General features: G+C 39.5%; 2 protein-coding genes and 1 non-coding gene across 6 annotated transcripts; 1 reads left to right on the plus strand and 2 right to left on the minus strand.

The window, feature by feature from the left end:
- Positions 1-11,804: 11,804 nt before the first annotated feature.
- On the plus strand, positions 11,805-31,510 carry LOC149028801 (universal stress protein PHOS34-like). Of its 2 annotated transcripts, XM_089139024.1 has the most exons (3): positions 11,805-12,741; positions 30,575-30,621; positions 30,786-31,510. In XM_089139024.1, exons 1-2 carry the CDS (start codon positions 12,033-12,035, stop codon positions 30,580-30,582), a joined length of 717 nt encoding a protein of 238 aa, XP_088995150.1. In that variant the 5' UTR covers positions 11,805-12,032; the 3' UTR covers positions 30,583-30,621; positions 30,786-31,510. The 2 variants fall into 2 exon arrangements, with proteins under 2 accessions (XP_088995150.1, XP_088995149.1); XM_089139023.1 differs by lacking the exons at positions 30,575-30,621; positions 30,786-31,510 and adding an exon at positions 12,838-30,568.
- Positions 31,511-31,719: 209 nt separating this feature from the next.
- LOC149028802 (uncharacterized) lies at positions 31,720-41,370 on the minus strand. Of its 3 annotated transcripts, none has more exons than XM_089139022.1 (5): positions 41,133-41,370; positions 39,331-39,736; positions 37,905-39,228; positions 37,636-37,782; positions 31,720-33,066 (listed from the first exon to the last, which is right to left on the minus strand). In XM_089139022.1, exons 3-5 carry the CDS (start codon positions 39,034-39,036, stop codon positions 32,444-32,446), a joined length of 1,902 nt encoding a protein of 633 aa, XP_088995148.1. In that variant the 5' UTR covers positions 39,037-39,228; positions 39,331-39,736; positions 41,133-41,370; the 3' UTR covers positions 31,720-32,443. The 3 variants fall into 3 exon arrangements, with proteins under 3 accessions (XP_088995148.1, XP_088995146.1, XP_088995145.1); XM_089139020.1 differs by having other exon boundaries at positions 37,905-39,221; positions 39,331-39,770; XM_089139019.1 differs by having other exon boundaries at positions 39,331-39,770.
- An 18,592-nt stretch (positions 41,371-59,962) lies between these two features.
- On the minus strand, positions 59,963-60,069 carry LOC149028803 (small nucleolar RNA R71). Its single transcript, XR_016171301.1, has one exon. It is a non-coding gene; the product is annotated as a small nucleolar RNA R71 (small nucleolar RNA).
- Between the last annotated feature and the right edge of the window lie 12,020 nt (positions 60,070-72,089).

A 72,089-nucleotide genomic window follows, 5' to 3' on the forward strand; every position in this document is an offset into this window, starting at 1 on the left:
GCTGAGTTGAGCTCCCTCAGTCTTGTTCCTTCTGATCGCCAGGAATTTGAAAACCTGGATGACGTTGCCCTTGTTAGTCAATCCACAAGGTTCCAATCTTCTTGCTTACTTATTTTTTCATAATTTCTTATGACTTCTTCTGATATTTTCAGCCTTCCCAGGAATGCCGTGTTGAGCTTCTATCAACACATGGAAGCATTGAGCCGGGTTGGCCGCAACAGCTCTTTGCTGCAAACCTGTGAAGAGAACTTGGCCAAGGCAAATTCTGAGATAGACCGGCTGACTGCAGCTGCTGAGGAGCTGCAGAGGAAGCATGAGGAAGAAGTGATCTCCCTCAAGGAGGCCCTTGATGCTTCGAAGGCTCGGGCCGCTGCTGCCGAGCGCGAGGTCAGGAAGCAAAAGGAAGCTGCCACGTTGTTAGGTGACAGGCTTGAATTCCGATGTAGGGAGAACGAAGAATATCTGAAGTTGGCGATCCCTAGCAAGCCCGAGCATATAAAGCCAGAGCTTCGGAAGGAGTGTGTTCGGAAATACCTGAACAGCGTACCTTTCTTCCGAGCTGCTAGGTGCCTACAACATTCAAGCTTATCGCTTGGGGCAGAATGACGTTTGGGAGCGAATTCTCACATCAATCCCTTCCTTCGATACTGCTCCCTTTCATGAGGTGTGCCATAAAGAGGTCTTCGGGAAAGTTGGCATGGATCTCCCAGACTGGGCTCGGGAAGAAGATGATCCTTTTCCAGCTGACCCTCAATATGAGGCATACCTGGCTGACGAGCCGGCGCTTCCAAAGGAGAAATCACAAGCCGAGTCTCAAGTTGTTGCTATAGAGGACTCAGCCAATGTCATTCTTGAGGAAGGCTCTTCTCAAGATCCTGAGAAAAGTCCTCCCGACCAGGGTCCCTCGGGAAACAATGAAGAAGAGGCTTAGGGAGTTATCTTTTGTTTCTTTGTAAAGATTGACCTCCTTGTTAATGAATAGACATTTCTTTTTCATGTTGGCCTTTCCATTTCCTTGTCTCCTGCCGAAATCTTGTCTTGAATATCAAAGTATAAATGATAAAACTTATCACTTAACTTTACATTCCTCGCCGAATAATAATCTTGTAGAAATATTGTGAAGATGCGTTTCGGAAAGATGCATTAATCTTCCCCACTACTTCATTTATTGCAAAGTCCACACGTTTCCCTTCTGCGAAGTCCAAACGTTTTCTTGCTTTTGTACACCATTCACTGTTTCCAATGAATCGGAAATACTCCCATAATTATAATGGCGGTGCGACGATTGGAGGTATCTCTGCATCGGGTGCTCGTTTCCACATGTTTCCATGTGGCATCCCTCCGACCGTTGATCTTGCTTTCTGCGGATTTCGAAGCGTCATTTCGATCTGGGTCGTTGGTTGTCCTTAGCCTTCAACCGTCGTCTTAATACCTGAGGCTATTTAAAGCCTTCATGGGTACTCTCCATCTATCCTGCTATCTGCAAGTTAGATTTGCTAAAGTGCTAAAGCGACATCCCGTCCTTCTGCCTGCTTCCGTATTCCTCGTACTCCAACAATAGCTCTATCAACTTCTGAACAAGTGAGTCTTTTTTTTTACTCATCTCTTTCCCCACTTTCCCCCTTGAGTAAACTGCACAGTGGTATTACTTGGGGTTTAGTTAATCGTGAAGTGATAGAGAACTAGGGTTTTCCCTTTTTTTTTTGTTGTCGTTGGGTATCTGTACTGATACGGCTTTTTTGTTTGCATAGTGGCTCCCAAGATCAACCCAAACTTTATCAAAGCGAAATCTAGCAAGAAAATCGTTCCGTCGGTGTTGGTTGGGGCCAGTGAGGTGGTTTCAGCTAGCGAATCCTCCAAGCATAAGGCGACTGCTGTTGGTGAATCATCAAGTCAGATTCCCACAGTTTCTATTGATGCCACCCGTACGCCTCTTTTGCCCGAAGTGATCGCTCGTCTTTCCCAAGAAGATCTTGATCACTCCGTTGTTGATGGCGCTGCTCCTATTTCCAACTCTAGTGCTTGTTTGGCATCCTCCTCCTCTCCTTTGGCGTTGGAGGATTTTGCCACCAGGAAGCGCCGTCAGGTGACAGGTGATGTAGCTCATCCTTCTCTTGGTGTAGCTCATCCTTCTCATCCTTCACCCGAATTAGTGTCAAACGAGTTTGACAAAGCGTTGGAATGGTGCACTGCTGCTCGAATGACTTCTGAGAGCGCAGTGCTTTCCAAATTCTCAGATGAAGTCTTTATGAAGTCACTGGTGATGTAAGTCTTTCTTCATTATCTTTTGATTCTGAAAAATTACTCTTCTGCTCCTTTTTAACTCGGAAGTTGTTTGCAGGAGTCTTACTGGTAACTTCCACAACCAAGTGAAAGCAGTTTCTAGGCTCAGTAGGTTGAGCAATGAAGTTTCCAGGCTTCGGGAACTCTCTGAAGCTAAAGATGCTGAGATTGCTCGCCTTCGGAAACTAGCTTGGGAGGTTGTAGGAGAAAAGAATTCGATGATCGGTCATCTTCAGTCGGACTTGGATGATGCCAGGGGGAAGACCCGACAACTGGAGCGAGCAGTTGGAAAGTCAGGAGCCAAAGGATCCGAAACGTTACCCCAAAGGCAAGCCGTCGTTCCTTTGCCCGAATTCCTTCCAACCGATGTTCGCAGAGCTCGCGTCTTCAAGTATTTACACAGTAAGCCCTTTGTTGATATGCTGAATGCTTATAACTTGCAGGCGTACCGGGATGGTGAGAACGAAGTATGGGAATCAATATTAAGGAAGGATCTTCATTTTGATACGACTCCCTACAGTGCTGTTTGCCATCCTGAAGTATTTACCGACCCGGGTATTCCTCCTCCCGATCGGACCAAAGATAAGATTGATCCTCCACCTTCCGATCCAGATATTATGCATTATCCGGAAGATTCTCCCGTTTATTCTCCCCCGGGAAGAAGTCAATTATGACGAGCTCGTCTTGAATGCAAGTTTGGTCGAGGACCATACTTCTCCTGGACAAGCTGGACAAAGAGTATGAAATTGCGGAGGATTTTATGCATACTGAAATATTTTTTGTAATCCTCATTTCTCCTCTTCTTTTCCTTGAATCCACACCAATGGTTGACTCATATGCTTGTTCTAGCAAAGTCGTGTCGATCTTGTATAACTTCTTAACAGTCACCGATGATGACTTTCTTTTTTGACCGAAGATTGTATCCAGCTCTTGTAATTGTTTTGATACTGGCCTCTTTCGATCTTTTGAAGAAATAAAAAATTAACTTCATCTTGAACTTTGCTAGCCCCTTGAATCGTTGTTGAATTAGGTCTTAGTTATTTGAAACAATGCCTTTACTTAAAGATTTCCGGAGAAATACAATAAGTCTGAGAAGGAACTCACTCGGGTTTTAAACCGATGCCTTTACTTAAAGATTTCCGGAGAAATACAATAAGTCTGAGAAGAAACTCACTCGGGTTTTAAATCGATGCCTTTACTTAAAGATTTCCGGAGAAATACAATAAGTCTGAGAAGGAACTCACTCGGGTTTTAAACCGATGCCTTTACTTAAAGATTATTCGAAAATTCAATAAGTCTTGAAGGAACTCACTCGGGTTTCAAACCGACGCCTTGTGAAAGGAACTCACTCGGATTTTCATCCGATGCCTCGACTTAAGAAGATCCGAAAAAATTCCGTAAGTGTTGAAGGACCCACACGAATTTTCATCTGATGCCTTATAGTTGGATCTTGTTCTTGAATGTGGTGTATGATGCCCCCCAATCAAAAGATAATTTGTTGAAAGCCAAAAATTGCATTGATTGAGTTGAAAATGTTTACATCGCGACAAAATTGAAATCATCATCAAGGATAAAACTTTTTGAGATGCCTGGCATTCCACGACCGATCCAACTCTTTCTGTGTGTTGATGTTCTTCAGCCTATAAGCTCCTGAACCAACTGGTTTTACAACCATATAAGGTCCTTCCTAGGAAGGGTCCAATTTTCTTTGGTGACGCGGGTCGGAAGCTAGGGTGTTTCTCAACACCAAATCTCCGGCTAAGTACCGATGATTCTTCACTCGAGTATTATAATGAGACGCTATCCTTCTTTGATAATGTTGAGTTCGTGCTATTGCCTTTGCCTGAACTTCGTCCAACAGATCAAGACTATCAAGCAATCCTTGTTCATTTGCTTTTTCCTCGAACTCACAATCCCGTAAAGTCCCCGCCATTATCTCCACTGGTGCCAATGCTTCGGATCCATATGCCAACCTGAATGGAGTTTCTCCTGTGGGTGTTCGAATCGTAGTTCTATAGGCACACAGTACATTATGAAGTTCTTCGACCCAAGAAGCTTTGTCGCCTTCGAGTCCTATCTTTATTCCTTCCAAAGAGCGTTCGGTTAGTAACCTCTACCTGTCCATTGCTCTGGGGGTATGCCACTGAGGACATACGGTGCTCGATCATATATGTTCTGCAAAATTGCTCAAATTGCGGACAGTCGAACTGAGTACCATGGTCAGTGACGATAATCTTTGGAATCCCAAAGCGATATATGATTGATTCAAGCACGAATTTCTCCACTTTTTTCTCAGTAATTGCTGCAAGTGCACTGGCTTCAACCCATTTCGTGAAGTAATCAATTGCTACTATCAGATATTCCCGTCCGCTTGACGCTTTGGTGAATTTGCTCATGATATCGATTCCCCACATCGCAAAGGGAATGGGATCTAGAATTGAAGTCATGGTTTCCGCCGGGCGCTTCGATACTGTAGCATGAATTTGACAGTTACCACACCGACAAACATATTCCATAGCAGCCTCTTGGACCTTAGGCCAATATAACCCAAGTCTCAGAATTTTGTGAGCCAGGGCTCGTCCACCCATGTGAGCTCCACAAATTCCTTCATGAACCTCAGCCAAAGCTGATTTTGCTCCTTTGGGGCCTATACATCTCATAAGGGGTCCAGAATAAGATCTTTTGTATAGTCTCCCATTCTGAATGACAAATCTAGCTGATCGAATCTTGATCAACTTTGCCTCTTTCGGATCCTCAGGTAATTTGTCATCTCTCAGATACTCGATTATCGGATCCATCCAGCAACGCTCTGCTTCAATATAAGAAATTTCTTTCTTATGATAACTTGGAAAAGTTATTTCTTCAATATAGACCGAAGGGTCTAGATTCTTTTCTTTGGCATTGGCTAGTCGGGATAGCTCATCTGCCATTGAATTTTCATTCCTCGAAATCTGAGATATCTTCAAATTCCGAAATTGGTTTTGAAATGCCTGCACTATCTCTTGATATTTCTGCAAGCGAGGTTCTTTAATACTATACTCCCCCTGGACTTGGTTGACTATAAGTTGAGAGTCACTATAAATAGTAACATCTGTAATAGACAATGCTTTTGACAACCGAAGTCCAGCTATCAGAGCCTCATATTCTGCTTCGCTATTACTTGCTTCAAATGCAAATCTCAAAGCATATCGAATAATAAATCCTGCTGGACTTTTTAATGGAAATCCAGATCTTGCTCCATCTTTATTACTCGAACCATCCACATATACCTCCCAAGTGGTTGGTATAATGGGATCCTCGATGGTGGGTTCCACCGGTGCAGTAGTTTCTACTACAAAATCGGCTAATGCCTGAGCCTTGATTGCAGTTCTGGGCTTAAAGCTCACTTAGAACTCACTGAGTTCAATTGACCAGGACACCATCCTTCCAGACAAATCAGGTTTATTAAGAACTTTACTAAGAGGAAAAGTTGTAAATACCTCAATTGGATGAACCTGAAAATATGGCCTTAGCTTCCTGGCGGCCATCATGAGAGCCAGAGCCTGCTTCTCAATCTGCGAAAATCTTGTCTCCGCATCTAGCAACACGTGGCTTACATAGTAAATCGGCCACTGTTTTTTATCTTTTCCACGAACAAGTACCGCACTGACCGCTGAAAAGGACGTCGCCAGATATAGCTATAATACTTCCCCTTCTCTTGGTCTGGACAAGATCGGTGGTTGTCCAAGTGATTCTTTTAACTCCTCGAAAGCTTTCTCGGCACTCTTCAGCCATTTTGCTTCCTTGCTGCCCTTCAAGTCTTTAAATGCCTTGAAGAAAGGCAAACATTTTTCTCCAGACTTGGAGATGAATCGATTCAAAGCAGCAACTCTCCCTGTTAAACACTGCACTTCACGAACAGTTTTGGGAGCCTCCATATCAACCAGAGCTTGTATTTTGGCAGGATTAGCCTCAATTCCCCTCTGTGATACCATGAAGCCCAAAAATTTGCCCGAGGAGACTCCAAAGGCGCACTTTTCTCGGGTTTAGCTTCATTTGATACTTTCGCAAGATCGAGAATACCTCGACCAAATCTGCAATATGATTTGCTTTTGTAAAGCTTTTCACTAGCATGTCGTCAACATAAGCTTCAACATTCTTTCCTATCAGCTCTTTGAAAATCTTGTTGACGGCCCTCTGATATGTTGCTCCTGCGTTCTTCAGGCCAAAAGGCATGACCTTATAATAATAGCTTTCACGATCAGTCATGAAAGCCGTAGAACTTCTCATCCTCCTTATTCATAAGGATCTGATTATACCCTGAGTAGGCATCCATGAAACTTAAAGTTTCATATCCTGCAGTCGCATCTATCAAAAGGTCAATCCAAGGCAACGGATAGCAATCTTTAGGGCAAGCCTTGTTAAGATCTGTGTAGTCTGTATACATCCTCCACTTCCCATTCGCCTTTTTTACCATTACCACGTTGGCCAACCAAGTTGGGCATTCAATTGGTTCTATAAAACCAGAATTCTTGAGTTTTTCAACTTCGCTACGAACGGCTTCATATTTTTCAATGGAGAAATTTCTCCTTTTCTGTATCACTGGTTTCACCTTAGGATCTATCCAGAGTTTATGCTCTGCAATGCCCGATCGATTTCCCGGCATGTCTTCAGCAGACCATGCAAATACATCTTTATTCTGTTGAAGAAATAATTTCAACTTATCTTTAAATTCCTCCAGCTATTCAGACCCGATATAAGTAATCTTTTTCTCATCCTCAGTACACAGCTGGATTTGTTCCAGCTTCTCCACTGGTTCGGGTCTTTGGCTTCTGCTCCTGCTCAGGAGCCTTCTGTTCCTTATTGGAGACTTTATTATCTCCTTGGCGCGCGTCTAGAATCTCCATGACTTCAGCCGCGCTTCGGCATCTCTCGTACCAACTCAAGCATAAGTCGCAGGCATATCCTGTAGTAATAACTCCAGGAGTTTCTGATTAGTGAGTCCCATGAATAGAGCAGTTTTGGCTACTTGCTCATCCAAATTTTCTATCTCCATCGTTACTTTGTTGAATCTTTTCAGAACTCTCCGATTGATTCGTTCTTTCCTTGTCCGACAAGAAACAAGGTTTCTTCCGTTTTCTTGACCTGTATTCCACTCTGGAATCGCCCTATGAATTTGTGCGCCAATTCATCAAAGTTTACGATCCTTCCAGAGGGGAGGTTTGAAAACCACTTTTGTGTTGCTCCAGCTTAGAGATGAACCAAAAACCCGCATAAAATTTCATCGAATTACTCCGAAACCGCCATGGTCTGTTGGTAATAGCCGATGTAAGCTGTTGGATCTCCGGAGCCATCGAATGTAGAAAAGGTAGGCAAACGGAAGTTATGGGGAAACTGATATCCCGCAATTGGCTCGGCAAAGGGGGTCTTCCGAATGACTGAGTAAATATCCTTAGTGATCCTGCCCTTAGCCAACTGCCCTAATTTCTCATTGATGTTGGCCAATTCCTGACCAATCTGGGTCGGGTGATCTTCAGCAATATGATCACGACCTCGATTAACACGATCATCCCGTGCTATCCGATCATCACGAACAGCCCGTCCTTCCCGAACATTCCGCTCGTCGCGAACTGCTCGATCATCGCGAACGGTTCTTCTGACAGTTGGTGAGTGAGTTCTTACCCCTGTATCCAACCTTGTATTTGAATCAGTTGTACTCTCTTGCGGTTTGTCGAACCGATCGTCTCGCCTAGGTTGATCATCAATCCTCCAAGGTCCTTGGTCTCCTTCACGAAAATTCTGACCGATATTCCGGTCTTCAGGCAATCTTTGATCACGTGGTAACGCACGTCTCCCTGAATCGCGTTGATCAGGTTCTTGTGGTAAAACCACTCGTCTGGTGAGCAGACGGAGTGCTTGGCTCACCTCCAAAAGTTGAATCTTTACCTGATCCAATTGATCTTGAAATGTATCCCCCTCACCTCGTATGGTAGTGAGGTTTATATAAAGTGTACCTTCGAATCTCCTTCGTTGGATGCACTTGAGCCTTCTTCGGGTAGTCGTTGGATCTTAACAGATAGATCCGTTGAGCAACAGAGTTCTACTAGTTTGGACTAGTAGAGGACTCCTGAGATAACTTTTTAGGTTATGCGATGATTATCCCTTCGATAATGATTAGTCGCAGCCGTCAATTCGAGTCTGCCATCATTAGGGTAATTACCCTAATCCATAAGTAGGATTAGGGCGTGCTTGTAGCTGAATCGGTTTTCTTCTTCAGTAAGCCATCTTCTGGATCCGGTTCGCTCGGGAGCGAGTCGGTTCCCTCTGCCTCGACCGGGGTCGAGGGTCGAACCAGGTATGAACCCTGTTTGATCATAATTTCTCTGTATCAACTGCTGATTTATCTATATCGGTATTTTTTGGCTAAACCCATGTCAAAATTCGACACGACGATTTTTTTTTTTTGGTGTATAAAAGAAAATAGAGTAAAGTACAGATTGATTGCACAGTTTAGTGAGGCTTAATCTCTAGGTTGCACGTATTAGTACCCTTAATTACAGATTGCATACTCTCACAATTACAAGTTGCACGCTCATCACTTTCCATCCAAGATTTTGTTAAGCTAGGAGTGAAATGTCCATCTTACCCTCATTATAGTATAATGACAATCTACCCCCATTTAAGCCCTCTCGCACCCAACCTTTATTCTACCTAAACCTCATCGAAAATTGTCCACCACCACCGCCGGAAACCACCCCAACCCTCCCCCTACCGGCGACCACCGCTCTCACTGTCCCTGTCAGAAAATCTCTCTTTCTCTCTCTCTCTCTCTCTCTCTTATCTCTAGTGAAGCCATATCTCACGATCTTTGAGATCTCCATTTTAGACAACTTAAATTGCCTTCTTTAATAAGATCAACCATATATTGAACCCCTTCCTAATTCCAATCGTAGGGATCGACCCATAAATGTTCCTATTTATTTAGATATCATCAAATCACCAACTTAGATGTCCATCTATGTACATATCATTGAATCACCAACTCAGGTGTCCATCTATGTACAACAATTTGTGATGTTGAAAGCCTTGAAGTCTGCATAAAATGGTTTTCGAAAGATTTGTAAGAGAGAAAACGAGTTGACTTTGACTATTAACTAGTAGCTACCAATTTTTGCGCACCTGAGACACCTTATGGTTTTTGTTGGTCATTGGGTTTAATTTTGGACACCTGGACTGGATGGATACTCTTCAATAACATTTAACCTAAGGGAGAGGTCAGAGGAGTTGGGCCACTAACATTTAACTTAAGTTCCTCCTCATTTGATGGTCGTTGATAGATTGGTCGGTCAGATGGCTTTCTCTATATGTACGAGAGAGAGAGAGAGAGAGAGAGAGAGAGAGAGAGAGAGAGAGAGAGAGAGAGAGAGAGAGAGAGAGAGAGAGAGAGAGAGAGAGAGAGAGATTTCCCAATAGGGACGGTGAGGGCAGTGGTCACCTATAGGGGAGGGTTGGGGTGGTTTTCGAAAGTGGTGGTGGACAATTTTCGATGAGGTATAGGTAATAGATGGTTCACTCACTCAACGGTTGAGTGTGAGAGGGTTTAAATGTGGTAGATTGGTCATTACACTATAATGTAGGTAATATGAACATTTTACTCATAACTTAATAGAATCTTCAATGGAAAGTGATGAACGTGTAACTTGTAATTTTGAGAATGTGTAATCGGTAATTTAGGGCACTAAAGCTTGTAATTTAGAGTTTAAGCCTCACTTTTTATTCTAGTAGAAAATTTAAGCGTCGCTAAAGCGTGAAATGTGTAATCTACTCTAGAAAAATAATCTGTCATATTAAGATTTTTTTTTTGGGTAAGATCATATTAAGAATTAAGATTCTACCCAAAAAATATTAGGAAGATGTAATAAGTAATAACCATTAATTATTTTTCCAGCATTTAACTCTAAATTTCACTCTTCACCAAAAAAAAAGAGGGTAATTTTCATCTGGACCCCCTAAGGTTTGGTCCAGATCACTTTTAGTCCAGTTTAAGTTTTCTTTTGCGTATGGATCCCCTGTGGTTTCAAGAAACGATTAAATAAGGACAAACTTAACAGAAACTGTTAGTTTGATAAATTTTGTGACAAAAATATCCTTGTGTCTTTTGAATTTTATTTATTATTTTAATTTTAATCTACTAAAATAAATAAATAAATGAAAACTTTAGAAACTCGGATCTTGCAACGCAGAATGGATTGGTGAAATGGGCGAAAGCTAGAAGGGAAGAAACTGGTGAAAGCTAGAAGGGAAGTTGGAGCCTGCAAAGGGAAGGGAAGGGAACGCTTCGCATTCCATTCATCGATCTGATTTTTATATATACCGAATAGCTGATCTAGCGTTGTCCCTGTTTTGTTTTCTCCAGATTCTGCGCTTTTATTAGGTAGAGTTGTTTTCGGGCAGAGACTAGAGAAGGATTCTAATTTTAGATTCTCAGATTTGTAAGTACATTAATGGGAGAGTTTTATGCATTCGTAGCCATTTATAATTCGGTTGCAGAGGATATAGGTGCGGCACATATGAAAAGGAAGCGGAAACCTTCAGAGAAGGGGTTGGAGTTGTAGGCTGAAAAGGTGAGAAAGCCACTTACGAAGATCAAGACTTCTAGCAAACCATCAAAAGTTAAGAAATCTAATGTTGGGCAAGACATGGATCTCACCGAATTCTTAGATGATGCAACTAACTAATTTCCAACTCCAGATGATTACAGTCTAACGGGCCTACGGTAATCCAACTTATAACCCCTCTCTACCGCTTGTCTCTTAAATCCTTATCCTTTGCTGCGTGGATTCCTTTGTCTTTTTCCTTCTCTGCTTCTGCTACCATATCTCAATCTCATCTTTCCCTCCCTCTACTTCTTTCTCTCTTATTTGCAAGTCTTCGTCCTAATTAAGCCGCCCCTTTTCTTCTGAGATATGGCTATCCCTCTTCTGAAGCCCTCGAATCACGGTGCTTATTGCCTGCACTATCAATTGAGTCGAGGGTTTCTTACTTCTACTTTTCCCTCTCATTCTTTCCACTTTCACATATTCAGATTGAGGCGGCTCCAACTGTAGTAGAACTCAAATCAACAGAAGCCCCAGCATTCTGCATTGCAAATCTTGAATTTCTAAAGTTTTTCATTTATTTGTTTATTTTATAATATTTATTTTTGTAGATTAAAATTAAAATAATAAAAAAATCTAAAAGGTACAAGGATATTTTTGTCACAAAATTTATCAAATTAACAGTTTCTGTTAAGGTTGTCCTTATATAATCGTTTCTTAAAACCACAGGGATCCATATGCAAAAGAAAATATAAACTGGACTAAAAGTGACCTGGACCAAACTTCAGGGTTCATATGAAAATTACCCAAAAAAAAAAAACTCTAAATTTCACTCTTCTCTCTTCTCATAATAATAATAATAATAATAATAATAATAATAATAATAATAATAAGAAATAAAAAACACACACACACTCTAAATTTCACTCTTTTGTTTTTCTTTGAGTCGTGCATTTGCATTTTGTGTTTCAGTCAAGACCAAAACAACACACACATACGATACGAAGCAAGAGAAGGTGGATTCAAAGACAACACACTAAGAAGACAAGGAAGGAAGGAAGGAAAGAACGAAACAAAAAACAACTCCGCCCGTCCACACCGCCTCGTCGGAAAAATCCGACCTTCTCACCTGTTAAAGTTTCGAAACCCCAAATTTTCCTGCTTTCACCGAGCATGCTTTCGAAACAAGCCCCGACGGAATCTGACCGTCCGGCGCAGACGATCCAACCTTCGTCTCCACGCTTCCCACCCCCTTCCCCTGTTACACCCATCTCTGGAGCCAATCGTAAGATCGCCATCGCTGTTGATCTTAGCGACGAAAGTGCATTTGCCGTCAACTGGGCTGTGCAGAACTACCTACGCCCTGGCGACGCCGTGATCCTGCTTCACGTTCGTCCCACGAGTGTTCTTTATGGAGCTGATTGGGGTTCCATTGACCTCTCTGTTGAAACTGACGAGGAATCTCAGCAGAAGCTCGAAAACGACTTTGACGCCTTCACCACCACTAAAGCTTCCGATTTGGCACAGCCTCTGGTGGATGCACAGATCCCTTTTAAGATCCATATCGTCAAGGACCACGACATGAAAGAGAGGCTTTGCTTGGAGGTTGAGAGGTTAGGGTTGAGTGCTGTAATCATGGGCAGCCGAGGTTTCGGCGCCTCCAGGCGTGGTAGCAAAGGACGACTTGGTAGCGTTAGCGATTACTGCGTCCATCACTGTGTTTGCCCCGTGGTTGTTGTCAGATATCCTGAGGAGAAAGATGGACCACCTGCTGGAGCTGATGCTGCGGCGACCTCCACCGCAACGGACGAGAAGGAAGCTGAGCTGCACCCGGTGCCGGAGGAAGAGCCTGAATATCACGATGCCTCCGAAGAACAGAAAGGTTTGGTCTTTTCTTCATTGATTGATATATGATGTTGTTTACTAGCCATTCTGATTTAAAATTTTTTTTACTGTCTGTTTGCCCTTCGCCCGTCAGCAATGGTGGGATCGGTTGTCAGATAATGGGGTTCTCTTGTGGTTTATTATTATGACACTCGATTTTGGCTGGATTGATATACGATATTGCAAGAGTTTCTTCTAGTGATGAGCTTACTTCGAAAGTCATTCCTCATTGAGTCCACTTAGGATGTTTTCCTGCATTTATCATGGTGGGTGTGCCAGAGTTTCTGGGATTACCAACTTACAACCTAGTGATTGAGTTACATGTATGTGGATATGTTAAAATCTCTTTGTTCTATCTGTGCAGATATTGGCCGCTAATTTTGGGAAACTGGTGTTTATTTATGTGACCTTTGAGCATGCATTCAGTTTAGCTATTGAAGCATTTTGAGTTTTGAGCTATTGCTGTTCTCACAACCTTTGGTTGCGTTATCAATATTTCCGCTCTTTAGACAAAATTTGTTTGTGGGATTTAATCATGTATGGCCTTGTCTTTTATTATAATTTTGAATCTTTGTGTGGTAGATGTTGTAAATTTGGAGTTCATACTGTTTGAATTCCTTTTACTTGAGTTCAGCCTTTGTTGTTCTTTGTGCATTTCCTGGTGATTGATTTATCTCACTATTGTCTTGTTATTGGTTGGATCATGGCATGTTAATTAACGTTGATGGAAGTTGTTTGTTTCCAATTAATTGGAATATCTTGTTACTTTGTTATATTTGATGACGTGCATCATCGGCTTATGACATGAACACATATTTGTCACCATCTCTACATAAGTGGATGCTGCCAATAACAGGAATTTCACTATGTTGATGATTAGATTGTCTGACGTCTCATATCCTTCTACTATATTAAAATATTATTAGTGGGTTTGAAGCTTTACAGAGCAACAATCCAGAATCCAGATGAAAATTTATATATAATATTAAGGTACATGCAAATTCTGGAAATAACACCTAAAAATCTGATGCATGGGTTCATAGATGGCCCTTTTTCTTTCAAAGATAAATAATTTTATGTTGGGGAAATATAATTCTATTGTTCATCACCTTCTTCCTAATTGTACATTGAAATTGGTGCCTTGTTGCCTCTTAGAGCTCATGTTTTGCTATTTGTTGAGTTGGTTGCAATTTTCATTGTCAACCATTGTCCTTCTCAGTTGCATGCCATTTTTATTGTTGAAATTTTGTGCTTTGTTGCTTCTTAGAACTTGTCTTGCTATATGGAGTTGTTTGTGATTTTTTCTTGGTGCTTGGTAAACTATTATATTGAGAAAGATAAAACAGTATATGTTATTGCACATATACAGGAAGGATGCATAAAATTTATGAAAGCCATGAATATGGACTCCATTTTCTGCTGTGACTTTTGCTGCTTTTTGTGATTTTCTGGATATCAAGGTCATTTGCTCAGAGGAATGCAAGTTTTCTTGCATTCATGCTAACCCATTGATTTTGCTGTTCTTTAAATTTTTTAATATACTACTATTTATATTCCCACTTGGGTGGTCATTTTTGGTTGGCAATTCTGATTTAGGTCCCAGGACCTAGCCCAACGTAAGGCCCAAGGCTGAAAGGATGTCCTAGGTTGCTTCCCAGCAGCATAAGAAGCCTACCTAAGACATCAATGGCATAATTGTAATTAGGAGGCTTCTACTCAATTCATCAGTGGCATACTTGTAATTAGACCCAAAGGGGGATTTTCACCTTGTCCTTAAAATTTTGTCTGAGTGAGTCTAGGTTAGGTCAGGTCTATTAGGAATACAACAACAACAACAATAAGCCTTGTCCCAACTAAATGGGGTTGGCTACATGGATTCTTGCCCTCCAATCAGTTTTGTTCGAGGCCATGCTAGATACAAGGCCTATGTTATACATATCCTTTCTCACCAGTTCTCCTAAGGTTATCTTAGGTCTACCCCTGGCTCTTCTTGTTCCTTCAATATGGATTATATCACTTCTCCGCACAGGGGCATTTATAGGTCTCCGTTGATTGTAGCCGTGCCACCTCAAACGACTTTCTCGAAGCTTATCACTTATGGGAGCAACTCCCAGACCAACTTTAATATGATAATTTCTTATTTTATCCATCCTAGTTTTGCCATTCATCCATCTTGGCATCCTCATTTATGCTACACTGAGTTTATCTATATGATTCTTTTTAATAGCCCAACACTTTGCACCGTACATCATAGCTGGTCGAACAACGGTCCTATAAAGATTTCCTTTAAGCTTTAATGGAATACGCCGATCACAAAAGACCCCGGACGCACCTCTCCACTTCATCCACCCTATTTTAATTCTTTGGGAAACCTCATCCTCTAAATCATCTCTTTTACTTATGATTGAACCTAGGTACCTAAAACAATCACTCTGAGGAATCTCTTTATCGTTAAGTATCACCATCTCATCATTTGCCCGATCATAACGAAAGTTACAAACTAGATATTCTGTTTTCGATCTACTAAGTTTAAAGCCTTTTGATTCCAAAGCTATTCTCCATGATTCTAATTTGGTATTAATCCCCACTTGGGTCTCATCAATCAACACAATATCATCCGCAAAAAGCATACACCAGGGAACCTCATCTTGAATGTCCTTGGCTAATTCATCCATTACCAGTGCAAATAGATATGGGCTTAAAGTTGACCCTTAATGTTGCCCAACTGTTATCGGGAATTCATTACTTTGTCCCCCCACTGTTCTAACACTAGTCACTGAACCATCATACATATCCTTAACTATATCTACATATTTACTTACAACACTTCTTTTCTCTAGTACTTGCCAAATTAACGCTCTAGGGACTCTATCATAAGCTTTTTCTAGGTCAATAAATACCATATGAAGGTCTTTCTTACATTCTCTATATCTTTCCATAAGTCTCCTAATTAGGAAAATAGCATCTGTTGTAGATCTTCCCGGCATAAACCCAAATTGGTTCTTTGTAACTGTTGTTAAGTGTCTCAAACGGGTTTCAATTATTTTCTTCCATAATTTCATCATATGGCTCATCAATTTAATGCCCCTATAATTATTACAACTTTGAATATCTCTTTTATTTTTGTAAATTGGAACTACGACGCTTCTCCTCCATTCATCTGGCATTTTCCCTATGCTCATAATCTTATTAAACAACTTAGTCAACCAAACTAGTCCATGGGTTCCTAAGCTCTTCCATACTTCAATTGGGATTTCATCAGGACCTTGTGTCTTGCCGAGTTTCATCCTCCTTAAAACTTCTTTTACTTCAGACATCGAAATTCTCCGTATATAAGTTCAGACATTGGTGCCTTGGTGAAAGGTGTAATCGTCCGAATCATAGCACTTGAAGAATGCTCATTTATTAAACTAGAGAAATATGTTTCCCATCTTTTCTCAATGTCCTCCTCACAAACTAATACTTACCATCTCCATTTTTAATACATCTAACATGGTCAATTGACCTGATACACTGGATAAGCAGTCCTATTAGGTTAGTATTTAGTCATAAGAGTCCTATTCAAGTTAATTTCTATGTTGATTACAGCTAGGAAAGTTAGTACTAGGCTATAAATACAAGGTCTGCACATGTGATAGCATTGAGATTACGTATTACAAAATAGTAGGTTGTTGCTGCCTATGTGTGATTGTGAGAATTAGAGCTGCTCCATCACTTGTAAGGTACCTCCAGGTGATGAAGTAAACAAAACTTAGGGTTTTTAGTTGAAGGATCTCCTTCAGCAGTGCTTGCTGCCTGTCCACTTCTGTCCATCATTGTATCAATTCATTGCAAGACTAGTGCTTCAGGTAAGTAACAAGTCAGCAGAATCTCTCATTCCCCCATCCACTATTTTGGTTTGTGCTTTGAGACCTTACCCCATTCGTTCACTTCTCCATCTTCATACTCATCACTCCATCAGTCAAGTGTAAATAGCCAGGGTATCTAAAATATTTAGCACAATGGGTCATAGTCTGATAGTTCAGACCTGAACTATAATTCTGTTTTGGCCTTAAACAGAGGCCTGGACCAATTCTGAACCCCTTGAAGGTCTAAATCTCCTACGGCAATTCATTTAAGATGTTAGACTTTTGGCACTCATTCACTTGAGTCTACATCAAATTCTTGTGTTCTAATATTATAGATAATATTTTCGATTTACCCTTGAAAGTGAAGGAATAAATTGTCACATCCACCCAGCCGTTACCCTATCTGGAATACCTGAGTGTGTGATTCACAGCCTCGAAAATCAAGTTTAGGAATGATCATATCCACTTAGCGTAATAACATAATCAAAAGCAAGAACAAATCATTGTATTCAAGTAATGTAATAATAAAAATCAAGAAATGATCTCAAAAGGATCACAAAAGAATATCAGAGTGCGGATAACAAGATACTAATAAAAAGAAACTGTAGAGTATAGTAGAAATATACCCCACAAACATATGCGGAAGGTAGATCAAAATCTAAAGCAAGATCTAAGCTATTACAAATAAAAGTAAAAGTCTAGAAGAACAAGAGTAATCTAATCAACATCTTCCATCGGGTCTTCTTCTTCTTCTTCAATCTTCATCTTCTTCACCTTATAGTTGTGCTCTTGTAGCTTCAGGTCAGCATCAAGCTCATGATCCCATCGGCGAATAAGACGATGTAGACTACTGTCAATAGGAGCCGTCAACGCAGTCCAAACCTGTGGGTTGGCTGGCCCACTGGTCATAACCTTCTCCAGAGACTTCTGCAGCTGCACCATATGAGGAAGGGTCCTCCGTACCATAGCATGGGTTCTCTTCCGAACCTGCGAGGTCATCTAAAAACAAGTCCCCCGAAGGGTAAGCTCAAAAAGAACTTAGCAAGTATCCAATCACAATAAACATCTTCACACACATTTCAAGGCAAACATAAATGCAATGATATGAAACAATAGATGCAAGTATGCTTCTAACTCTATATATGTATGCTGGTTTCTATTGGCAGACATGATTTAAGTCATAGCACCATACTCCTTTGGTTGGGTCTCAAATCACTCTCCACAGCCTTCCCAACATCTTGGGTTCTCTGTTTGGTAATTGGGTCCTAAAACCTTTCCGGACATATCATGTCTGGGGTGTAGTTCAACACTCTCTCACATCACCATTTGACCTGAGTATTGGCGCGTGTACAGGGTAAATCTTAGCCCAATGCAAGTCATCTACTGAGTCACATCTACTTAGGGTTAGATACGTCCATTCCTCGCTTTTCGCGATCCTTTCTAGTACCTTTCCCACTAGAGTCACCGTCTCCTTCTCGGCTACGTTGACTCTTAACCCTATTGATCATCTACACATAGTAAACGGGAAGCTCTCGTGTCCTCTCATGCTTCCCGCAATCTCGAGCGCCCACAAGCCCAAGCCCACCATATGCGACCCTACCAATGAATGGCCTCCACAATGTGATTCATGTCTTCTCACGGGTTGGTTACCGGTCTTGAGCGCCCACAAATCCCCATTGCTGCCACGGGTCACTCGGTCTCAATTCCCCTTACGATGGGGTCAGATATGACAAGGATTTTCTAGCCAAACACTTCTAGACATGCCCTAGGTATGTCAACCATTAATCAGGGAAAGAGTCAAGAGACACTATAGGAAAACGTCCCATACCACTTCCACTAGTGTCCAAAGACAGAAACGCCAAAAGGGCATTCCCCATTCCACAACTACAACCTAGGCATTCACATCATATCATGGTTCCATACATATCACATTTGCACTCACATTCAAGTCATAGTCCAAATCATGTTCACAACATTAAATCATCAATTCTAATATGTAAATCTCAACATGAACATACTATATACAGTTACAGAATTAATATAATGCTAAGAAAGTAAAATATCAGTAGTTAACTCATGCATCTGAATCATATCAAAACAAGGTATGTAAATATGCAAATTGTGAGTGGAATACTCACCTCGTAATCTGAAATTAAAATCTTTAAGTAAGAGATTAGAGAACAATTAAAAAATCACCTAAACAAGCTTAAGAAAACGTGTATAGGTTATAAGAAGTAATTCCAAAAGATCGGAGTCGAAACAGGGAAAATCTGCTGTCAGCAACCCTTTGGTCGATGGTCCTTGATTTATGGGATCAACCAAAGCATCGACCAAGCAGATACAGTACGGACAAAATACACTAAATTGGTCATAACTTCTTCGTTTGAAGTCCGATTACTCCGAAATTTGAAGGGGAGTTCCACAACAACATACTAAGACTATCTATGAAGGCTTAAACACCTAATAAGGTCAATAGAATAGAATTCTAACAAAACACCTATTAGGCTAAACCATGGATCAACACGAAAAGGCTAGAATGAATGGAGATTTGTTCAAAGAGTTAGAAGACAGTAGATTAGTAATAGAAAACTAATAAGAAACAAGTCTAACATTGATTAGAATAGAAAACTAGAGTAAAAATAGATCATGCTATCAAAACTAAATAAAAAACAAGGAGAATCACCATATGGCTTCAAGGAAAGCATAGAGAGTGAATAAGGATTCACTCTAAAACAAAGGAGATCAGAGGTTGGGTTATTCAGTAGTGTAATACCTTTCCTCATAATCAAAACAATAAGAAACAACAATAAGGAGAAGAGATTAGAGAAGAAAGAGGTAGAATACTAACCTTGAATGAGAGAAATCAAAGTAGAAACTTGGTGGAATGCTTGGGGATCTTCCTTGGCTTGAGGAGGAGGCTCTAGGGTTCTTCTCACGTTCTCCAGTAGTTTAAAGGCCAAACAATTAGGTTTAGAACGAGGTTGCAATATATCGAGGATCTAAAATCCAAAACTTCCAAAAATAACAAATTCTGTTTTCAGAGTTACTTTGGTCGATGCTGCTTGGTTGATGGGATTGACCAAGGGATCGACCAAGGGGTCTCCCTTCTTCAATTTGCTGAATTTTGGATCTCCAGGTTCAAAACCGACACTTAGGCCTTCAACCAACTTATGGAATGGTTTGACCTGACTTCCTAGGACCTTTTAAAGCTATCCATATTGAACTCAAGGTCCACCTTCGATGTCAAACACCAATCAAGTCACTTCTTCATCCAAAACAGACAGCATATCTAGATTAGGGTTAGGGCTGGATTTCACATAAACAATGCTTGTGAACTCTAGGACTGAGTGTGGTTGCTAACTTTCTCAATGAGCTGTTCCCCTTCCTACCATATGAGGATGGTGGGAGCACCTAGTTAAAATTCACTTTCGGTCACCTGTGACGAGGCATCGGTAGCTTTGTTTTCAAATCCTGGTTTTAGATAATCTCAAAGTTGTAGCCCAGTGACTTCACTACCCATTTTTGCTGATCAGTGGCCTCCAGTTTTCGTTCCAAGAGATAATTCAGGCTATGCTGGTCTGTCCTAAGCTTTAAGCAGATCGAGACGATCGTAACGTTGGTCGAAATCTCGGTTTTTCCAAAAACCAAGACGCAACTTCTTGGTTGAAATTTTATTCCCAGGTTTCGACTAAACTGGCCTAGTTACACATTAAATGCCCCAATCTTGATTGATAAGTACTACGGGCAGATTTCGACATTCCCCACCCAGATTTTGCGATTTTTGCTTCTTTCAACCCCTTTTCCACCCTTTCAAGTACTCCTTTGTCTTCCATCACATTCTTTGCTCCTTTGGGGATTTTTGAAGATTTTTGCAAGGTTTGTTCTAAACGCTGCAATTTTATTTTTTATTTTTTCTTCATTGATGACTTAAATGGTGGTTCTATGGCTTTGAGATTAATATATGTTTAGTCTAGGACCATGACATAGGATTGTGTGTGGTTAATTTGTTTTTTTGATTAATGCTACTATTTTTTATTTTTTGATTTTATACGTTACTTTCTAAGTATGTATGTTGAAAAGAACTGGTACATAGCATGATGTATGGGATTGACTTTAATGTATATAATACTATTTATTCAACTTTACAAAGCTTGTATTTCTCGGAACCTCTCATGTATACTAATACTTGAATGATAACTTTTCATTGTTTTTTTTTTAAATAAGAAGTACCTGTGCCATTGTGTTCTTTATACTTTAAATAGGTAGTTTGCAAGAAATCAGACCAAAAAACCCTATAGAACCCCCCAAAACCTAGTGTTGAAGCTTCCTAGGAAAATTTCGAAGTTCTAACCAAGATTTTCGAAATTTCGGCACCTTTTTGGTTTTGAAGCTGGTTGAAACTGGTCTCGGAACCGAGAGTTTGAACCTTGGTTTGAAGGCTTGCCTAATAAATAATGCTGCCACTTTGTTATTGCTAGAACAATCACCATCAACTCCTTCTCATATACTAATTTGGCTTGTGCTCTTGGGGATAAAGCTTGGCTTCAACACACTATTGGATGGCCAAAGGTGAGGGGAGGAAATACCATACTGGTTGTTAGTTGACAGGCTAACCAAGTATGCACACTTTGTGGCACTTTCCCACCCTTACACAGCTTATGATGTGGCTATATTATTCAGCAGGGAAGGTGTCAATTACATGGACTGCCACGATCCATCATGTCTAATTGTGACCAACTTTTCCTTAGTAGTTTCTGGTTCAAGTTGTTCAAGATGGTCGGTACTTGCGTAACACCTGTGACTAAAGTATAAGGGTATTTTAGACTGTTCATATTGATATTCACATAATTATGCTTAAGGGATATAGGATCAATATACTTATTAGAATTAATCTGTCAAATATAATTGTAAGTTGAGGACTAACTAAACGGTGAACCCTTAGTTCTCTTAAAGAATGGGGTCTAAGGTTTGATGCCCTGTGGTTGCTTAAATATATATTAAAAGTTTTGGTGTTGTTTTGACCCCACCCCCACATTTTTGAATAAAGGATTTCATGCCTGGGAAATGTAGGGACTGAGAGAATAAGCTGAGAAGGAAACCAATAATAAGCCAAGGAAGGAAATCAAATATTTGGCAAGAGATAAGTTAAGAAGAAAATCAAATGTTAGGCAAGAAAGTTAAATATGGAGAAAAAGGAAATCAAATATTTAGAAAGTTAAATGTGGTAAGACAAGGCAAAGTGTGGGAGAAGAGAGAGAGAATAGAGGATTGAGAAATTAAGGTAAAATAAGGAAATTGAAGAAGAAGATTGGGGAATTGAGGTGGAAGATTGAGTAACTGGAATATAGAGGAGAGAGATAGGGGGAAATTGTGAAATTAGAATATTGAGGAGAGGGAGAGAGAGAATAGAAGAAGATATCGTGGGAATTTAGGAGGAACATTTGATAAGAAAAGAAAATGTATATTTGACAAGAATTTTGAGAAGATTTAGGAAATTAGGAGGGGAAGAAAATGTGGAATTTGGAATACTCGCAGAAAATATTGAGAAATGCTGATTCTTTGAGTTAGGAATAGAGACAAGATGGTGCATTGAATGGAAAAGGAGAAGGTTAGAGTGCATTGAAGGCCCTCTATCTAAGGGAGAAGTACTGTTCGTTGTGCTACTTCGCGATAGTAAGTGAAACTTTATAATCTCTTAGCATGATATTTTATAAGTGCAAATCCTCTTCTTTGTCGACTTGATTTTTATTTTTATTTTTATTTTATTTATTATTATTATTATTTTTTTGGTTTTTTTGTTTTTGTTTTTGTTGTATTACCAATATATGTGCTACTATTCGTTATTTGGTATTCGTATGTGTTTTCTAGAGTATATATTTCTTTTCCATAGATTGATTTGCATTCCATTCAAATCAGATTTTGTTGTGATCCTACTGATTTACCATGATTGTATATGCATTATATGATTTTCTAAATGGATCATGTGATTTAATATATAAAATTCATTGATTTTCCTTTCGTCAAAATGAGTATGTCATTTTATGTTGTTTCACATTCTTGAGTGTGAGTATTGTGTCTTGGATGAGATGGATGATAAGATTGTGGTACACCACAAGCAATGTAGCGTTATGGATCATTTATTTAGTCTGAGGCCTTTTTTTTAGATAGATGTTAATGAGGCATGGGTGTCTTGAGTGAGGTGGATGATAGGGTTGTGGTGCGGCACAAGCCATGTAACGGCATGGATCATCCACTAAGTTTGAAATACTTGATAAGCATTAGTATTATAGGTGAGGTGGATGATAGGATTGTAGTACGACACAAGTCATGTAACATCATGGATCATCCGTTAAACTTGAAACACTTGGTCTAAGAGAGATTGTCATGATCATGTTTGTCTATGTGTTAAATTTATTTTGTGTAAAATAATATTTTATTTGAAAATTTGTTGAATTATTATATGGTTGCACTTGCTAAGTTTATTCTCGAAAGTTATCCCTTATTTCTACAGATAATGGACTCATTCAAGGGGATGGTGGTTATTTGGAGGATGAAGACCAAGAGCATGTCTATTTTATTTCCTAGGATAGATTTGAATTGTTTGAGAACTTTGATTGTACCTTTTGGAAGATTATTTATATTTGGAGACTTTTGAGATGTATGGCTATTATGGACATGTTACTTTATTTTTGTGAGATGATTTATTTCAGCTGCCAATCAATATATTAGTTATTATCGGATGATTTTTATTGAATTATACCTAACCAATAGTTAATCCCCTCAAGAGTTTTTGGTTCACTACTTTAAGTAAAGTGATCATTGATATATGACGACCTTCTCCTTCCTTGGATATTGGGGAGTTATGGAGTGGTATCAGAGCTGAAAGTTAGTTAAGAGTGAACTTAGAAACCACTAGAAGAATGAGCGTCTAACTATTTTGGAAAACCTTCTAGATTTGGACTTAAAAATTAAATAGGGTAGTACTTGATATTAAATGTGCATTTTTGAGGAATTTTTGGGCTATGAAAACTATTGAAGTTACATAAGAATGTGTAGTTTATGTTTATGAATTTTCATTTGAAATGGATTTGATTTGATGTACTAAAAAAGTCAATAACATTTGGTGCCATTCTAACAGTATTGCAGTCTGTCCAATTTGCAACCCGAAGGCAATAAAACCTTTAAAAATACTTAGATGTTGACATAGACTATAGGAAAAATTTTAGGAGTTCGAAACTGTCTGATTTTGATCTCCGTAAAATTTTATCTAATTCGAAGATGCAATGATAGGCTTAAAAAAGAAAAAGAAAAAAGAAGCTACTCTTTCTGGAATTTTTCCATAACTTGAGAAAGAATTGACTTTTAGGGTGACCAAGAAAACGAATTTTAATCCACAAAATTTACCAAGGAGAAGATCGTCATTTATCGAGGATCATTTTACTTAGGTAGTGAACTAGAAACCTTGAGGGGCTTAACAATTGGCTAGGTTAATTCAATAAAAATCATTCAATCTCGTACTGATTGGCAGTGGAAATTAATCATCTCACAAAAATAAAGTAACATGTCTATAATAGCTATAGATCTCAAAAGTCTCAAAATATAAATAATAAATAAATTTTCAAAAAGTACAATCAAAGTACTCAAACAATTCAAATCCATCATAAGAAATAAAATAGACATGTTATTGGTCTTCATCCTCCAAGTAACGACCATTCCCTTGAATGAGTCCATCATCTGTAGAAATAAGGGGTAAGTTTCAAGAAGAAACTTTGCAAGTGCAACCATTAATAATTGAACAAGTTTACAAATAAAATAGTCTTTTACACAAAATAAATTTAATGCAGAGATGCAACAAACATGATCATGACAATCTCTCCTAGACCAAATGTTTCAATTTTAATGGATGATCTATGCCGTTACATGGCTTGTGCCGTATGACAACCTTATCATCCACCTCGCCCAAAACACTAATGCTTACCAAGTATCTCAAATTTAGTAGATGGTCATGCCATTACATGGTGTATGTTGTATTATAATCCTATCATCCACCTCACTCAAGACACCCATGCCTCATTCACATCTGTTTAAACAAAGTGCTTTAGACTCAATGGATGATCCTTGTCGTTACATGGCTTGTGCCGTGCTACAACCCTATATTCCAAGACATATTACTAGCATTCAAGAATGCAAACAACATAAAATGACATACTCTTTTTGACAAAAAGAAAATCAATGACTTTCATATATTAAATCACATGATGCATTTTATAAATCATATATTGCATATATTATCATGGTAAATTAATAAGATTACAACAAAATCTAATTTGAATAAAACGTAAATCAAACTACGAAAAAGAAATGTATACTCCAGAAAACACATATGAATACCAAATATCAAGTAGTAGAACATGTGTTGGTAATACAAAAAAGAATCAAGTAAAGAAGTATAGGATTTGCACTTATAAAATGTCATGTTGAGAGATTATAGAGTTACCCTTACTATCAGGAAGTAGCAAAACGAACGGTACTTTTCCCCTTAGCTGGAGGGCCCTCAATGCACTCTAACCTTCTCCTTTTTCATTCTTTGAACCCTCATGTCTTTATTCCTCACTTATTGAATCAACGTTTCTCAATATCTTCCAAGACTTTCCCCAATTCCTCAATTCCTGTTATATTCCAATTCCATGTTCTCTTCCCCTTCTAATTTCCTAAATCTTCTCAAAATTCTTGTCAAATATTCTTCCTAAATTTCCACGATATCTACTCTCTCTCTCCCCCCTTAATATTCTAGGATATCTTCTTCTATTCTCTCTCTCCTCAATATTCCAATTTCTCAATCCTTCACCTCAATTCCATTCCTCAATCTTCCACGATTTTCCCCACTCTTCTTCCTCAATTCCCTTATTTTACCTTAATTTCTCAATCCTCTATTCTGTCTCTCTCTTCTCCCACGCTTTGCTTTGTCTTCCCATATTTAACTTTCTTATTTGATTTCATTTTTGTCTACATTTGACTTTTTTGCCTAACATTTGGTTTCCTTCCTTGGCTTATTATTGGTTACCTTCTTAGCTTATCCTCTCAATCCGCACATTTTCTACACATGAAATCCTTTATTTCAAATTAAGTGTGGGGGTGCGGTCAAAACAACACCAAAACTTTTAATGTATTTTTATGCAACTATGGGGCATTGAACCCTAGACCTTCTTCAAGAGAGAGGTGAAGGTTAACTGTTTGGTTGTCCTCTAAATTTGACAAATTAATTCTAATTAGTATATTGATCCCATATCCGTTCACTCCTTAAGCATAATTATGTGAATGTAAAAGGTCTAACATACTCTTATACTTTAGTCATGAGTGTTACATTCCTCCCCCTTATAAAAATTTCGTTCTCGAAATTTTGATTATTGAAGATTTTAGAAGAAATGGAACTCACCTAGCGTTTGAAAATAAAAAAGATCCGAAACACCTTTTTACTTCAGGTACGGGTGTTACAACTCACCTGAAATTCAGCGGGCTCACCCTCAGACAGATGGCCATGTTGAGGTGGTTAATAGGTGTTTGGAGGTTTATCCGCGTTTTTTTTGTGCTCGGCAGTATCTGCGTTGTTTTTGTGCTTGGTAGCCCAAGGACTGGCTCACGTTGCTGGATATTAGTATAATACCACCTATCATGCTTCCACCAAGATGACTCCCTTCAAGGTCATCTACAGACGCAATCCACTATCTATGCTCGGTTGGGGATGGGCAGCCAAATACGGTCGATGAAGTCAATTCTTGCCTACAACAATGAGACAACATTTTGGATGACCTCAGAGCCAATTTATTGGTAGCCCAGGACCGAATGCAAAATTTAGCAATTCATCACCGGTTAGAAGTCACTTAATATGTGGGGGATGCAATTTTCCTCAAGTTGCAGCCATGTCGCTTCAGAAAGCTCGCTCACAAACCAAATGAGAAGCTCAGTCCTGGTTCTACAATCCTTGTGCAATTGTTGAGAGGATAGGACTTGTAGCCTATAAAGTAGAATTGCTAGATGCCTCCTGATTTCACCCAGTCTTCCATGTATCCTAGTTAAAGAAGGTTATTGGATACAAGATTCAGTCACAGCCACTACCTGCCTGCTTGGAAGGTTGGGAGCACTGACACCTGAAGAGCTGCTCGCAATCCGGTATTCTGTCCAAGTGCTGTTGCAGGTTTTGATTAAATGGAAGCATTTTCCACATTGTGGAAATACTTGGTAGGCTATACTGAGATGAATCACTTGTTTCCTGTTTTCCACTTTGAGGATAACTTGAAACTTAAGGGGGTTGGTTTTGATAGGCAACTGGTTTCACGAGTATACACTCATGTTGCCAGCTCTGCTGCTGGTTAGACCAGCAGTTACTAATGCATAAAGGAGAATAAAGAGAATAAACCGGCAGGTAATTATATGCAAATAAGGAGAATAAGTGGGACAAGTGGGAATCACTGAGTGGACAGACAAAGGGGTTCAGTCATGCAATTCAGATGGGGTAGGGAGAGTGTTTAGAGAAAACAAGGAAGATTTCATCTGTTTTGCTGGTAGCAGGTTCTCTGTTGGTGAGTGTTGGTCTCTAGGTAACTAAATTCAATCTTGCTAATTTTTTTCATTGTTATCTGCTTACTGCTATGTGTGATTGAGAGTCTATCATGCCTATGCAGCTAGGGGGTACATGTGTTACATGTGTCGTGTTTACATTTTAGTTTATTTGTTATTTTCTGTTATTGTGCCTAAGGAATCCTTATTGTAGGCTAGTTTGTTTCTTAGTTTACTACTTAAGTAGTTCTTTTTTATAATAAGCTCATGGACGACATGGAGGGTGGGGAGGACTGCTGAGTATGCTGTCTCTCTTAGTACTCTCTCCCATCTTCTTCTTCCCTTCTCCATCTTTTCTTATGGTTTATGTATTGCCTTCATCAATGGGTATGGAGCTATTGGTAGCCTGAGATTGATCCACTTTTTTATACTGTTTTGAGTCTCTTTTGAGACAGAAGTTGATACTTTCTTTAGCAAAAGATTGTCCCTACTTCTGGGGTTTTATTCTTCCAGTTTTTTAGCATCAAGTTATCTTCTGCGTCATTTGATGATTTTTATGTTTCATTGAGAGCTTCTTGTACCTACCTAAGGGGTTTAGACTAGATCTAATTTGGTGGTTTGGTCATCTACTTCTGGCCCCCACAACTGCCCTGCGAATGCTCAATTTTCCGAGGATTTCCCAGTCCTGCTGATCTTGTAGCTCCTTAGTTACTCTGGTATCCTCCTTTGGGGTTTGATTCCCCTTACCAGGTACCCACTTTGATATTCATATTTGTCTCTGAGTTTTGCAAAATCAGCATACTGCTGCCGGAAGTGCTCTGTTTTGGGTTTTTTTTGTCTGTTACTTTGGATTGCCTGCTGCTGGTTATTTTATCTCCTCCAGATTATAGCTATACTACTTATTCTGTGATTCAAGCGATTGAAGATTAGACTTCTACCTATCCATTGTATGTCCCTTTTTTTTTTCCTTCCTTCCTTTTTTGGAGATTAGTATTACTAAGTTGAGTGGCATTTCTAACTATTTACTTAGAGCCTCAAGTGTTCAGCTTGTAGTCATGATAAACGGTAATTCAAGTGCCTTACTAAGGACTATCCAATTCTTACCAGATCTTTACTGTTGGGGCCTGTGATGATTCGATGCACAAGAATCCACTATTAGAATATGGTAGGCAACAGCATTTAACAGTCCATTCCTGCTAATGTGATGTTTCACATTCTTGCGAAGGGGGTTTGGGATGAACTTCGTGAAAGCTAATCCCAAGCGAAGAATATTTCTCATCCCAATGAACTATTATTTGAACGAACACCAAATAACAAGCGAAAATGGGGAAAAGAAAAAGAAAAAAAAAATCAAAGATGAAGAAGATTTAGGCTACATCTCAATTTCAAGAAAAGAAAAGACAAGAAAACTTCCAAAGAAATTTCAAAGTTGAGATAACGATTGTTGTTCATCATGATTTTTGTTATGTTTTTTCTTTTCTTTTCTTGGCATCATGCATAGCATTAATGTGGTTCACATAACAGGTGAAACGGAGGATGGTTACTCTATTTAATGAAGGAAATCCCTATATTGACTGACATCAATTCTCACTCTTGCTTTTAAAAAAGATAATCAGGCATATAAATAATACTCCAATTTGATTGATCCTTCAGGTAGGGTCGTACAATACCCTCTGCTGCCTTGACAGATCTCAGTTTTAAAGTCCATTTGAGTCTCCACTCTTCAGAAGAGAGAAGAATTTGAGCCAAACATAACATGTCTTCTCAGGGTGATGAACCACTGAACAACTACTTCAGTACATACAAAGGATTTGAATACTTCAACCTTTTACAATTAACTTGGAAAATTAAAACAATACCGGATAGAGTCCTGTGTTGCAAAATTTATGGCTTGTCTTCATCTTGAGTATCCAGCTATTAAATTTCAATTACTTTCTAGAGAGAAGGTACCTTCTCTCAACCAGGTTTTCCAGTTACATTGTTTGGTTATTAGTTTATTACTACCTTGAAGGCTTTTCTTTTGTTTCTCCTTTCGACACGTCCGCTTTTACTTCTAATTGTGGTTGGCATCTAGTAGAGGTGGTTCTAATGGTTCTAGTTCCACTAGATAACGAGTTGATAAATCCTCTTACAATGTATTTATGATGGAAAACTTAATCATAAAGTTGGAACATTTTGGGGAAAAGATGGGAGCCTTGACCAGGCTAACGAGTTAACCAGTACAACTACAATTGTTTTTGGTTCTTACAAAGAATTGGATAGAGATGTTAGATTGCAAGTGTAAGTTTTCAAGATTCAGTTTCATTGTCTAATAGAAGTTCTTTATTTCCCCTTTATATTTGCTTGTAACCCAGCCATAGGGATAATGAATTAAACAGAAACTTTAGTTTTCTTTTGGAGCAGCGTCTGATTGTGTGATCTCTCATCTTCCCCTGCGACTATTAGATGTCTGCTTGCAGTGATCTCTCTGCTACATACAAAAAAAAGAGAAAAGAAAGAATGAAGCTGGTTATGTAGCTTTATGACAAGTGGACTGATTGTGGTGGTTAATTCTTGGCATGCATAACATCTTCATTTTTGTAACTTACTCTTAGGCATCCAACCTTTTATCAGTTCTAAATGTCCGCATCACTCGGTTCAGTTTTGAATCAGTGTGCCTTGTATAGAATTCCTTGGGGTTTTGTCTGTTGTCAAATCAGTAAAACAAATACTGCAATGCATGGAGATCTTTCATTATCATGTTTCATAGCTGTTACTCTGCAGTGAGATAGTTTTGAAGTTCTTTTTTGTGGCCGTCAATTCTTTAAAACAATAATATGGTTGAGGTCATGTGTTCATTTAGAAGTACCTACAGAAAAGAAAATCCTTCTTGTTGCTGGGCCTTATTATTCGATGAATATGGTGCAACCATTTTCTTATTTCCCCCATATGCTTTTTGTGTATCATTCATTCTTTTTTATTCCCTAGGGGAGGTATGCATCTTAATTTATATTCCATTCAGCTTTTTTCTTGCAGAGTTTATCATGTCAAGTTTGGAGCAAGCTCATCTGCAAATGAATTCCATTAATGTGTCCCAATCCTTTTACCCCTCCAGTTCTCTCTTGAAAATCAATCCCTTGAAGTTTTACTATTTTGTGATGAGTGATGACTTAGTTAATTCTACTAGTTTAGCCATTGTACTGCTATTGTGAGGTTAATTCTTTTCATTAGTAATGAATGCTGTTGTTCCTTCCATTGAAGAGGTAAACTTGTGCTGATGGGGAGACATAGAAAGCCCCACATTTTTTGTTCTGCTGTACAATGTTGAAAGTCCAAAGAAGTATTAGCACATAACAGTCAATTATTTGTTTATTTATCTATTTGTTTAGTTTTGAGGTGAGACCTGCTACTATCAGTGACAGTTTTGTGGTGATTCTTGTGTTGCAGAAACTTAAAGAGGTGCTTTGGCAATTGCATGGTCCTAATGATTCCAGGTGAAAACTTCGTGCACATTTTTGCTGGAATTCAACTGTTGTCTACATGCTGATTTCATTGAAGTACACGCCTTGCTAGACTAGATTGTATTTGATATCATCTGGGTGAATATTATTAATACACTGACGGTGGTTTGCAATGTGGGGTTCCTGCTCTAATGTAGGAAGTGAAGAAGGCGCTTGATTTTACTGGATGCTAGGGAAGTCAAGACTGAGATGCTTTTAGTGGGTTGGGTTCATGCCATATGAACTGAATGGTGGTTAGTAGTGTTGTTGCTGTCACTATCACTATCGCTTCGTTCTGCTTCTCTCCTATACTTGTTAACTGTCCCTTGTATATTCACTATGAGATGTTTGTTGACGATGTTATTTGTATGGTTGACGGGATCTTTTGGTCACATGTAGCTCATGAGAGAAGATTCAATTTCTTTGTGAAGTGTAGTCAGTGTTTACTGTTCTGTTAAACTACCATTCTAGTTTATTGAAAGAGGTTGGTTATGTCTCCATTGATATATTGTAGTTCTCAGAGTATCTTCACTTTCTGAGAACATGCCAGTATGACACAGGTAGGTTTTGCTGCATGGTCTTGGATTGATCGTTCTTGATTGGATCCATGGTATCTAATCGTTTTCTAGATCTCTCATTTCTGACCCTATGAAGCCGCTCCGTGTTGATCATTCCAACAAGTAAAATTCCCAAGATTACTGCATTGAAGGTTGATGGTTATAAATATGGTGTTGGGTTTTGTGTATCTGCTTTATTGTTTCATGCTTTAATACACTCTCTTCCGGCAATTCTATTTGAAGGGTTTATGTAATAAAACATCGTGTCACAATTGTGAGTCTCAATTTTATTGAACAAAAAGTAGTGTTACTGTTGTGTTTCATGGAGGAGAGTTGTTGGAATTGAGATGGGTGAACCTGGAATCTCCCGTGTGTTACATTGCTCTCTTTCATTTCGTTGGATTTGAAGCTCCCAATGGTTGCTTGACTCAGGTTTCGATTTTTTGGTGGAACTAACTATTGCCACTTTGGATTAGGAAGAGCAGGCCATTTTCTACTTAAAAAGTGGAAGTAATGTCGAAATTGTCGAGTGTCTTCGTTAATTTGATGGCTGAATTTCTGGCTCAGTCACCTTCTTAGACCGAATACCAATTCCATAATGAAGGTTTCATTTCCAAAGGGATTATAGATTGGTCAAATAGCAACAGTGAAGATTCCAAATTAGAGAGGGCAAAGTTAATGTATTAGCTTTGATCTTATATGGAGGTAAAATGTTTTTACAATAGTTGTCTGCCTCTATTTCTTATAGGGGTGTAATGGCTCGGATTTGGAATGGATAGTAGTAAAACCATAGCCGCATCATATTATATCGGTCGGATTCAGTAACATCATATCGGTTATTAGATATATTTTGTCGGATTCGAGTGATAGTTGGATAATTATTTTATTAAGTAGATTCTTCTAAATTTGTATGAATACAAATTTTTGACTATCTGTTGACATACTTATCATTTTATTTGTCAGGACTAGATTTGAAATTTAAGAATTTAACAATTTTGTTAACTATCATAATAGAAAATTTAAAAAAGTAATCACATATTTCAAGTAAAAAGGTTATTTATAAAAATAAGAAAATAAATAAATCTAAGTAACTTAATTGGATAATCTAATCGGACGAATAATAAGCGGTACAAAAGGGGTATATCATATCCGCATCCTATTAGTAATCCGACTGATTCTGATAAGAGTCCCCCACATTTAGTAGCGTCCAGGGAGAGACAAGGATTCGCATTAACAAGGGTAGTTTCATTTCTTCCTAATCACTGAGCTCCAACATTTCCCACACTAAGACTCCTGTGCATAGAAAGGCCTGAGTGAAAATTCTTCAGCCTCATAGTGAGGTGATCATGGTGATCAGGATCGATGGTATCTTTAGCTCCAATTGGTGGCAAGTGCCTGTGTCGACTCTTAGACTGACTTGGTGAGCGTGCTCGTCGACTCGTACTGTTATGGTTGGATGAAGATGGTGGTTTGTGAGATGCTACTCTGTGCCTTGTCTTCCCCATCTGCATGAGTTCTGATCTTAGTCCACCATCGTATTTATGCAAAGGGAGTGCAGAGTGAACCAGGCGGTCAGGTAACTCCTTTGAAGAGTTAGCTTTGGTAGGCTGTCTATTCAAGTAAACTAGATTGGGGAGAAGAAATTTTAGATGTTTCTTCAGTTGTTCATCTCCTAAATTTGTTTGTGCTGGATTGCCTTCCAAGCTAATAACCTGTAAGGAACCGTAATTAGCTACAAGTTGGTTAAGGCATTTAACTGTCGATATTTTATTGCAGCGCAAATCCAGGATGTTTAGCTTCAGGAGACGATGAAGCCCTTCCACCTCACTGATTTTGTTGCCAGATAGATATAACTCCTTCAGAGATGAACAATAACCTAATCCTTCAAAATGGAAGAAGAGTAGGATTAATCAGTTGGACCAAAGCAATATGCAAACCAAAATTACGTGTCCAAAACTTGAGACAAGAATGTTAACACGAAGTGAATACAAGGGATTTGTAACGTGGAGGTCATCTGTTTATCATCTTTGACAAAAACAAGGGAAACCATACATTGATTGGATTGAGTTAGATGGAACCCCCCTAACCCAGTAGAAATGCTAATATATAATTCTTAAGGTAATTGAATGGAACTGGGGTGAACAGTTTTGCAAAATACTGTAAAAAAGAATTTGTAGATGAAGGGGAAACAACAATACATATCATATACTGGGCAATATTATGAATCAACCTGGTTGATGGGGTTGACTATACTAAACAAATGTGTTTGGTTTCAAGAATTTGAACAAAAAGAATGGTATCAAGAATAACTTCACTATATGATACTATGATGGAAACCAATAGGGAAGGGGGCAGAGTAAAGGTGTCGTATCTCAATTGGTAAATCTGTTTGTGGGTCCCATATGTGGATCTATTAATCCTATTTCTATGAGGGAGGGTCAATCAAACCCATGCCAGCAACTTTGTAAGATCCTTACAAAGGCTCACACTGGAGTACCACCCCAATTAATCTTAGGTGGGTCTACTATATGGTCATAACAGATCATCACATTTTTGCTTCCAAAAAATGATATTCAAAACAGCTAAAATTGAAAATCAAACAAGTCTTCAAAAAGCAATATCATGCAGTAAGAATAACTTCCATGGTGTTAACAATTATTCAACAACCCTTGGTAGGTTATCATACCAAAAAATTGGACCTTGACTGGTGTCTGAGACACCAGAACATATTATTTCCAGAAATAAACCAAACAAGTACACAAACCAACCAAGTTTAATTGGCACCCGAGACTCCACCTCTTCAACTGATCTCACCCAAAAGAAAAGCCTTGAAGGAGTTCTAACACTCACATGTTAAGAGCTGACAGTAACACAGTAAGGAAAAGATCAAAACAACACCCATACTTGGTATCTACTGTGTCATGTAAGGGTTAGAACCATCAATTACTTAGTCTCTAGTTTGGTCAATTTTTGTTTGAAAAGGCTGGATTTTATGAAGTCTTGTCTTGTTAGTTTCTTTGTTGATTAGTTAGTTTCTAGTTAGGAACCAACTTTTGTTTTATAAGGCTGGATCTTATAAAGTCTTGTATGGTGTACATTTGACCAATCCCCACACTACTAAATGCAGGCACCTTGTGATACGATTTTTTTTTTAGCTATAAATTTATAATAACAGGAGAAGGCTGCAGCAGCCCAAGATAGTGGTCATACTAATTCTTTGCAATGTGGGATGCTAGTCATACTGGTGAGAGATTTAATAAGGGAGATTAGAGGCACTTCCACATCTTCACTTTTGCTCTGTTCTTCCAGATCATTCCTACACATTAGTTTTCAAGACTCCTAAAGATTACACTTCCCTTTTGACCTGAGATATTGAAAGATATAACCTGACAATTCTAAGAAACGAATGGTTGCTATTTCGGTTAGTAGTTACCGTTTTATGAAATATAGGCATTGGACTAATTTGATTTTCAGATATTAATGTATGTTAAGATGAGGAGTTGATATTAGTTTGGCGTTGATCTGCTGTGTTGATACAAAAATACAGCTTGGTTTCCTAAATTAAAGCTATAATTGCTATTTTACTGACCCTAAGAAATCTCTAAAGTTGGACTTGGAGCATCAATTGAAAACCAAAAGCCCTGGCGAGACCTAATGGTGATAGTAGTTTGGACCTGATCAAGGTTGTGGATTTTGAGAAATCTAAACTTAGTTTTGGTAATGGTGTATTTCTCTAGTCCTTTTTTTTGGATTTCTATAATCCTGTTGAGGGCAGAATCTGAAATCTACTATGAGTCCATCAATTTGGCAGAAAGCAACGACCCCACGCCCCTTATCTTTCCAATCGAATACATGAGATGATTTTGCAGAATAAGGGCAACTGTACGATAGGATGCCTTCCATGAAGCAGCCGATACGTACTCCAAATTCATGGAAGGTAGCTTTGAAAGCCAAGAAATTCAAAAGGAAGGGTGGGTAGGCAATTCATTCTCAGCCAACAAGACCTAAGATTTTAGGTAGCAGGCAACAGAGGTTTCCCACACCCCAACCCAACTTTTGCTAGCACATAAGAACATATTTTGTGGGCAATAATGGTACCACATAGGCACTTCATGATTCCCAACAGGTTCAACTAAAGTGAAAAGAATACAATTGAAATTTCAACCTAGAGATATCAAAGAATTACAGTTGGTGCAGGACCAATTAAGGAAGGGAAGGGAAACCTAAGACAGGGTCACAGGCTGCAAGACGGAAGGAGGAAGCTCTCCACCAGATGCTTGCTCAGAGCAAAAACCAAATCTTCTGTGTACCATTATGTATTTTTAGGCTGAGTACACATACAGAAAATAACAAGATTCTTACTAGACTCTTAACTGAATTAAATTGTAAACCTATTTTAAAACTAATTAGAGTCGAAAAAGAAGTATCTAATTATTAACTACCCAAGCAAATAACAACCAGTGTCTTTGCCATCCCAACCAAATGGTGTCGGATACAGATTCTTGCCCTCCAATCAGCTCTATTTGAGATCATACTTGATAAAAGGCTTAACATGTCTTTCCTCAACAGTTATCCTAAGCTATTAACATGTCTTTCCTCAACAGCTATCCTAAACTAACTATAGGTTGGCCCTAGCTTTTTTAGTCCCCTCAGTCTAAATTAAGTCAATCCTTTGACCTGGAGCACTTAAAGGCCTCTGCTCAAAATTATTGTGCTACCTCAAATGGCTTCCTTGTAGCATATCACATATTGGGGCTACTAACAAACCATCTTTACCATGATCAATTAATCACCACTTATTGATCCTCCCTAGTATACCACTCATCCATCTCGGCGTTCTCAAACTCTCTACATTTAGTTTATCTATATGATGCTTCTTAAGCCGACCCCATTTAGTTGGGACAAGGCTTATTGTTGTTGTATATGATGCTTCTTAAGTGCCCAACATACCCCTCCATACACCTTAGCTGGTCACAATATTGTCTTATAGAAGTTTGGTTAGGTTTCAAGTGAATACACCAGTTACACAAAATACCAAATGCAGCTCTCCACTTCATCCATCGTATTTTTCAATTCACTATAACACATTGTCCTCTATATTACTTTCTTTGTTTATGATTGAGCCATGGATACCCAATATAATCACTCAGCAAGAGTCCCCATCTTATCAACTTTCACCAACTCATTATTTATCATACTATAACTAACATTAAATAGCATATAATCCTCCTTTGTACTATTTTGCTTATAACAATTTGAATCCAAGTTTGATCTCCATAGCTCTAACTTCAACTTAATCCCTAGTTTCTACCAAAATATCATCAACAAAAAGAATACTCTTAAGGAATGTCATCTTAAATGTCTTTGGTTAAACCATTCATGATAACCATCAACAAGTAAGAGCTTAAAGTCAACCTTCGATGTAACCCAACTGCAACTGGAAATTCATTACCTTGGCTCTTCACAATTCTTACACTTGTTACTGCACCATATGTATCAAAATATTTACTTGCAACACTCCTCTACTTTGCTACTTGCTAGACAAACTATCTAGACGATCCATCATAGGCTTTTTCTAGTCACTAAATATCATGTATGGATTCTCTTATCACCACTAAATCATTCCATAAGTCTCCTAGTTAGGTTAATAGCTTCTAACGCGGTGGATGTGCTTTTAGCACAGTGGTGGAAGCCTCCTATGTAGAGGCGATAAGTCCAAGGAGGTCATGGGTTTGAACCTCCATCCCTCCACACCTTCCCCACTCCCTTGGGGCCTGTGGGCTCCTGGTCGTCATGATTGGTTTGATGATTATTATTAAAAAAAAGAGAGAGAAAAAAGAGCAGCTTCTGCCGTAAGCCTTTTTTGCATAAAACCAAAATAGTTCTTTTTGTAAATCAGTACCTTGATGCTTCTTCCCAATTCATCTAGCATTTTCCTTGCTCCTATAGCCTCATCAAACAGCTTGGTTAGCCAAGATAAACATTATTCCTAAACTCTTCCACATTTCTATTGAGATCTCATCCAGGCTTGTGCTTTGCCTACTCTATCATACTAAAAGCTTCTTTTTACATATCTATGACATGTCGTCTTGATGAATGCAATCGTTATAACACCTAACTTGAAGACATAAAAGTAGTTAGACTACTTGCAACCTTGTTAGACCAAAAACCCAGATTAGGCTGACTCCATCTGGCTTTAGGTATCCAAAGTTGGTCACATATGTCCAACCAACCAGGTACAACTGAGTACTAAGACATAAATGAAACATCCAATAAGCTACAAACTTAAGCAGTGCAAACTACAGGGAACACTGAGCCCCTCGGTCATAGACGGTAGACCAAATAGTCAAGAGTTCAACAAAAGACACAACTGTGGCCCTGAATGAGATATAGAAAAGGAAAAATATAAAGTAATTGTAGTGATAAACACCAAATTCGAAAAATGCGTTACCATGACCAATTCTGGATATTCGATTGTGGCTCAGGTTCAATACACGCAACCTTGACAGCTCACGAAGGCCTTCGATGGTGGAAATAGAGTTCTTAGATAGATTTAATACATGGAGACCCCGTGGAAGAGCACCAGCAATTATCCTCACTGTAAAAATGTTGCAAAAAGAATATGACATAATAAAGAATTACCATTTTGGAGGATTATGACCCAACATTTAATTTCTCACTGAATTTAATAAAATGGATTCAGGGCAGAGGAATGTATACCTATAGCATTTCCTTCAAAATTAAGCACCCTTAGGCCAACAAAAGCACTAAGAAATGGAGTCGTAACCAATCCAAGGTTTGCCAGCTGAGCTGATGTCGATGTGGCAGTCATAGATGAGATGCAGCTTTTTGCTGCTTCCATGCCTGGATTGATCTTAGTGTCCGATCCTGGGGAGAAATTCTTTAGCTCATACGTAGAATGGGCAGGTTCACTTATTTCCTGAAAAGGATTGCTATGAGGTTCACTTGTTTCCTCGAAAGAAATGCTATCATGAACATCAATCATGCTAATCCAATCCTCAATGCGCTTCATCTTCAAATCCTTGCTTGGAAATCCATTCAACTTTTGGACTGAACAATCTCCATGAGGCCTTTTCGCCATGTCAACTCCATCTTTTTCATTGGTTGTCCAGTCTTTATCTGGACCAGTGAAGATAAAGGAATGATTATCATCACTAGAAAGATTCTCACATTTATCTTTTTCTGTCTCAGAAAAGCTGTTATCAGTTTCTTGATTCAGCAGTAAGTAGGATCCAATGTTTTCATTTAGAAACTCTAGGCTCTTTGCTTTTTGCCCACCCAGATCATCATCATGCCTGCAGCTAAATTCAAAATATACTGGGGAAGAGAAATCCTCTCCAGAGTGAGGTGTACAAACTCCCATGTAAGGCAAGGAAAGTGATTTCGCAATTGGTAAGGCAGTTGGTGTATCTTGTCCAGAGTCAGTGCCATTCTCACCAGATAGCTGGCTAGCAAAATCTTCATGCGATCTTTCAAGCTGCTTTGAATCTCCGAAGGATGAAATGCTCTCACTATGTTCCATAACCCAATTCCCTTTAAAAGGTTCAGCAATCAGAACTTCGTGACACTGACTAAGCAAGGCAATTTCCAGGTTCTTCATGTCAAATTGTTCTTTCATTGGCACACTATGGTCAAGAATATCAAGCACTGTTCTAGAGTTCATATCATGAGAATCATCACCTGTAGACCCCTGATATATCTCATCCTCAGGGTCAACCCTGGAAAAGACTTTTCCCCTTCTGTTCATTCTACCTTCCAGAGACTGACTTTTTTTAAGGTGTACCATATGATTAACTTCGATATCACCCTCAGTGCTCAAATGACTTTTCATTTCCTCCAGCTTTGAGCAACACTCAAAAGAGGAGAGATTTTTAAGCTGGTTGGCACTAGTATTGGAAATGTTATCCACATATATTTCCAAAAGCAAGGGATTTAAATTAGGTGGGATCCAAGTTGGTGCTTGATCCTGAATAGCCCCTCTGAGATGTTCAATCTGTAGCTCCAGCAGAAAAATAACTGTTTCCTAGACAACAAAGATATAGGATGATAAATTAGGAAAACTATATCTTAGTCTCAAAAATAAAATTTTCAAATTCAAGAGCTCCTGGTTAATATGTGTACAAACCTTTGATCTATGGTAATGGTGCGACTCGAAAGCATGAAAGCCTAACCAGTGTGAAACACAATAATTTCAAAGAAACACAACGTCTTACCAATATTAAGTAGTTATTAATGAATAACTATTGGGTGCATCTAATACTAAGGCAGATTACATAGGTTGAATATTGTCAAGGTACAATCACCACCAGAACTTGAGAGCTTCACCAGATTTTACTGACTCCAAACCACAGGCTATCTTAGCCATAGTCGAGAGACAGTCCCTCTGAAACACGGCATAGCCTCCAAATGTGGGATGATTTTGATCTTCTCAACACACATAATATGGTCACCTTGTCATTATGACCCCACACCCACTTAGTGGTGCGAGAAGAATATGATTGTGTTGCAGCGGCCAGAGTGAGAAGAATACACTGTCAAATGTGAATACGAATCCCAAAGGCGGACCTGCCACACCAGTAAGTTAAATATGATCAAATTACAGAACAGAGAGCTGAAACCAGTCCCACATTCCAAAATCATATAGGGTTACTGAGAAATTGAGGACACTCAAGATATACATAAATGAGAGAAGGAACACAGCCACTCTTCTCCCGCATTAGGGAGCAGATATCTCATTTCACATGAGGGAGGAGAGAGATAAGAAGGCACTAGAATATGCTACACGACATGGCAGCATTCTTTCTTTCAAATAAATTTCATATTGTATGGGAATACGTAGATTGATCAATGTCAAGAAGCAACTATTGGACTACTGGCCTAAGTCAAGGAAGATGTCACACATCCAACTCTTTCTCCCCACATCGGATGGGTATATCCTGTTAGTCCCCCCCTTCCCCCCCCCCCCCCAATCACAAAACCCCCTGGCTGCCCCTTCTTGCAGCTCTAGTGACCAATATGGTAGGAGATGACTGAACAAGTTTAATTTTCTTTCCACTACCCTCAGATCCTCCAACTTTTATTTTTCAAGCCAACTGAAGTTTAAAGCTAAACACTAATTGGGAAAAGAGGAGGGCATGAAAAAAGATCTAGGCTGACTGGAAAAGCAAAACAGAGAAGATGGATTCAGTAAACAATTTCATCAGCATTAAAAATTAGAAGGGGTATTACGATCTAAGAAACCTCCTGACAGTGATTAATCAGGTGTCCTACCATCCGAATGGTTGGAACTCAGTGAATGCATTTCCTGTCCCTCTATTTGTATGGAGGGCAGATATGAAACTATATTAAACTTTGTACAGGCTAATCCATGAATTAAGATCATCATTCAACAGGATAAAGCAAGAAGAGTTAAAAAAAAAAAACAGCATTGCAGAGTATGGGCTTGAGTTTCTACGTGAGCTTTTTAAAGAGTTTGTATGATGAAAACCCTCAATAAAATCCCTTCATGATGAAGATGCCAGAGGTAAATGAAACAATGTAAAGCAAATGCATTTATTCAAGTATAACTCTAACAAAAGGATGATTTAGTTGTATCAGGGAAAAAAGAAAAAAACTGATAATAATTTTCTAATTATTCCTTTGGATCAGCTTATGTAATGGATACAAACTGAATGGAACGAGAAAAAGACCCAATAGCTCATGTGGGAGGTGCAACGAATTCAAACTCTTCAACAAGTGAACCACATAACTCAGAAATATTTATGGTGGAGTCTACATTACAGAGAAAAACAACAGTGTGGAAAAAAAATAAAATGAAGAACCTAGAAAGTACCAGAACGACATCCAAGAACAGGCAGACATTGATACAAGATTCAGAAACAAATTGAACAAAAGATATAGAGAAACAAAATCAAAACAAGAGAGAACCTGGTAGTGATCTTTTTATATCAACACAAGATATCTTTAACAGAAGCGCAAGATCACGTATCCGTGAGGTGGCCGGATATCTTGCGTTGATACTTGAGAACCAACGGCAGAAAAGAAGAAAAACTCTGCAAAGATTAGAAGCTTTTCGTATTGGGAAGAAGAAAGATGAGAGAAGAAGAAAATTGAATGGTGGCCTCAAATTATAAGGTTAAAGGTTTCAGTCCACACGGTGATTTAGTTAAAAACCCATCAACCACCATTTCTATGGAGAGGCTGGTCATAGTCAAAAATCTTCAATCTCTTCTGGGTTGCGTATTTAGAAGCAATCGACGGTTACGATTTATCCCCACCTGATGTTATGTTTTCTTCTCTCCCTTCAACGGTTAGCTGCATCCTCGCTATTAATGGCCAGACACGTAGGGAAGTTTTTTATTTGGGATAATTACTATTGTCCCTTATACTATAGCTTAATTACTAATTTATCCCATGTACTTTTTGAAATTATTAATTCAACCTTCAACTTTGCTTGTAATTACTATTGTCCCCCTACTGTTAAACTCCGTTAATTAAATGATGATATTGCATATTTTATTTATTTAAAAATCCCAAATTAACCCTATAGTCTTATATTATTTATTTACACTTTATATTAAACTACATTACTATCCTGAGTAATTAGGAAAAACTTAGACCTAATTAAACAATCTTCTTTTCTAGTCAAAAGAAAGAGAGAAAATCAAGGGATTCTCATTTTCAAATTTCGATATGTACTTTTCAATTTGGTAATAAAAAAATAGTAATTCCTAATTTTTTGTGTTATTTTTAATTTTGTTATTTACTTTCTAGTTTAATGTTATCAGTTTAAGAAACTTCTACTTCCAATAGATTATTATTTATTTATTGTCTAATTTGACGTTAGCTATTTTAAGAAGTCCTACTACCAACAGGGTGCTTTTTTTTTTTTTTTTTTTTAATTCAAGATGATAAAAATACACATAAAATTATTTCATATGATTTTTTTCTAAATGAGGATAATATTTTATTTGGCATTCTTAATTATGAAAGGGCAAAATAGACATTAAACATTCAACCTTAACGGTCGCTTAACACTGTTAGAATTGAGGGGGGCAACAATAATTTCATAAAGAGTAGGGTTCTTTTAGTAATAAAGCTATAATACAGTGGGGCAACAGTAATTATCCCTTTTTGTTTTTATCTTCTTTTCTTTTGGTAATAGAGATACGTAGGGAATTGGGAGACTCAAAGCTCATGTTGCTCTACTTGGGTGTTGTGCAATAAATGTCCTGCACCTTCATTGCATAGCAACGTGCTGTTTATGGTTCAGATAAAAATTTGTGGTCTATTGTGGTTGAACCCAGTGTCATGGTTGAACCCATAGGTACCATGGTCAACCGGAGTGGGTCGGCTAGGTCGTAATCACCCAACCCAAAAATTAAGTAGATTACACATTAAGTCTCCTAATCTCAAATCAACTTTGGAAGAAGGATTAGGACGAACTATCATAGACGAACTATCATAGAAGAGGAAGGAGAGTCTCTAGTAGGCTCTATCTACAATGGTCGAGAAGGATTGGGTAATCTTAAAGAGAAAGAGTCTTGAGACACTTCTAAATTCTGGATGCAATAAGCAACTGACCTTCTAAGGCTATATAATCGAGTAAGCTCATCCGTATGAGGTATGCATTCTTAAGTAATTCTAAGAACTTGGAGATTGAGTGAGATGATACTAATTTGTTCGTCGAAGACGATACTCGACCACACCAGTCGAGCATGTTTTTGCAGGTTCGAGTGTTCGACTAGGAGGGACCGAATTCTACAACAACATGGTCGATATTTCATCTTGATCACTCGTTTTGCAGTTCAATTTTACCAAAAAAAAGGACTTATGCGAAACAAGTGGTTGAAATTTTGTCTCGATAGTACTGTGGATTCATTGTGCAACACTAGAACAATTTCAAATCTCATGAGTCATGATCGTCCTCAAACCTCAGTTTTAAAATAATAATAATAATAAGAGTTTTTTATTTGTCTCTTTTAATTGGGTCAAAACTAATGTGTTGTCTCCCTTAAATGGATTCACAAGTTAATGGTCTCTAGTTAACATTTAATATGACATGACTAGAATACTTTCTCAATGTTAAATTACTAAACTAACTTTGTAGGTAACTCTGTGTCCCATCCTATCCCAAGCTCTTAGGTAATAGGTAAATGAATTCTCCCTTCACCTATTTTCTTCTTACACTTTACCGGAAACAAGATGGTTGCTATTCAACTAGGCAAATTGTGTGGCAAGGGAAAGGTTGAAGCAGTGGTGGTTGGCAAGGGGAAGGGTGTGGTGGTTTCCGACAAAGTATAGGAAGAAAATGGAGGACCTAAGATTTGGTATGGTATAAGACAAAAGTTTGGTATAGTAATTTAATAGTGGGAGAATATTTTGATCATTTTATGTTAAAAGTTAGCTGAACACTAACTGAGGGTGTTAACTTGTGGGTTGGATGTAATTTAAGCCACTTAAGAGAGGTAACACGAGTTTTGGTGTAACTTAAGTGGGGCACACGTAAAAGACTTGATATAGATTGATTCAGTTGATAAAGACTAACTTGTATGAGGTCAAAAATTGAAATCTTTTCTTTGTCAAGGCAAAGTGCTAAAACCCTATTATAAATCCGGCTAATGACATATTTCTTTGAAATAATGAGTTTGCTTCCATGAATTTCTGACAACCTTTTTCTATGGTTTTCCAACATAAGCTTTTGTTTTAGGGTTTGTTGTTTTTCGATGAAGGAATGATTGAAAGGTTTGTGAATTACGAGATAATGTTATAATTTTATTAAAATTTATTTTATATTAAGTTTCAAATTAGTTTTTGTATTTTTATTTATTTTAATTGTTTTATTAGTGTGTAGGACCCATGAGTTAAGGGTGGTAATAAGACACTCATAAGTAAAGGAGGCCCTTCATGATCTTGATTATGAAGCTCTTCATGACATGTAATTATGAATATCAATTGCAATTGATATGAGAATCTTAAAGGCCTTGATCATGGTGATGAGACGGACATACTTGTAGAGTTAAATTTATTCAAATTCAAGACATTGATATTAAATTCTTATTACACATTCATGACCATTCATGACATTACCATGAGTGGGGTTAAGGCTATTGAATGGATTAAATTCAATTCATGCAAAAGATGTGAATATGAGAATTAATTATTCATTTAGTTGGGAGGTTATATCAAAGTGATTTATTCCCATTAGTAGAGAACATTAATTCTTCCCTTTGTGAGGGAAGTAAGTCATTATGATTCAATGCCAATTCATTACCTTTGAGAATTTCAAGGGGTGTAAGTTGTGGTTTGGGCCTATATGAACCTAGGGGTGTCAACAGTTTGGGTTGGGCCGGTTTCAGTCTGGGCCTAACGGTTTTGGGCTGCAAAAACACTCAGCCCAAACATGGCACATTAAGAAAATAACGGTTTCGGGTTGGTGCGGTTTGGGATCGGGCTGACTAATGATTTGGGCTAATGATTTAGAATTGGGTTTACTAATGGTTGGGTTCGGCTTTACTAGCGGTATGTTTTGAGTATCTTATTGATGTGTGGAATTTATCAAGAGCATGAACACATATAAGCATTAAGTTGTCTCCAAGTCTCTTGTGTTGGGTATTCAAAATCAAAATTTTTTTTTCTACATAGAAGTAAAAATTATAGAACTAATATACAAAAGAAAGTTGCTATTTTGATGAATTTTAATGGGTTGTCTCTGCTTATTCTCCTCCCCTACTAGACACGTGTAAAAATGGATCAAAATAAAATATTAAAATATTTTCAAATGATAATACACTTACTATATATTTACTAAGCCGGTCTTCCAAATGACGAAGGCTTTAACAGGCTTGTTGTTTGTACATTCCAAAGCAAAACAATTAAGGAAAACAAATTGATACTTGAGGGGTTTTTTTTTTTTTTTTTTTTTTTGTTTGTCTTTTACATTTAAATTAAATTTATTTTATTTATTTATAATGGTGTAACGGGTTCGGGCTGGTTTCGGGCCAAACAGTTCAGGCTAGTGAGCCACACATGGGCTGGCCCCGCCCAGCCTGAACCAGTGTGGGCTGAGGTTATTTAGCCCAAACACAACCTATTAAGCTTCGCTTCGGACCGATGGGCTATAACGGGCCGATTTAGTCCGGTTTTAACGGTTCGGGTTAGGTTTTGACACCCTTATATGAACCTAACCCTTTCCTTGCATATTATGTGCTATATGTACACTCCTCATACTTGCATTATTGGTTGCTTATTATTTTATAATTTTTTTTTTGGAGTTTGTCTTTGTGTTGAGTTGTAGTTTTTAGCTTGTTGAAGGGACAAGAAGAACTACCTCATCTTTTAGTTGAATGTTGATTTATCTTGGAAGTGGTGGTGCGAAGAATCCTTGGTAGTAGGGTGCATCAATTACCTTAAAAGCAACATTCAAGGTGTGACTCAACCTCGTTTGATTGCAACATCAAGTTCCCCGAATTAGCTAAAGATCTTCATTTTTCAATTATATTGTGATGCATCCAAAATCTGCTCAGCCTTTAGATATCCTTGTGATGACCTGCAAAACGAAAGCGTCAGATGTGGCCTGACCGCTGGGGTCGGGAGTCCACCTCCGAAGGCTAAGTCAGTTGATGAACTTAATCACAAACGGCTCTGTTAGACGCAAAGAGCTAAGGAATGAAAAACTGGGAAAGTGATCTAGATCGTAAGCCTCTGAGAGTTTACGTCTACCAGTGTGTATCTGGATCTGAGTCCTCCTTACCTTGCAGGTAAGTAAGGTTTATATAGAGTGTACCTTCGAATCTCCTTCGTTGGATTCTAACTGTCACATCCTCCCAGCCGGTACCCTAACTGGCATACCCGAGAGTGTGATCCACAGCCCCGAAGATCAAGTATCGAGGAAATCATCCTCCCACATATACAATAACACAATCATAAACAGGAAATAATCAGGGTTTAAATATTATAAACAAAAGATTAAAGTCAAGAAATGAATAATCAATATAATCAGAGTGCGAAAATGATACCAGATGTAATCACAGTCCAGCCTATAGTTAGCTACGCTCAAGTGGTGCAGAACTCGAAGAAGTTGGAAGAAACTGAGAAGGAGAATGCACGTGTGCAAAGGCCCTGGTAGCCTATGAACCCTGGATTGGTGGATCGTAATGATCAGCGTTTTGTGAGACCTACACCCTACCCCACTCCTGCTTTTCAGCCTAGGAGTATAGGTCAGAGCCCTGGTTTTTAGCAGCCCGGCAAGTTTAGACAGTATGGCGGGAATCGACAACTAGTGAATGCAAATGTTAGGCCTGTGAATGCGAATCCTAGGCCATTGGTTCAGAAGCCCCCTATTGCAGCTACTTCAGTAGGACCTAGCAATCCTAGTTGCTTTTACTGTAAACAGCCTGGTCATTTTGCTCGTGACTGTCCGAAGAAGCCTGCTCAACAGCCTGCCCTTGTGGTGAAGAATGTCCCTGCTCCTCCCTCTGGTAGAGTGTTCAGTATCTCTAGTACTGAGCAAGATGCGAGCCATGATGTGATTACGGGTACATTGTTAGTCGCTTCATTTCCTGTATTTGTTTTATTTGATATGGGTGCATCTCATTCATTCATATCATCTGCATTTATCAAGAAGATTGACCTAATCCCTGAGAAATTGTCTAGTTGTTTATTGATTAGTACACCTACTGGTCCTGTTGTGAAACTAGATAAAGGATTAGTTAAATGTCCTATTTTGATTGGTGAGAAGAACTTGGAGTACTTCTTGAGATGAAGGACTTTGATGTCATTTTGGGAATTGACTGGTTGACAGCCCACAAAGCTGTGTTTCTTTGTTCCTCAAGGAAGATTCAGTTCCATGTTTGTGGAAATCCGGTTTTTAAATTTCAAGGTGAGAAAAGAAGAGTTTGTAGGAAGATACTGTCTTCACTGAGGCAAGTCTATACCCTAGTAGATGATACTTCATCTGAAGGCAAGAGTAAAGTGGAGAAAAGAGTTGACGAAGTCAAGATTGTCTGCGACTTTGTTGATGTCTTCCCTGATGATCATCGGGAGTGCCTCCAGATAGGGATGTTGAGTTTTCTATTGATCTCATCCCTGGTGCCGCTCCGGTATCTAAGGCTCTGTATAGGATGGCTCCTACTGAGCTGAAGGAGTTACAAAACCAGTTGAATGAGCTCATTGATAGAGGTTTCGTACAACCTAGTGTGTCACCTTGGGGAGCTCCGGTTTTGTTCGTCAAGAAGAAGGATGGTAGTATGCGTCTGTGCATCGACTATCGTGAGTTGAATAAGCTGACCATCAAGAATAGATACCCGCTACACAGAATTGATGATCTCTTCGATTAGTTGAAGGGTGCAATTGTGTTCTCAAAGATTGACTTGAGATCTGGATATCACCAGTTGAAAGTGAAGCCTAGTGATATCTTCAAGACAGCTTTCCGCACAAGGTACGACCATTATGAGTTCCGAGTCATGCCTTTCGGATTGACTAATGCTCCTGTAGTGTTCATGGACCTCATGAACCGAGTCTTTCACGATGTGCTCGATAAGTTTGTGATTGTCTTCATTGATGATATCCTGATTTATTCGAAGAGTGAAGAAGAGCATGCAAGGCATCTAGATTTCACCTTGCGAAGACTGCATGAAAAGAAGCTGTATTCTAAGTTTAGCTAGTGTGATTTCTGGCTCAAGAGTGTAGTATTCCTCGGCCATGTAGTTTCTACTAAAGGTATTGGTGTTGATCCTGAAAAAGTCGAAGCAGTGGCTGATTGGGAAAGACCGAAGACGGTTACGGAAATAAGAAGTTTCCTTGGATTGGCGGGTTACTACAGAAGATTTATTGAGAATTTTTCTCGGTTGGCTGCTCCTATGACAAAGTTAACCAGGAAAGAAGAGAAGTTTGTTTGGTTTGACGCTTGTGAGAAGAATTTCCAAGAGTTGAAGGATAGATTGACAAGTGCCTCGGTTTTTACTATACTTGATAGTTCCGGTGGTCTAACAGTCTATACTGATGCGACAATGATTGGTTTGGGTTGGGTTGTGTACTAATGCAACATGGTAAGGTCGTAGCCTATGCTTCTCGGAAATTGAAAGATTATGAGCGGAATTACCCCACTCACGATCTAGAACTTGCCACTGTTGTCTTCGCTTTGAAGATTTGGAGATATTACCTCTACGGTGAGAAGATTGCCATTTTCACGGATCATAAGAGTTTGAAATACCTCTTTACCCAAAAGGAGTTGAACATGAGGCAAAGAAGATGGTTGGAACTAGTCTCTGATTATGACTGTGATATTCAGTATCAACTGGGAAGGCAAACGTTGTTGCTGATGCTCTTAGTAGGAAGATTCAGAAGAAGACTTTGGATTTGAATACTTTGAGTCTACCCTTGTTGTCTTCTATTGAGAGTTTTGATTTGGAAGTTGTCCCTGAGAATTCTGATTTTGTTCTTTTTGCCATGACGGCAAGATCTAACCTCAGATATAAGATTGTTGCCCTGCAGAGTTCTGATCATGAACTTAAGGACAAAATTGAGAAGATTTCTTCGAATCCTGAGTCGGACCCCGACTTTGGTATATCCATGGATGGTGCTTTATTGTTTAGAGGTAGACTGTGTGTGCCGGCAAATGAAGAAATTAAGAAGGAAATATTGAAGGAAGCACACCAGTCAATCTTTACATTACACCCTGGAAGCACCAAGATGTACAAGGACTTGAAGGAACATTTTTGGTGGATTGGTTTAAAGGCCGATGTTGATGATTTTGTTGCCAAGTGTGAGACTTGCCAACGCGTGAAGGCCGTTCATCAACCTCCATCTGGATTACTTCAGCCCCTTCCTGTTCCTAGTTGGAAGTGGGAGGATATCTCTATGGACTTCGTGACTAGCTTACCTCGGAAAAGTAAAGGCAATGACACTGTGTGGGTGATTGTTGATAGGTTGACCAAATCAGCCCATTTCATTCCTATGAAGATCATTCATACTCTGGATAAGCTAGCTAGGCTTTATGTAGACAATGTGGTTCGTTTGCACGGAGTGCCAATGAGCATTGTTTCTGATCGTGATCCTAGGTTTACCTCAAGGTTTTGGAACAGTTTGTAGAAGGCCTTAGGAACCCAATTGAATTTGAGTACAGCTCATCACCCACAATCGGATGGACAATTTGAGCGAACAATTCAGACCTTGGAAGACATGCTTAGATCTTGTGTGGTGGATATGGGTGGAAATTGGGATAAACACTTAGCTTTGGTTGAGTTTGCCTATAACAACAGTTATCAAGCAACGATAGGCATGGCTCCGTTTAAGGCTTTGTATGGTAATACTTGTAGGACACCATTGTACTGGACTGAGACGGGTGAAAGAAAAGTCTTAGGTCCCGAGATGATTGAAGCTACGAGTGCGATGGTTGATATGATCAGAGAAAGGATTAAGTCTGCTCAGTCAAGACAGAATTCTTATGCTGATAAGAGAAGGACTGATCTAGAATTTCAAGTTGGAGAGAAAGTTTTCTTAAAGGTTTCACCAATGAAGGGTGTGATGAGATTCAATGTTAAAGGAAAGCTTAGCCCTCGGTACATTGGACCTTTTGAGATTTTGGAAAAGGTTCGACCTGTTGCTTATCGATTGGCATTACCTCCGTCTATTGCTGCTGTGCACAATGTGTTTCATGTTTCTATGCTCCGGAAATATATTGAGAATCCAGAACATATTCTACAGCAAGCACCTGAAGGACTTAGTGTTGATCTTACCTATGATGAAGAACCAGTTGAAATTCTGGATAAGAAGGACAAGCAACTACGGAATCGCACCATCCCTTTGGTAAAGATTCGGTGGAAGAACCATACCCCTGAAGAAGCTTCTTGGGAGAAGGAAGAAGATATGAAGGAGAAGTTTCCTCACCTCTTTGGAAGCACATCTACTCTATTTAAATCTAATCTCGGGATTACTCCGCCTCATCTGCCTCCTAAGCCTCTGGAACGAGTTAGAACTCCATTCTAATCAATTCCCTTACATCCTTGGTTGATATCTCGCAAGAACTGAAGTAATCTTCATCCTCCTGCATCAAAGGTATGTCTATGCTCTCTTTCTCTTCTCTATCTCTGAATTTCTTCTCTTTAATATTGTTCTTGATTAAGATCAGGAAGAAGATGATGCATTCTTGCAACCATCTATTCCATGATCTCATTCTATGCTTTGAGAATTATGATCATCGTCATGATCTCAACCCTAGCCGAATTAACCCTTGAAAACCTAACCCTTGTATGATTATTTTGGAAACCTTTTGTAACCTCCCATGCAAGGGAAACCTCATGGGTAATATTTATGTTAATCTAAAGTTGATATTTCTATGGTTTTTCTTGTTATTATTGGCCAATCATTAATTCCCTTTCATCCTATGATCACAACCTTTTCATGAGAGCCATAAAGGTTGAAACCCTAGTTTCTTGAGTCAAATTAAGAACCCATATTTTGATCATGTTATTATCCAATCAATGTGTTTTCTTTTGTAACCTATCATCCTCTAGTTCTTTATCCTTGATCATACCAATGCTTTCTTCATGATCCATGATTAACCTAATTAGGGTAAACTTTTGGTTCCGAATTTGTAACCTGGGAACTTGATTCAATTAGTGGTTTGATGACCTCTATATACTAGTATACTGCCATTGAAGTTCCCCCTGATTTCGTACCCTTTTGAACCACCAAATTCGGTTATATTTTCCCAAATTCGGATTCTTGTAAGCTACTGTCTCGGTTGGTCGACTCATTGGTCGACTGGGGCAGTAGACCAATCCAATCGACCAATGAGTACAGCAACCTCATTCTTGGTCTGTTTTGATTGTTTTGATATCTTTCCTTCCAGGTATCTTTCCTAACATGTTATATTGATGCGTCGAAAATCTGCTCAGCCCTTAGATCTCCTCGTGATGACCTGCAAAACGAAAGCGTCAGATGTGGCCCGACTGCGGGGGTCGGGAGTCCACCTCCGAAGGCTAAGTCAGTTGATGAACTTAATCACAAACGGCTCTGCTAGAAGCACAGAGCTAAGGAATGAAGAGCTGGGAAAGGTGATCTAGATCGTAAGCCCCTGATAGTTTATGTCTACCAGTCTGTATATGAATCTGAGTCCCTCACCTCGTATGGCAGTGAGGTTTATATAGAGTGTACCTTCGAATCTCCTTCGTTGGATGCACTTGAGCCTTCTTCGGGTAGTCGTTGGATCTTAACAGTTAGATCCGTTGAGCGATAGACTTCTACTAGTTTGGACTAGTAGGGGACTCCTGAGATAACCTCCAGGTTATGCGATGATTATCCCTTTGATAATGATTAGCAGCAGCCATCAATTTGAGTCTACCATCATTAGGGTAATTAACCTAATCCACAAGTTGGATTAGGGCGTGCTTGTAGCTGAATAAGTTTTCTTCCTCAGTAAGCCATCTTATGGATCCGGTTCGCTAGGGAGCGAGTTGATTCCTTCTGTCTCAACCGGGGTCGAGGATCAAACCAAGTATGAACCTGGTTCGATCATATTTTCTCCATATCACGAGCTCCCCGGGCCAAGCGTTCGGTCGATCCTGAGGGCTTGGTTTTTAACTGGGTTCTTCGTCAGGCAATAGTCTCTGCGTGTTCCATTAAATGTCATACCACATTTAATGCGGTGATCACTTTTCCTCGAGCGTTGTGAGGGTAATGCCACGTGTCTCCTTGCAATTGATCTGTCGTGGCTCACATAACCCAAGCGACGGTTTCTGAACGCCTGTTTTGGATTCGTGAGTTCAAACTTTCAAAACGTCTTCTAATCTCGATCGTCGATGTTGAATCAATCTCGATCGTTCAGATTCCCGGACACTCGTGCGGGTGCTTTAAAAGTGGCTCGTTGTCTTCGTAGGTTTCATTCTTCTCGTCTGGAATTTGAACCTTCGTCGTCTGCTTCACGCCTTCCTGCTCTTAAGCTTTTGCCTTACTGAACCAATAAGTTTACTGGTCTTTTTCTTTTTGTACCTTACTGAAACAAGTAATGGCGGATAATAGGGTTTCTCTGGTACCCAGTGTCAGTAATAGTAGTGGTAACGAAGCTTTTGCTTCCCCTCCTTCCTAACAGTCGGATAGTGATAATAAAACCCTAACTGTCCTCTGGCGCGAATTTGCTGAAGTTTCTCAAAAAAGTTTGGAGAGAAAAACCAAAACTCCTTCTGTCCCTCCTGAGTCTGAATCTTCCAAGACTCCTAGGGTAATTGCCAAGTCTTCTAGGCAGCCTCAAACTTCCAGGTTTGATGGCGGACCTGGCTCTGTCCCCTCCGTTTTCAAGGAGGAAACCCTCCTTTTGGCAATCCAAGATTTTGATTTTCCTTCCTCTTATCAGGTTAGGGCTCCCCATCCTGATGAGAGGGTTGATTCAACCCTTTCGGGTGAGTTTTCTCTGTACATAGATGCACTGGAAAGCGGGGTTCGCTTTCCCTTTTTTAATCCTTTGTTCTCAGCCGTTCTGAATCACTGGGACATTTGCCTTGGAATGCTCCTTCCCAATAGCTGGCGTCTCATCGTCGGCTTCTTGGGTTTGTGTTTTGAACTTGGCATTACGCCATCTCTTTCTCTCTTTGTGCATTTTCATGTTCTTTCTATCTCCCATCCTCCCGGCTGGGTTTTTCTGTCCAAACGCAATAAGGCTGAACTTTATTGGAGGGGCAGCATCCTTGTCAAAGAAACTTGCCCTTCTAACCACAAAAGATGGCGCGAACGATACTTTTTCTGTCGAGCGCCTCCATCAGATCTTAACTTCCCGACCGTCTGGAGGCGGTGTACTTCTTCTTCTGAGAATAACCGGGGCCTTCCCTTATCCAACGAAGACGAGGCGGCCATCAGGAAGATCAAATCCATTCCATGGTATCAAGAGATACATGGACTTGAGGTGGAGTATAATTCCATTCTTTTGTACTGGGGCTTGGCTCATTGTGAGCTTCTAACCACCATCCTTTAATTTTACTGAAGTGAGACGTCTTTAATTCTGACTCTTGCTCTTCTTTGCAGTGCCTCCAAGAATGAACCCCGAGAGCCTGCGAGTGAAGGCCATTGTGACAGCCGAGCAACGATCGCCTAGAGCCTTAACCGTTGATCAAGAGGCTTCTGTTCCCTCTCCCGACCCCTCTTATAGGGGTATCAGGAATATCAGGCCCGTGGCTGATGCTTCGGGTAAAGGGAAGAAGCCGATGGTGGAGAGGTCTAATGTCTCGTCCTCCGCCCGAACCAAAAGGAGGCATGATACAATTGATGCTTCCTCCCATAAAAAATCCAAAAATTCTGTGGATTGTGAGGAGGTCTTCACCCCCCAGTGGACCCTGAAGTTGACCGACAGGGTGACACAAGATCCTAAGAAAGCTGCAGAGTGGAGCTCCCTCAATCTTATACCTTCCGATCGTCGAGAATTTGAAGCCCTGTACGACGTTGCCCTTGTTAGTCAGTCCACAAGGTACCGGTATTCCTGCTTGTTTATTTTTTCATAATCTCTTATGACTTCTTTTGATAGTTTCTACCTTCCCGGGAATGCTGTGTTGAGCTTCTATCAGCACATGGAAGCATTGAGCCGGGTTGGTCGCAACGGCTCCTTGCTGTAGACCTGTGAAGAGAATTTGGCCAAAGCCAATTCTGAGATAGACCGGCTTACGGCAGCTGCCGAGGAGCTGCAAAGAAAGCACAAAGAAGAGGTGAACTCCCTTAAGGAGGCCCTCAATTCTTCAACGGCTTGTGCCGTTGCTGCCGAGCGCGAGGCCAAGAAGCAGAAAGAAGCTGCCACGTTGTTCGGTGACAGACTGGAATTTCAGTGTGCGGAGAACGAAAGATATTTGAAGTGGGCGATTCCTAGCAAGCCCGAGCACATCAAGCCAGACCTTCGGAAGGATTGTGTTCAGAAGTACTTGAACAGCGTACCTTTCTCGAAACTGCTGGGTGCTTACAACATCCAAGCTTATCGTTCAGGGCAAAATGACGTTTGGGAAAGAATTCTCGAATCAATCCCTTCCTTCGATACTGCTCCCTTTCGTGAGGTGTGTCACAAAGAGGTCTTCGGGAAATTAGGCATGGATCTCCTAGACTGGGCTCAGGAAGAGGATGATCCTTTTCCAGCTGACCCACAATATGAGGAATATCTTGCTGACGAGCTGCCACTTCAAGAGGAAAAGTCACATGCCGAGCCACAAGCTGCTGCTAAAGAGGACTCTGACAACGACAATCTTGAGGAAGGCTCTTCTCAGGATCCTGAGAAAAGTCCTCCTGTACAAGGCTCCTCGGGCAAGAATGAGGAAGAGGCTTAGGGAGTTATCTTCTTTTTTTTTTTTTTTTTTAAAGATTGACCCTTGATAATAAATAGACACTTCTTCCATGTTTGCCTTACTATTTCCTCGTCTCCTATCGAAATCTTGTCTTGAATATCAAAATATAAATGATAATTTATCACTTAACTTCATATTCCTCGACGAATGATAATCTTGTAAAGATATTACGAAGATACATTTTGGAAAGATGCATTAATCTTCCCCACTTCTTCATTTATTGCAAAGTCCACACGTTTCCCTTCTGGTATCTGCGAAGTCCAAACGTTTTCTTGCTTTGGTATACCATTCACTGTTTCCAATAAATCGGTAATACATCCATTATCACAATGGCGGTGCGACGATTGGAGGTATTCTTGCCTCGGGTGCTCGCTTCCACATGTTTCCATGTGGCCTCCCTCTGACCGTTGATCTTGCTTGTTGTGGATTTCGAAGCGTCTTTTCGATCTGGGCCATTGGTTGTCTTTAGCTCTCAACCGTCGTCTCAATACCTGAGGCTATTTAAAGGCCTTCGTGGGTACTCTTCATCTATCCTGCTATCTGCAAGTTAGATTTGCAAAAGCAACATTCCGTCCTCCTGGTTGCTTCCGTATTCCTCGTACTTCAACAATAACTCTATCAGCTTCCGAACAAGTGAGCCTTTTGCTATTACTCATTTCTTTCCCTTTCCCCCTGAGTAAACTGCACAGTAGTAAATACTTGGGGTTTATTTAATCAGTATTTCATATCTGACAGAGAACTAGGGTTTTCCTTCGTTTCTTTTGTTGTTGGATTTTTGTACTGATACGGTTTTTTTGTGTGTATACAGTGGCTCCCAGAATCGACCTGAACTTTATTAGAGCGAAATCTTGTAAGAAAATCTTTCCATCGACGGTGGTTGGGGCCAGGGAGGTGGCTTCAGCTAGTGAATCCTCTAAGCGTAAGGCGACTGCTGTTGGTGAATCTTCAAGCAGATTCCCATAGTTTCTATTGATGCAGCCCCTACGGCTCTTCTGCCTGAAGTGGTCACTCGTTCTTCCCAGGAAGATCTTGATCACTCCGTTTTTGATGGCGCTGCTGACGCCCTTGCTGCAGAGACCGTTCGTGCACCCTCGAAGGAGACTCTTCGGGCATCTGAGGCAACTAGGTTGGCATCTGATGAAGGTGCGGTCCCAGTAGGTGCTGCTTCTATTTCCAATTCTAGTGCTTGTTTGGCATCCTCTTTCTCTCCTTTGGAGTTGGAGGATTTTGCCACCAGGAAGCGTCGTCGGTTGACAAGTGATGCAGCTCATCCTTCTCTTGATGTAGCTCATCCTTCTCATCCTTCGCCCAAATTAGTGTCAAACGAGTTTGACAGAGCGTTGGAATGGTGCACTGCTGCTCGAATGAATTTTGAGAGCGTAGTTCTTTCCAAACTTCCAGATGAGGTCTTTATGAAGTCAATGGTGATGTAAGTCTTTCTTCATTATCTTTTGATTTTGAATATTACTCTTCTGCTCCTTTTTAACTCGGAAGTTGTTTGCAGGAGTCTTACTGGTAACTTCCACAACCAAGTGGAAGCAGCCTCTAGGCTTAATAGGTTGAGCAATGAAGTTTCCAGGCTTCGGGAAATCTCTGAAGCTAAAGATGCTGAGATTGCTCGCCTTAGGAAATTAGCTTGGGAGGTTGCAGGAGAAAAGAATTCGGTGATCGATCGTCTTCGGTCAGACTTGGATGACGCCAGGGAGAAGATCCGACAATTGGAGCGAGGAGTTGGAAAGTCAGGAGCCAAAGGATCTAAAACATTACCTCAAAGGCAAGCTGTTGTTCCTTTGCCTGAATCCCTTCCAACTGATGTTCGCAGAGCCTACGTCTTCAAGTATTTACATAGTAAGCCCTTTGTTGATATGCTGAATGCTTATAACTTGCAGGTGTACTGGGATGGTGAGAACGAAGTATGGGAATCAATACTGAGGAAGGATCCTCATTTTGATACGACTCCCTACACTACTGTTTGCCATCCTGAAGTATTTACCAACCTGGGCCTTCCTTCTCCTGACTGGACCAAAAATAAGATTGATCCTCCACCTTCTGATCCAGATATTATGCATTATCTGGAAGATTCTCCTGTTTATTCTCCCTTGGAAGGATTCAATTATGAGGAGCTCGCCTTGAATGCAAGTTTGGTCGAGGACCATACTTCTCCTGGACAAGCTGGACAAAGAGTATGAAATTGCGGAGGACTTTATACATACTGAAATGTTTTTTGTAATCCTCATTTCTCCTCTTCTTTTCCTTGAATCCATACCAATGATTGACTCATGTGTTTGTTCTAGCAAAGTTGTGCCGATCTTGTATGACTTCTTAATGATCATCGATGATGACTTTCTTTTTTGACCAAAGATTGTATCCAACTCTTGTAATCTTATGTTTGATGTTGAGACCGGCCTCTTCTGGTCTTTTGAAGAAATAAGAAATTAACTTCATCTTGAACTTTGCTAGTCACTTGAATCGCTGTTGCACTAGGTCTTAGTTGTTTAGAACAATGCCTTTACTTAAAGATTTCCAGAGAAATACAATAAGTCTGAGAAGGAACTCACTCGGGTTTTAAACCGATGCCTTGTAGAAGGAACTCACTCGGGTTTTAAACCGATGCCTTTACTTATTTCCGGATAAATAAAATAAGTCTGAGAAGGAACTCACTCGGGTTTTCAACCGATGCCTTGTAGAAGGAACTCACTCGGGTTTAAACCGATGCCTTTACTTAAGGATTTTCGGAGAAATACAATAAGTCTGAGAAGGATCTCACTCGGGTTTTAAACCGATGCCTTTACTTAAGGATATTTCAAAAATTCAATAAGTCTTGAAGGAACTTACTCGGGTTTTAAACCGACGCCTTGTGAAAGGAACTCACTCGGATTTTCATCCGATGCCTTGACTTAAGAAATTCCAAAAATATTCCATAAGTGTCGAAGGACCCACACGGATTTTCATCCGATGCCTTATAGTTGGATCTTGTTCTTGAATGTGGTGTATGATGCCCCCCAATCAAAAGATAATTTGTTGAAAGCCAATAATTGCATTGATTGAGTTGAAAATGTTTACATCACGAACAAAATTGAAATCATCATCAAGGATAAAATTTTTTGAGATGCCTGGCATTCCACGAACGATCCAACTCTTTCTGGGTGTTGATGTTCTTTAGCCTATAAGCTCCTGAACCGACTGGTTTTACAACCGTATAAGGTCCTTCCCAGGAAGGTTCCAATTTTCTTTGGTGGTGTGGGTCTGAAGCTAAGGTGTTTCTCAACACCAAATCTCCAGCTAAATACCGACGATTCTTCACTCGGGTATTATAATGAGACGCTATCCTTCTTTGATAATGTTGAGTTCGTGCTATTGACTTTGTCCGAACTTCGTCCAACAGATCAAGACTATCAAGCAGTCCTTGCTCGTTCGCTTTTTCCTCGAACTCTCGATCCCGTATTGTCCCCTCCATTATCTCCACAGGTGCCAATGCTTCGGACCCATATGCTAACTGATAAGCATGCATTTACCATTATTTATTTAATTTAATTCCCCCATACTTATTTAATTAAAGAGATCTAATTGAGTATTTTTGTGTATTTTTCAGGAATAAGGAGATTTTGGATATTAGAGATAATATGGAGTAAAGTTGGCAAATATATTAGATATTGGTGGATTTTAAATCATGGCATTCAATCTTGCTGCTCAAGAAATCATGAAAAGTGAGATCTTAGCCAAATTGGAAATAGGTGGAGGTCTAAGGAACAAAATTGGTAATAAATCTGAAAATCGGGTAAACAGACCTACCTTCAGTAATTTGGGCATATCTATCTCTTATGAGCTTGGATTTCGATGATTCAAGATGTTATGGAACGATATTGAAAATATCTACAACTTTCCAGTTTTGAATTTTTCCAAATTAAGAAAGAATAAAGATCGAATATACGGGTAAAGAGAAGGGATTCATTGTGTGCGGGAGACATAAAAGAGAAGCCAGCCATAGAGAAGAAAGGAGGACGGCGAATGCGGCTCTCATCTCTCATTGCTGAAGAAGAAGACCACATCTCTCTCTCTCTCTCCCTATGTTTCATCTTTATTTTTCTTATGAACTTTGTAATAATGAGTAGCTAGTTCCTTTGCTTTGGGATGTAGATGAACCATGCTTATTTCATTAAGTTGATTGTTCTATATCTTCTAGTTGATTGTGTTTGAGTTAGGCCAAAGATGTTCTATAGCTCAGCGAACTAAGCGTGCCAAGCTTCCGCGAAGGACGATAGTCTTGCGAAGATAGGGCATATCTAGGAAAACCATCCTTAATTTACTTTGAAGTGTAGAGTATATCGGTTAGGGAAAAGCATTGGGGATTCGTAATCCCAAAGATCTTCACATATTCATAGTTAACGTTTTTGCATTAATTAATAGATTTAGTTTAAATTTAGTTTTGTTGAATTCAATCTTAGTGACTTAGCCTTTCAGTTCTCCATAGTTCGACCCCGTACTTTCTGCTTGCTATATTAGTATAAGATTTTATTTTTGATTGGTTAGCGACACGATCAAATTTTGGCGCCGTTGCCGGGGAACCAAAGCACGGTTGCTAGGATTGATTTTTGTCAATTAGGCATAATTTTTGAGTAATTTTAGTGTTTTTGATTTTTTTATTTTTCTTTGCTTATTTAACTAATTTTTTTTTCTTTTCTTTTGTAGGTAACTGCAAAAGTAGCGATTCGATAATTAGTTTAGGTTGTTATCTTTCTTTCTTAGATATAATTGTATTTAAGACTTTTCAATTGTAATATTTGCATTAGATTGGGTTGTTTAGGTTAATTTTTAAAAATCCCCATCCCTCAGATCCCACATGTGTAACTTTTGTTCGAAAGATCACGTGGATTGCACTTCAGGTACATCCTAAACTCTCCCTTTTGCTATAGTTATTTTCTTTTAATTTTCCTTATTTAGCTTATTCTTTTTTTTTATTCTTCTGTGTGCATGCATGGTCGTCGGTCCCTAAACCCTGAGTTGACTCCACTTGACTTAGAGTTAGAAGAGACTTTGGCCAACCTCAGAAGGCAAAGAACCATGGCAAACTATGAGCATCCAATGAGGCCCTTGAATGAGCATTTCATTCCTACGATATATACTCCGGTTTCTTGTATTAAGTTGCCTAACATAGAGGCAGCTCAATATGAGATCAAATCTAGTGTGATTCAAATACTACTATCTTTTTATGGACATGCCAATGAAGAGCCTTATAAGCACTTAGATGAGTTTTTAGAGGTGTCTTCCACGGTTAAAATTCAAAACCTCTCAGTTGATGCTTTAAGGTTACTTCTTTTTCCATTCTCCCTTAAAGATAAAGCTAAGCATTGGCTTCAGTTTTTGGACAATGTTAAAATTTCTACTTGGGCAGAAATGCAACAGGAGTTCCTTAAATAGTTCTTCCCCATTGGCCGTACCAATAGCATTAGGAGAGCGATAACGAGTTTCTCCCAACAAGAAGGAGAACAATTTCATGAGGCCTGGGAAAGATTAAAAGAATTGCTTAGAAAGTGCCCCCATCATGCTATTCCTAAATGGCAATTGGTTTAATGCTTTTATGATGGCTTTAGAGACCAACATAGGCAAATGGTTGATTCTTCTTGTGGTGGGACTTTCATGCACAAGAATGAGAATGAGGCATGGGAACTTTTTCTGACCCTTAGTGAAAACTCCCAACACCATGCTTCAGCAGCTAGGACTGAGATTCCATCCATTGGGCAACCAAAGAGGAGCGGTCTCTATGAGATCAATCCTACCGTTGAGATGAGTGCTAAGGTTGACTTGTTATCTAAGAAATTGGATTATCTCTTGTCATTAGGACAACAAACCCCATCTCCACTTCCTACAAGTTCTTCTCCACCTAATCAGATTGAAGCATGTGCTTTATGTTCTAGCCTATCCCATCATGTCATTGACTGCTATTTGGCTACACAATACCCTGAGTTTGTTAAGGAGCATGCACATTTGGCCCAAAGAGTCTCTAAATTGGGTAATGATCCATATTCCAATGCCTACAACCCAGGATGGTGAAACCACCCCAATTTTTCATGGCGAAACTCAATGCCCAATCCCTCTTATCAAATACCTTATAGGCCACCTCCATTTAATGTGCACCAAAATGCCTATAGGAATGAGCAACCATCATCTTCACAACCCTCACATAATTCATTATTTGAGGATAAGGTACTAAAAGCACTTAGTGGATTAGAGGAAAACACTCAATTGTTGCATTCTCATTCTCAGTCCATTAACAAATTGGAAACTCAACTTGGTCAACTAGCTGATGCCATCAGTAGGAGGGAGGTTGGTCAGTTACCTAGTCAACCAATAGGTAACCCTAATCATCAAATCGGGTCTAGGAAAGAACAAGTCCAAGCAGTCTCGGTTGTGACACGCAGTGGGAAGGAATATTATGCACCTTTGCCTACTCCTAAGCCATTGCCCATTGATCTTGAGAGTCAAGAAGAGGTTGATTTGACCCATGAGACTGGCAATGATGCACACAAGCCTAGTAAAGAAACACCACCTGTGAGTATTTCCCATCAATTTCCTTGTAAGGGGTTGCACATTCCGATTGTAGAGGGTCCTACTCCTAAATCTTACACTCCCAAAGCCCCCTTCCCTGAAGCTCTTGAGTCCTCAATTCCAGATTCTAGAAAGAATGCTAAGATGCAGGAGATGATTGATTTATTCCAACAGGTTCGTATCAATCTCCCACTATTAGATGCTATCAAGCAAGTCCCAGCTTATGCTAAGTTTCTAAAAGATTTGTGCACCCAAAAGCGTAAGTTGAAGACTCAAACACCTAAAACTGTGCACCTAACTGAATCAGTCAGCTCGGTAATTTCCAACCAACTGCCCCTTAAACTTAAAGATCTAGGTACACCTTTAATTTCATGTGTCATTGGAGATTTATCCATAAGTAAAGCATTGCTTGATTTGGGAGCTAGTGTGAATATTTTACCCGGTTCAGTTTATGATAGGTTTGGTCTAGGAGATTTGAAATCCACTGATGTGATTCTACAATTGACAGACCGTTCAATCAAACGACCCCGTGGGATACTTGAAAACGTTTTGGTAAAGGTTGAGGATCTATATTTTCCTGTTGATTTTTTGATCCTAGATATGGACAATACAACTACCAATAAGTTACCACCAGTCATTCTTGGACGGCCCTTTTTAGCCACTGCGATTGCTTGCATCAATTGTAGATCGGGTGTCATGGACATATCATTTGGCAATAAGAAACTTAGAGTCAACATCTTCAATGCATCCTTAAGCTCAATAGGGATGAAGAGTGCTTTGCGATTAACTTTATTGATGAGGTAGTGGTTGATTATACTCCGAACATGCTTATTGATGATCCCCTACAACATTGCTTGCCATTTGGGGAATCTAACCTAAATATTGAGGAAGTCAACACATTGTTGGACGCTAAAACTTCTTTGAAGCAGTCACCATTCACATTTAGATTTGAGCCTCCACCTCCATTGGCTGCTTCTTACTGAGTCTGGCTGAAGACTCTAAACTTAGCGCTTTATGGGAGGCAACCCATTTGTATAGATGTTATTTCTTGTTCTTTTTCTTCTCTTTTCTTTGTTTGTTGTTAGGTTTTACTGTTGCGTGCTCTATCATGATTTCAAACATCGGGTACACTCTTTCCTCTATTTGCTTCTATTTTTTTTTGCATGCACTGAGGTCATTGCATAATTTAAGTGTGTGTGTGGGGGGGGGGGTGTCAACTCAAGTAAGACTTGTTAATAGTTGGTAGAGCATTGTCACAAAGATAAAAAGTGCCCAATTTTTTCTGGCTTTGGTAAGATAAATGTTTTAATTCCTTGCTTAGATACAAAATGAGAGTTTAAGTGTTTTAGAAATCCCATCTGATGTAATGAACACCCTCTTGAGAGAATAGTAATGGGTTTTACATTTTGAGACCGAGGTTGAATCGGAAAATAGGAATTCCAGGTAGTCCAAAAGGTTTGACCATCTAGTTATCTTGTATTGCCTTGTGCTTATGGTGACAAGTTGAGACCGATTTTAGACTATTTAAATGTGAAGTGAATTGAAGTATAATGTGAAAAAAGAAAAAGAAAAAGAAATGCTGAAGTTTAAAGGTTAGACCTCCTTCTTAGTAACCGGGTCTCGGTGTCACCAACATCGTGCTTCGCGTCAAACAGTTGGGGTGTCTTTGGTCCAGTCTTGGCCTGTAGCCTAGTTGGCTTGAGTAAGTAAGTTTGAGGGGTATTCTACACCTAGTCCCTTAAAGCCATCTGGCTTGAGAGCGGCTGACCCAACACTCGTTACATAGGCCATCTAGAAAGCTTAAGAGGCAAGACATTGCACGGACTAGAACTGTGACCATTAAAGAAAGAAGTGAATTAATGTGCTTATAAAGGTGAAATGTCTAAGAAGGTCAATATTGCTTAGATCTTGAGTTCTTGGTATTATTGGGTACATAGTTTAGTCTTATCTGAGGGTGAACTGGTAGACTGAAGATAAGAAGAGACTTCTCGATTGAATTGTTTGCCTAGAGCTAGACTCAAGAGAGGGTGTAAAAGCTTAAGTGTGGGGGTGCCTATATTCCCTTTAATCTTTAGTGGCGTGTCTTTGTCTTGGAATCTATCTTTCTACTCTTACTACTGCCAGAATAATTAGAAGTGTCACGCCCTCCTAGCCGGTACCCTATCTGGCATACCCGAGAGTGTGATCCACAGCCCGAAGATCAGGTATCGAGTGATCAACCTCCCACATAAACAATAACATAATCATGAACAATCATAATAAAAGTGCGGAAGATAAACCATAGATCCAATAAAGAAAGAATGAATCATAAATGAATCAGAATAATAGATATAATCAGAGTATCAAACAGATAAGTAAAGTGAGGCAAAAATCCCACTTTACAACCAGCGGAAAAGTAGCTCTAAAGAGAATAAACTAAATAAAATCTAATCCCAGTAGCTAGTACATTGGGTAACTAAATTGTTCTCCACTTTATAGACAACATCCTTGTAAGTGTAAATCTCATAAATGGCACAAGGACGCTTCCATTCAATGGTCGGACTAAGCATCGTACGGAGCATAACCACTCGCGGGATCTTCGTAGTAATTGTGGTAACCGCAATCACCTTCCCGGAGATATGCCTCTTCGCCTTGCGCTTCTTCATAGGGACCGTCATAGTACTCAAGACTGCAGGATAGTCTAACAACATTGTACAATAAAGGAATGAGTTTCAAAGAAACTCAATAAAGGCGATTAAAAATCCATAATAACATAAATGGCAGGATTCCGAACAAACATAAATGCAATATGATATGAGACAAGCAATGAATGAATGAATCTAACTCTATGTATGCTGGTCTCTATTGGCGACATGCTTTAAGTCATAGCACCGTACTTCTTTAGGAAGGTCCACTCACATCCTCAACCATTAAAGATATCTTGGATTCTCTCACGGATCATTTCACCGGTCTTGAGCAGCCGATTGGTAATGGGTCCTTCATCCCTCAGGACAAACCATGGCAGGGGTTAAGTCAACACACTCTCTCACAACCATTTGGTATAAGTACTGGCGCATGTCAGGGTAAAACCTAGCCAAATGCAAGTCTTCTACTTAGTTACATCAAGTCGATCCAGATACTTCCATTCCTCGTCCCCGACGATCCTTTCCGGTATCCTTCACACTAGAGTCCTCATAGTCCCTGACTACGGACTCATCAACCCTATTGATCATCCACATATGGTAAACGGGAAGCTCTCACATCCTCTCACGGGTTGGTTACCGGTCTTAAGCGCCCGTGAGCCCAAGTCTAACCATATGCAACCCTATCAATAAATGGCCCCCACAATGTGATTCCTGTCCTCTCACGGGTTGGTTACCGGTCTTGAGCGCCCATGAATCCCCATTGCTACCACGGGTCGTTCGGTCTCAATACCCCTCCGATTAGGGTCCGACATAACAGGACATCCTAGCCAAACACTACTAGACAATCCTAGATATGTCATCCAACAGTTTAGGAAGGTGTCCAGAGGGCATCTCCGGAAACATCCCATAATATTCCCGTAGTAGTCCAAGAACAGAAGTGTCAAAAGGACACCTCTCCTTTCCAAACCATACTTAAGCATACACATGCATCAATTCATATCATCACATATATGGTAACTTCATATATGGAAAGAAATCAATAATTACAATCACTTTTATAACATTGGTAAGTAAATCATACATTAATCAATTTAATATGAATAAGTAATGCTACTGTAATCAAAGTTATGCAACAGTAGTATATCATTGTAAGAATCTAATTTAGGAATCATATCTATGATATTCAAATATAGAAACTAGATTCATGCTATCTATGTAATTAAGGAAATAACCATCCTTACCTTTTATAACTCGCAAAGGAATCCTAAGAAGTCAAGTAAGATCTCGGCAAACTTGAGAAGAAGGTCCTAAACAAGTATATACAACATATTAGGAAAGATCCCTAACAGAAAAGATACCAAAACATCCAACATAGACCAATTCTGGAGTTGCTGTACTCATTGGTCGAGTGGATTGGTCGATCTGGTCCAGCGACCAATCAGTCGACCAATGCAGATACGAGAGCCTATAAAATCGGAGTTTTAAGATATGAAATCCGAATTTGGTGGTTCAAAAGGGTACTAATCAAGGGGTAGACTACATCAGTAGTATTCTAACATATAGGGGACCTCAAAACACCAATCAAATCAAGATATCAAGATCCAAATTAGGAAACAAAAAGTTACCATAATTAAATCAACCATGGATCTTGATGAATTTGAAATAGAAAACAAAGACAATAACAATAGGAGGATGGATCATTGCTTCAGGTAAAGGTATCATGAAAACATACTTAGATCTTCAAAGAACAAGGCTTAGAAGCATAAATCTAAATAAGGAAATAAAACCTACCATATATGTAACTACCATGCATCATGAAGAACACATAGTAAGGTAGAAGAGAACACTAGAGATCTATAGATTATGGATCATGGAAGGAAAACACAGTAATTAACTACTAACATGATCACATAGAAGATCCAAAGAGATCAGAATTCAGATTAGAAGTTTAACAAAGATTAGATCATGGTTTGATCATGATTCCTTCAAAAGCTTGCAATGATCATGGTTAAGATCATTGTTCTAGCCTCAAATCCTTAGGATGATCATGAGAACATGTTTAGAGATGTTTGCAACAGAGAATGCAGCATCTCTTCTACTGTCTCAACTCAAAAAGGAAAGAAAAACAAAGATGGAGGAGAAGAAGAGAGAGTAGACATACCTTTTGATGCAAAAAGAAGAGTTTCGACGAAGATCCGTCAAGAAAACACCAAGGATGCAAGAGAGATGACTTGCAGAGGTCTTTGGTTTGTTCCAGAGAGTTTGGAGGCAGCAAATACGAAGTGGACTCGAGATTGGACTTAAATAGAGCAAGAACAACCTAATTGCCAAAGACAGCACTCATTGGTCGAGTGGATTGGTCGACTGGCCCAGTCGACCAATCAGTCGACCAATGCTGACAGCAAGACCAAAACAGGGAATTGAAGGTCCAGATCAAATCCAATCCTAAAGGGGTTTTGCACACAAGTCAAGTGACTTACCTAATAGGTAGAAATGCCTTCAAACCAAGATAGAGAGCACTCCAAGTCCATCAACTAATTAGATCTTCATCAGGATTCAGTTTCCAAAAATAGAACCTCATCATCAACTTTCATGGATTCAAAGCCAGGCACCAAGTCCACCACTGGGATGGCCCAAAGCTGACTTCTTACTTTACTTCGGGTCATCGGACCTACAAATAACAAGATTTCCGGGTCAAGGTTTGGGCTGGGTTTTACAAGAAGAGCACTTAAGAATTTTGTGTGTATATTCTCTGCAAACACTCACGAGACACAACTCGTCCACTAGGGTAACCTAGGGGTTTAAAGGCTTGTTGCACATGCTAAGTGCAACCGTGATTCCTACGAAAGTGAGTTAGGTTTTTCTTTCTTTATTTTCTGTATTAGTTTTATTTTTTGTTTTGCTCGAGGACTAGCAAACACTCAAGTGTGGGGGTATTTGATAAGCATGCATTTACCATTATTTATTTGATTTAATTCCCCCATACTTATTTAATTAAAGAGATCTAATTGAGTATTTTTGTGTATTTTTCAGGAATAAGGAGATTTTGGATATTAGAGATAATATGGAGTAAAGTTGGCAAATATATTAGATATTGGTGGATTTTAAATCATGGCATTCAATCTTGCTGCTCAAGAAATCATGAAAAGTGAGATCTTAGCCAAATTGGAAATAGGTGGAGGTCTAAGGAACAAAATTGGTAATAAATCTGAAAATCGGGTAAATAGACTTACTTTCAGTATTTTGGGCATATCTCTCTCGTATGAGCTTGGATTTCGATGATTCAAGATGTTATGGAACGATATTGAAAATATCTACAACTTTCCAGTTTTGAATTTTTCCAAATTAAGAAAGAATAAAGATCGAATATACGGGTAAAGAGAAGGGATTCATTGTGTGCGGGAGACATAAAAGAGAAGCCAGCCATAGAGAAGAAAGGAGGACGGCGAATGCGGCTCTCATCTCTCATTGCTGAAGAAGAAGACCACATCTCTCTCTCTCTCTCTCCCTATGTTTCATCTTTATTTTTCTTATGAACTTTGTAATAATGAGTAGCTAGTTCCTTTGCTTTGGGATGTAGATGAACCATGCTTATTTCATTAAGTTGATTGTTCTATATCTTCTAGTTGATTGTGTTTGAGTTAGGCCAAAGATGTTCTATAGCTCAGCGAACTAAGCGTGCCAAGCTTCCGCGAAGGACGATAGTCTTGCGAAGATAGGGCATATCTAGGAAAACCATCCTTAATTTACTTTGAAGTGTAGAGTATATCGGTTAGGGAAAAGCATTGGGGATTCGTAATCCCAAAGATCTTCACATATTCATAGTTAACGTTTTTGCATTAATTAATAGATTTAGTTTAAATTTAGTTTTGTTGAATTCAATCTTAGTGACTTAGCCTTTCAGTTCTCCATAGTTCGACCCCGTACTTTCTGCTTGCTATATTAGTATAGGATTTTATTTTTGATTGGTTAGCGACACGATCACTAACCTGAATGGAGTTTCTCCCGTGGGTGTTCGAACCGTAGTTCTATAGGCCCACAGTACATTATGAAGTTCTTCGACCCATAAAGCCTTGTCAGCTTCGAGTCTTCTCTTTATCCCTTCCAGTAGCGTTCGGTTAGTAACTTTTACTTGTCCATTGCTCTGGGGGTATGCCACTGAGGACATACGATGCTTGATCAAATATATTCCGCAAAATTGCTCGAATTGCGGACAGTCGAACTGAGTACCATGGTCAGTGACGATAATCTTTGGAATCCCAAAGCGATATATGATTGACTCAGGTAAGAATTTCTCCACTTTTTTCTCAGTAATTGTTGCCAGGGAGCTGGCTTCAACCCATTTCGTGAAGTAATCAATTGCTACTATCAGATATTCCCATCCGCCCGACGCCTTGGTGAATTTTCCCATGATATCAATTCCCCACATCGCAAAGGGAATGAGATCTAGAATTGAAGTCATGGTTTCCGCTGGGCGCTTCGATACTGTAGCATGAATTTGACAGTTGCTACATCGACGAACATACTCCATAGAAGCCTCTTGGATCTTAGGCCAATATAACCCAAGTCTTAGAATTTTGTGTGCCAGGGCTCGTCCACCCATGTGAGCACCACAAATCCTTTCATGAACTTCAGCCAAAGCTGATTTTGCTCCTTCGGGACCTATACATCTCATAAGGGGTCCTGAATAAGATCTTTTGTATAGTTTCCCATTCTGGATGACAAATCTTGCTAATCGTATCTTGATCAATCATGCCTCTTTTGGATCCTCAGGTAATTTGTCATCTCTTAGATACTCAATTATCGGATCCATCCAGCAACGCTCTGCTTCAATATAAGAAATTTCTTTCTCATGATAACTTGGAAATGTTACCTCTTCAATGTAGACCGAAGGGTCTAGATTTTTTTCTTTGGCATTGGCTAATCGGGATAGCTCATCTGCCACTGTATTTTCAGTCCTCGGAATCTAAGATATCTTCAGATTCCGAAATTGCTTTTGAAATGCCTGCACAATCTCTTGGTATTTCTGCAAGCGTGATTCTTTAATACCATACTCCCCCTACACTTGGTTGACTATAAGTTGAGAGTCACCATAAATAGTAACATCTGCAATAGACAATGCTTTTGACAACCGAAGTCCAGCTATTAGAGCTTTATATTCTGCTTCTTTATTACTTGCTTCGAATGCAAATCTCAAAGCATATCGAATAATAAATCCTGCTGGACTTTTCAATAGAATTCCAGCTCCTGCTCCATCTTTATTACTCGAACCATCCACATATACCTCCCAAGTGGTTGGTATAATGGGATCTTCAATGGTGGACTCCACTGGTGCAGTAGTTTCTACTACAAAATCGGCTAGTGCCTGAGCCTTGATTGCGCTTCTGGGCTTAAAGCTCACTTGGAACTCGCTGAGTTCAACCACCAGGCCACCATCCTTCCAGACAAATCAGGTTTATTAAGAACTTTACTGAGAGGAAAAGTTGTAAATACCTCAATTGGATGAGCCTAGAAATATGGCCTTATCTTCCTGGCGGCCATCATGAGAGCCAGAGCCTGCTTCTCAATCTGCGAATATCGTGTCTCCGCATCAAGTAATACATGGCTCACATACTAAATCGGCCATTGTTTTTCATCTTTTTCACGAATAAGTACTGCACTGACCGCTGAAAGGGACGTCACTAAATATAGCTGTAATATTTCCCCCTTCTCTGGTCGGGACAAAATTGGTGGTTGTCCCAGTGCCTCTTCTAACTCCTCGAAAGCTTTTTGGCATTCTTCGGTCCATTTTGCTTCCTTGCTGCCCCTCAAATCTTTGAGTGCCTTGAAGAACGGCAAACACTTTTCTCCAGACTTGGAGATGAAACGATTCAAAGCGGCAACTCTCCTTGTTAAACATTGCACATCACGAACAGTTTTGGGAGCCTCCATGTCAACCAGAGCCTGTATTTTGGCAGGATTAGCCTCAATACCTCTCTGTGACACCATGAAGCCCAAAAATTTGCCTGAAGAAACTCCAAAGGCGCACTTTTCTGGATTCAGCTTCATTTGATATTTTCGCAGTACTGAGAATACCTCAGTCAAATCTGCAATATGATTTGCTTTTGTAAAGCTCTTCACAAGCATGTCGTCAACATAAGCTTCAACATTCTTCCCTATCAAATCTGTGAAAATCTTGTTGACGGCCCTCTGAAATGTAGCTCCTGCATTCTTCAGGCCAAATGGCATGACTTTGTAATAGTAGCTTTCACGATCAGTCATGAAAGCCGTGAACTTCTCATCCTCCTTATTCATAAGGATCTGATTATACCCTGAGTAGGCATCCATGAAACTTAGAGTTTCATATCCTACAGTCGCATCTATCAAGAGGTCAATCCGAGGTAATGGATAACAATCTTTAGGGCAAGCCCTGTTGAGATCTGTGTAGTCTGTACACATCCTCCACTTCCCATTCACCTTTTTTACCATTACCACGTTAGCTAACCAAGTTGGGCATTCAATTGGTTCTATGAAACCAGAAATTTTTAGTTTTTCAACTTCGCCCCGAACGGCTTCATACTTTTCAATGGAGAAATTTCTCCTTTTCTGTATCACTGGTTTCACCTTCGGAAAGGGGTTACTCCCCCGAAGGGGCTTTTGAGGACAAGGTAGGATCGTGCTGCCAAAGGAAAAGATTCGGTGATAGTCGAGGAATCCACCCATGATGATACTGCCCTTGTCAAGAGGAGAAGGGAGCTGACTGATGATGCTGCCTCTAAGAGAAGCAAAGTTGATCAGGGGGAAATCTATGTTCCCAAATGGAGGGTGAATCTTTGGGACCCGGTTCTTTTGAATACCAACGCGTCCATTGACTGGGCCATTAATGCTCGAACTCCATGCGATCGGAAAGCCCTGACTGAGTTGTCCGATGACGAATTGGTGAATGTTAACATCAGGTATGTCCTGATTCTTTTGACTCCCTTCCCAGCCGGAACCTCTGCAATAGGATAATCTTGCTTTCGTATTGTTGTGATAGGGTTCTTACTAAGAACTTCCATCGTGAGATGGAGGCAAATATGAGAGTTGGCCGTTTACGTGCTGACGTTAATCTCAGTAATGAGCTTGCTGAGAAGAGGCTAGGAAAAATCTTGAAGTTGGAGGAGGAGATTGTTTGACTCCGTCCTTCCACAGGGGAACTTATTATTGCTAAGTCCTGAATGGAGGAGATGAGAAAAGAGCTGGTAGAGTTGAAGAAAAGTGGCCGAACCTCAGAGTCCAAGATTGATGATCTTATTCGGGAAAAGGAAGAAATGGAAGAGAGGCTGGAAACTACTGCTTCTCCCCAAGGTCCCGAAGATCTGAAGCCGGAGGTTCGGAAAGCTCGTGTCTTGAAATATTTGAACAGCATTCTGTTTGGTGAGTTGCTCAACTTATACAATCTGGTTGCCTATCGGGAGGGTGTCAAAGATGTATGGAAGAGTGTTCTGACGGCTGATCCTTCCTTCCCGATCAAAGAGCTTAAGGACTTAATCTTTGAGGAGACTTTTGTGGATTTGGATCTGCCAACTCCAACTTGGGTTGCCGAGAAGAACAATCCGCCGCCAGCTAATCCAACCAGCCCAATTATTAACAAATATTTGGATGACGAGCCTGCCTTACCTTCCTACCCCAAAGGTGTGGCAGACAATGTTCCTCCAACTGCTCAAAACCTCAAGGAACAAACTCCCAAAGGCACCTCTGAAGAAGAAACTCCTGAAGCTGCCTCTAATCAAGTTCCTCAATCTTCTGCAAATTTGTAGATGTCTTCTTTCCTTTTCTTTATTTTTATGTGTAAGTGTATACCCTGTCACATCCCACCCAGCCGGATCCGGCCATACCCGAATACCCATGGGGGTGATACACCGCAAGGCCTAGGTTCAGTGACAATTTCATACAACACAAGATATAACATAATTAAAAGGACAAGAATAAATCAAGTTCTGATAACAAGTTATTAAAACTAGATTATCAAAAGGTTACAATCATCCATTATCTAAAGTTAATCAAAATGGACATCAGAGCTTGAAGGAAGCATAGATTGTCATAGCGGAATTTAGACTAAACTAATTCCCTAATGGAATCCGACCTCATAAGAACAATCTTTGCACGGGCATGAAGCTCCATGCAAGTCTACATCTTCTTCAGTCACTCCTTCAAGAAAGCCTGCCGGCGACAAATCCTTCACTTGGAAGGAATCCTCATAACCTGCAGAATATTCTAATAGAAATAGACATATAAAATGGAATGAGTTCAACTCAAGATTCCACATCATATCATGCATTTGTACACAAGATTCCATATCATATCATGCATTCATACACAAGATCCCACACCACACACATAGCTTGAGTATCGATAATGTAATTAATGATAGTGATATG

This window comes from Hakea prostrata, chromosome 1, assembly GCF_041222555.1.
Source record: "Hakea prostrata isolate BN-2017 chromosome 1, UWA_Hpros_2, whole genome shotgun sequence".
Taxonomy (NCBI): Eukaryota; Viridiplantae; Streptophyta; class Magnoliopsida; order Proteales; family Proteaceae; genus Hakea; species Hakea prostrata.

What these genes read in the sequence shown, in the direction of transcription:
- LOC149028801 (XM_089139023.1), top strand. Translation starts at nt 12,033, where the DNA reads ATGCTTTCGAAACAAGCCCCGACGGAATCTGACCGTCCGGCGCAGACG. An exon ending in TGCCTCCGAAGAACAGAAAG is followed by an intron (nt 12,742 to 12,837) that starts GTTTGGTCTTTT and finishes TTCGCCCGTCAG; the next exon opens with CAATGGTGGGATCGGTTGTC.
- LOC149028802 (XM_089139022.1), bottom strand. Translation starts at nt 39,036, where the DNA reads ATGAAAAGTCATTTGAGCACTGAGGGTGATATCGAAGTTAATCATATG. An exon ending in TTTTGAAGGAAATGCTATAG is followed by an intron (nt 37,783 to 37,904) that starts GTATACATTCCT and finishes ACATTTTTACAG; the next exon opens with TGAGGATAATTGCTGGTGCT. An exon ending in AATATCCAGAATTGGTCATG is followed by an intron (nt 33,067 to 37,635) that starts GTAACGCATTTT and finishes TCCATTTTGAAG; the next exon opens with GATTAGGTTATTGTTCATCT.